This window comes from Ahaetulla prasina, chromosome 2 (assembly GCF_028640845.1).
Source record: "Ahaetulla prasina isolate Xishuangbanna chromosome 2, ASM2864084v1, whole genome shotgun sequence".
NCBI lineage: Eukaryota > Metazoa > Chordata > Lepidosauria > Squamata > Colubridae > Ahaetulla > Ahaetulla prasina.
In genome coordinates, this window is record NC_080540.1 from 268,352,499 (window position 1) to 268,424,587 (window position 72,089).

Sequence of the window (72,089 nt, forward strand, 5' to 3'; positions counted from 1 at the left end):
GAATGATCAGTTCTATTCATAGGTGGCTCAACAATTTTCTTAAGTCATTCTAATGCTTGGAATGTAAGAGCTATATTGGAGAAGATGACTCATTCCTTCTTGCTTTTCCACCCCATAGCAAAGGCTGAATTTGGGGTCTATGTGAAGAAAAAAAAACAATAGGAGCATTTTTAGAAACAAAAGAAACTTTTGTAGAAAGATGAGAAAGAGCTTTGGTGCAGACTTCTCTGAATAGATCTTAGATGGACAGTATAATTCTTGCTTGTAGAAGCATTGCTTCATATCTCCACCTACCTTCAGTAAATGAACTAAAAGATTGCCATAATCTCCTAAATCTCCAATGCTGATGTCACTGATGGAAGATAAAGCCAAGTAACAGATGTCTCTGAATTTGTTTACTTCTTGAAGAATGCAATATGGGACATCAAAACTGAGCCTGTTGGTATATCTAAAAGATATCATTGATATTTCTATATGTACTTGACAGAAATTACAGTTGACCATTGATATGTCTAATTTTTATTTCAGTTAACAAAATATATTTTACATGCAACTCTGAAATGAACTATTAAACATCAAGAGTAAATTGGAACTTTGGCTGAATTCTATTTATAAAGCTCACATTAATTATTACAAAGATAAAGTATAACTTGTTAATGTTACACCTTATTCAGCTTATTAAACACAAGACAGTGAACAAATAGCAGAATTCTATTCAACATAACATGGGCCTAATCTAAATATTATATTTTAAATTACACTTTCAAGATTTGCACCATCAGCCGCAAAATGGAACAGCACCATGAAGCAGTAAGGTATCAAAGATGATATCCCTGGGCAAATATTTCAACAGAATAAAGGGATGCCGAAATAGAAATCATCTGCTTGCTGAGAAAAATTTTATATAAATTTTATATATTTATATACTATCAAAAACTAATTAACTTATTTAATTCACTACGGTACCATTCTCCATAATACTTAATAGCGAAAATAAAATTGCAATCTTATGCAAGGCAACCAAAAAGATTTGAGATATCTAAATAGAAACTATCTTTCATATTATGCATTAACTGGGAATTCTCTTTTTACCACTTTCCAAATATATCTAGGTCTGCCGTTTTCAGGCCAATACCATTTGTTAATTGATCATCATGCTGCTTGATTCTGTTTCTTCTCTTAGTTATATCCACTTATAATGAGAGGCAATCAATATTTCTTTCCAATTTTTCACTTGCCTGCTCTGTACTGCTGCATCTTGCAGAATTCTATGCAGCTCCCCAGAATCCCTGAACCAAATGCAGGTAATCCTTGAATTATAATCACAGTTGAGCCAGAATTTTGGTTGTAAGTCACTGCAGTTGTAAGTTCAGCCACTGTGTGACAGGACTTTATTTACAACCATTTTTATGACAGTTGTAAAGCAAGTCACTGCAATCATTAAATGAATCCTGTGGTCATAAGTCCAAATTCAGCTTATCCAATGGACATTTTTTGCTAGAAAATGGCAAAAAAAAATATCACAAAATGTGATAATGTGACTGTGGGATGCTATAACCCAGGGGTCTCCAACCTTGGCAACTTTAAGACTTGTGAACTTCAACTCCCAGAATTCCTCAGCCAGCAAAGGTGGCTGAGGAATTCTGGGAGTTGAAGTCCACAAGTCTTAAAGTTGCCAAGGTTGAAGACCCCAGCTAGAACCAGTTGTAAATGCAAGCCAGTTGCCAAGTGCCTGAAATATGATCATGTGACTGGAGGGGTGATGTCATAGTCATAATGTCAAGGATGGGTCACAAATGACTTTTCCTGAGACCATGGTAAGTTTGAATGGTCATTAAGTAACTTGTCAGGGATTACTGGTATTACTTGTTCTTAAATAAAGTATATTTATTTATAGGGATACCTTTAAGATTTACTATAAAGAATATTGCAACTATATCTTTGTGAATCTATACCTTACAGAGTGCATGGAAAACTACAATTACCAAAGATCAAAAGGAACATGACAAAAAGGAAATTAGCCAAATTGAAATGTTAATGTAATGCTTTATGGAAAATTTTTAGGTAGATAGTGAGAGACCACCATGTCAAATTTATTTTGGCCTTTATTTGTCTTCTGCTTGTTATTAGAGAGCATCTCCAAGCACAATGATCAAAGGTCAAATACCATTTCCACTTCTCCAAAAAGTCATACAATCCTAATTGAACAGCTACATCTGAACATCCCCTTAGCCAGTACAGATCTATATAATGAAGTTTCAAACTTGTGTCCAATGAAACAGAAGAAACATGCCTACTGTTTATTGTTGACCTCTTTACATACAAGTTCTCATTTTAATATCAAAGTACTAGGATCCAATAAGATACAGATCATATTGTTGCCATAAGCTAAACTAAGGCCATAATCATATGCACATAATGGCAGTAAGGCATACTGAACAAAGGAGCAAAGTCACCAACTGAAGAATCGTATTTTAACATTATTCTCATTTCTGTGCTTTGAAGCAAATGCCAAATTAGCCCTGATGCTAAGTGTAGCTTTACATATAAATTACTGTATAGATTTTTCAAAATGCAAACAGAATTGGGTGGATGAGTTGATGATTTTTAGGTTCATAAGATTAAACAGAGAAGAGGAATTTACCTTTCCTTGTCCTGTTGCCATTACCAGGGAAATCCTTTCTCTGAAGATATTTGAATGGGAGGAAATGTATTAGCATCATATAATTTCTAGTTTTTTCCCTAAGTTGACTGAACTCTGCATGACTTACTTCCCAAGTCCTAATAGCCATAGCATCCTATAATATCCTAAACATAGTGACACCTAAGTGATGAAACGTGTTCTATGATGTCATGTTACAAGTTCTATTCTTTCTATTTGCATTGTGATGTAATATGTAATAAGTATTCTAGGGGCAGAGTTTGTACCCTGACATAATACATACTCTGTCACTTGCCCTCCTCTGGTTTACCTATCAACCCAGATGCCTACGCTAACAGTATATAAATCAAATGTCTTGAGAATGCTAAATAGTTAGGAAACATTAGAGCGGAGTACATTGCAGTCACTACAACAGCTCTCTCCAACCTTTCAGGATTATGTTGCAGGAAGTCTTGGAAAATATTGTTCAAGGGAACTTCTTAAGATGGCTGCTATGGGCAATATAAGCAAACACCAAAGTACCATGAAGCTATCATCCCTTCTATACCATCCAGTAAATTGCACCTTATGCAAAATTACCTTGGACAGGAGCCACATGGGCACACTTCCAAATAATGCTGTGCCCAGCATTTTGATTTTCTAAAAAAAGAACTTACACAACCATATTTCTGATTCTTCTGTTGCTGAAAATATTTCCACACTAATTCAATCAATTACTGTAAAGGGGAAGAGAAAGTATTAAATTCTTGAATTCCCTCATTATCGCCACTATTTGGAGATCATATTCTGGCAGGATTGAATTATTACTAAGGAAGAGAAATGAGACTTCAGAGATTATAAGGACACTGGTAAAGATAGACTTCATAAAATGGGAAGTTTAAATACATAGTAAAATAGTGCTCATTGTTTTACATTCATTTTCTAGTTACTACATCTGAATTAATTCAGCTAAAGAACATTTGCCCTTTTTATGGCTAGGTTTTGCACAATTTGAAAGAATGTGACAATTCTACTTTCCACAGAGATCTGCGTGCAAGTTTCTCCTTATCTGATATCTATAATCATCAGTCACCAAAAAAGTATAGAATTTCCTTCATTCATATAATATGCATGAGATATAGTAAATTTTATAGATCAGAGATCCCTTAAATTATTTTAATGGGGGCAATGCTCTTGTGTATGTTTCTGTATTATCTCTCTCACTAAATTTTTCTCCCCAAAATAGCTGTACAAAGCCTTTGAAACTGTGCTCTGCAAAGTATGCTAGCATGTATGATACATCTCTCCTCAAAGCGTTAAGGCAATTGCATCTTTTGGAAGGCCTGTGTAGCTGCTTTCAAGTCTGTCCCAGTTTCTGTCCCTTCACCGGCAGTTCCACAGAAGTTGTCTGCACAGGTACACGCAAACTGTCAAGCACAATCTTCAATGCAGCTGTGGCAAACCTTCTAGAGCAGGGGTCTCCAACTTTGGCAACTTTAAGACTTGTGGAATTCAACTCCCAGAGTTCCTCAGCCAGCAAAGATGGCTGAGGAATTCTGGGAGTTGAAGTCCACAAATCTTAAAGTTGCTAAGGTTGGAGACCCCTGTTGTAGAGGACAAATCTCCTTTAATTTGTCGTGTCCCACTCCTCCGCTGACGGCTGGGTCAGGGAAGTCCGTATCAGGCGTGCCTCTGCAGCTCTGCCAAAGTCCTAGCAAAGTTCTCAAGGCAGGCAGGAGACCAGAAAGTGATTTCAGCAAGATAAGGTAGACTTTGCCTGACTCAGAGAATGCCAGAAAGCAAATCCTTTATATAGGCCATGGGGTGTGGCTCCATGACTCAGCACTTATCCCAGCCTGCCCCTCCCTTCCTTCTGTTGACGCCGCTTATCAATTCTCCTGAAGCGAGGGTCACTCCAGTCTGCAGCTGTTGGTAATTGACCTTCCTCAGGCTCATATGCTGTGGGGGAGGGGGAGAGGTCTAGTTGCTCCATTTGCCTGGGCATAGAGCCAGGGCTGGGGCCGGGAGGCATGCTAGGATATTCCTCAGCGTTTGGAAGCAGATAAGAAGGCCCCGGCTGCGGGGAAAGCGGACGAGGCACAACATAATTATTTGAATAGCAGTGCTTCGCTTGCACATTCAAATGCTGCAAAGGGTCTGTTTTGAACGTTTCCCATAGCTCTACTGTCCAGCATAAAGTCCGTGTAAAGTCAGCGCACATTCAGTGATTTGAAACTTAATGCAGATCTAATCAATACTTGCCTTGATAATATTTTTGAAGAGTGGAATAAGGTCTTTAGCAGATGTAGTTTAGACATGGGACGCTTAAGGTTAACAAACCCATGCTGTGATTTTATTGTGCTTAATAACCTTACAGTGCACGTATAGCATAGTCTACAAGTAAAGCAAACAGCCTATAGAAATCATTTAAAGGGCAATTCAACCTCCTAGAAGATGTTTTAGATATTTCTTCATATTATCCCACATGAAGAACAATCTCCACATAAAAGAATCTATGGAAACATAAGGATCACCTCTGTATCACAAGATTACATTAAAATGCTTATTTTTGTTAATCTGTCAAGAAATTCTTTTGGGGTGCATCTTTCAGTATGGAGAAAATAATCAAACTTTACTGCAATATAATTATTATATAAATATAATTATTATATTATTATAATAATAAATGAAATGATACAGCATTCTTGCATCCTTGGCTGCTTTTTTAAGTATGTATATCACTAAGTAGACTTGACTATTAGCAATAGTAATAGCACTTAGACTTCATTGTGCTTTTACAGCCCTCTCTAAGCGGTTTACAGAATCAGCATATTGCCCCCAACAATCTGGGTCCTCATTTTACTGACCTTGGAAGTATGGAAGGCTGAGTTAACCTTGAGCTGGTGAGATTTGAACTGTCGAACTGCAGCTAGCAATCAGCTGAAGTAGCCTGTAGTGCTGCACTCTAACCACTGCGCCACCTCAGGTCTATATTGTGAAGATATGGAATGGCACTCTAATACATTTAAGTATTTATTGCAGCTATACAGCGAATTCTATACTAATATCGTGGTACTGGTTCAGACATCAAGCTAGAAACTAAGAGACTGAATTTATTCCCACAGGCATGAAACCAAATGGTGACAGTGGAAATTGCAAACCAGTTTCAAAAACCTTGCAAGAAAACTTCAAGGACTTGTCCAGTCAGTTGCCAGGACTCAACAAAGACTGAAAGGCCCATCCATGTCCCCACCAAAAGGCAAACAATACAAAGCTGTATTATATATATATAAAAAAAACCCACTGTCCAGAACTGAAATAAACTTCTCTTTCTCTCATGGTAGGGTATATCGATCTAGTAAAAGAGCAATTTTATAACTGACAGCTTTTGTATAAAAAGTAGGCCTTTAAGGGTTATCTGCAGAGTGCATGTGGTTATTAACCTAGACAGGTTATGGTGAAAGAGTTTGGAAAGATTAACATCTATAATATTACTGTATAAAATCAGGAAACAAAAACAGATACAAACGGATACCACCACAAAGAGGCTAAGCCTATTGTGTTTCCCTAAAAATAAGACCCTGTCTTATATTTTTTGAAATCCAAAATAAGCGCTTGGCCTTATTTTTGGGGAGGTCTTATTATTTTGGGGCACATGGAGGAAACCAGAGGAAATGGTGGGGACTGGCTGTGCATGCGTTTAAATATTTTTGGGGAGGGCTTATTTGGGGGGGGCTTATTTGAGGGCATGCGCTCAAAAGCCTGATTGGGCTTATTACTAGGAAATGTCTTACTCTTGGGGAAACAGTATTATTTCAGTGTCTGAATAAGAAACTGGGTTCTTCGTTATTTCTTATTGCTCAGACAGAACTGCTCAGGTTCTTGGTTCTTGGCCTTGCCACAGTGTGACAGAATATTAAGAGCCTGGAACCGAGGCCTGGACTGAGCTACACAACTGGCAGAAGCAAACGGTGGTATGTTGAGTTAGAGACTTGACATATACAAACAAAAACAAGGATCATGTAGCCTGGAAAAAGTTGTGATGGGAAAAAAGTTATCACATAGGAAAACATAAAAAAAGATTATCTTGTATGCCATCTATTATACTTATTACCTCAGGACTCTTCCACTTTGTTCTGTTGAACATGCAGACCTAGTCCAAATATTGGGAAGGGAATGATATATTAAATTAATCTCTAAAATATCACTGTGTAAAAACAGAAAACCTGAAAGAACAAGGGAATATTTGTCTTAAATTACTTTTGCTACGGTTTTTTTTTGTTTATAATTTTTGCTACCATTTACCAGTCATTTACAATTTTATTGTTCATGATAGCCCAAAATTCTGAAAACACTTCATTTCCCCAAAGATAAGTTCAGTGATGTCCATTTACATCCCCAGAAAAGCAGCTCGTGACTCAATTTTACTTTCCAGCAGCTCCTTCAAACTCTTGTTCCTATGTTGAAAGTACAAATAGTCAGATAGAGACTGAGTGAATCTATTACTTTCGAAGTGATATCCCTCGTTGTTATTCACAAAGTCTCTCTCTACCTGGCTTCGCTCCCTTTTGTTTTCTTGTTTGTCCTCAATGGTGTCTTTGAACTTTTTCTCTTTTCCATCACAGTATGACTCTCTGAAATCCTTAACCTCATTTTCTGTTTTGCTTGGAGGATCCTGCAGTCTGTTAGGGTTCTTGCCCTTGTCATGCATGCGAGGAGAATACTGCTCTGCCCTGTGGCAATTGTCTTCTTCATCATGCCTTGAATTTTCTTTCGCAGTCTCCCTGTCAGAATGAAAGGAAAGTCCTTGCCTGTGGTTCTTTTGGGAAAGGTCAAAAGGTTCTTCCTGTTCTAGGCTTCTTGAGGCATCTGTTTGTGATAGTCTCAGTTGTTCCCTTGTAAAACCTAGGATTTTTTGAAGAAGACAAATGCATTAACATTTACCATTCCGTGTCAATTTTGTAATTACAGTGACTCCAAACTTCAGCTTTGTACAGAATAATTCAACTGGTGTCTCATGATTATTTTGCAATTTATAGTAGGGAAGATAAAAAGGGGGTTCTTTGCAATTTCACTTGGCATTCTTGGCAATTTTGAATAGTTTTTATTGCAGAAATATTGGATTAGTTTGGTCTATTGTAGAAATTCTAGATAATACTTGATTTTATTATATTATTCATGGAGTCAACATTATTGGAAAATTCATTTGGCCCTCCAAATGTTAGTGAATTACAGGTAGTCTTTGACTTACAACCATTCATTTAGTGATTATTCAAAGTTACAATGGCACTGAAAAAGTGACTTATGATCATTTTTCACTTTTGCAACTTTCCCATGATGGTCACATGATCAAAAATTTGGACACTTGGCAACTGGCTCGTATTTATGACAATTGCAGTGTCCTGGGTCATGTGCTCACCTTTTGTGACCTTCTGACAAGCAAAGTCAATGGGGAAGCCAGATTCACTTTACAACCGTGTTATTAACTTATCAACTGCAGTGATTCACTTGGCAACTATGGCAAAAAAGTTCATAAAATTAGACAAAACTCACTTAACTGCCTCATTTAGCACCAGAAATTTTGGGTTCAATTGTAGTCGTCAGTCCAGGACTACCTGTCCAATTTCCAATATTCGTTATCAATAAGAGACCTAGTAAACATATTAACTATGACTGCCAGGAATGATGATTCAACATTTTTAATGGAGCAGGATTATTATTTTTTCTCATTAGAACTAATGTCTTTGCAGCTCTGATAATCAAGGATGTGAGGCATTTGTTGTATCCGCTGATTTCAGGTGTGAAATGCTCCTGGTTCAGACCAGATCACCCAATCCGGTAGCGATGGCGGCTGGTGGTTCAGCGAACTGGTAGCAAAAATCCCTGGCCCCGCCCCCTGCCCCTGCTGAGTTGCACCATCATCAGAGGGTTGTTTTTTTTTTACTTTTAAAAGCAGTTTTCCTTCAGCCGAAAACATGCCTTTAAAAGTAAAAAAAAAAAAAGCCTTTGAGGATCCCAAGGCTCATCTGAGATCGTCAGAACCCTTTAAACTCTTTTTTTAACAACCTCTTTGGCCGAAGAGGTTGTAAAAAAAAAGATTTTAAAAGGCTCCTCTGGCGATCCTACCTGAGTTCCTCATCACCAGAACCTTAAAAAAACATGTTTTCTACAAGCTTTTCAGCCAAAGAGCTTGTAGAAAACTTTCTTTTAAGAGGTTCTGGGCTGCGATAAGGCACCTAATTACTGATGTAAAGCATGGCTTTCCCAGCGCGAAAGGAGCAGTTTCAGCAGACAGGCAGATTCAGTTGCTAGCTAATCCATCTTCTCAGTCAGCAACTTAATCTGCCTGCTTTGCTGGCTGAGGAACTCTGGGAATTGAAGTACACAAACCTTAAAGTTACTAAGGTTGGAGACCCCTGATCTAAAAAATATAAATAAAATAAAATAAAATATTTGTGCAGTTTTCTGAGATTTGGTGTGTTTCTATAGTGTTTTACTCTAACTACACAAACACACAAAATCTCATAAAGCTATATGTGGCATTTTGTGTGTGTGTGTGAGAGAGAGAGTCAGTTGTGTTATGTTTGTGTAAAGTGTGAAAGTTGGGTTTTGGTACCTCTTATTGTTTTGTATACTTTGTTTATTATTTTTATTTATTGTTATTGGCCACGCCCACCCAGTCATCTGACCACCAAGCCACGCCCACCAATTAAGCCACGTCCACAGAACCGGTAGGGAAAATTTTTAGATTTCACCCCTGAATGATTTCCAACAATGCTGAAAATCACCTGGACATCTGAAAATTCAGAGCAAGTCATGTTTAGGTCATTAACTGATTTCAATTCAAATATAATACTATACTAGATCTTAGCCAAAAGGCCAAGACATTATATTCATCTTTCATCTGCTCAACAGGTTACAATTGCTGGATTCAACCCGCTGCACTAAGCCTTACTGAATTGTTTTGTTTTAGCACAATGTGTGAATCAAACCATTTCATTATAATTTTTAAACTATGGTTTATGACTTGGTTCAGTATGTAAAATCAGTTGATTTAACAAATGTAGTTAAGCTAACAATGGCTAAATATAATGAGCTAACCCAGTCAATAGTATTTGCCTTCCCACTTTGGACTTTGCTACCCCATAGAGCAGGGGTGCCAAACTCATGGCCCACGGACCAGATGCATCATGTGCTGGCCACGCCCATTCCCATTTTAGTGAAGGGGGGAAGTCGCAATATGTCACATTATGACAATGTGACAACGTGCATTTAACACCCCGCTATAGAGCCTCTTCTTATTTGGCAAAATCTGGTTCAACTAAAGACATGATTCTGATTCTGTTACACAAATGAAATTCAGCAACTTCTAGATGCAAAATAATGTCATTATATTATTGGATGTAATGCAGATAAGCCCAGTTAACAGTTTTTACCTTGAGAACGAAATCCTCTTTCCATGACTCCATGTTTGACTTTCATGTGTCTAGTGAGGTTCCCCTTCAAGGTGAATTTGCTGGGACAGTAGAGGCATTTGAATGGTTTGCTGTCAGAATGCAAGTGCATGTGGCCCATTAAATTATGCATTCGATTAAATTCTTTTCCACACAGCTGTCAAAAGACCAATGAAAATCAAAGTGAGGCATCTATTTTCAAAGAGATTTTGTTTTATTTTTTCAGACATAGCCTGTTTACATTAAGTCAACTTCTCCACAGTTCTGCAGTTTCCCTTTCTGAATCATAAATCTACAGCATTTCTTCTATTGCCTCCTTTTAATCTCAATCAAAAAATGAACAACTCTCTAAATTGTCAGATTAGGGCTTTTCTAGTTCTGGAAATAAAATGAATTATTCAAAAATTATGTCCTTGAATTGGTGCCTATGAAGCTTCTAGTTCTGAGAGGCTTGACATAAATTACCCCAAAGTATATTTTTTTGCAATGTGTCAGTAAGGAAAGATTTGACATGGCCAAAAAACAGGAAGTCTGAGATATGAATCTAAGTGTTGACTAGGATATAGATTAATGGTGAATTGCTACCAGTTCACCCCGGCTTGGACGAACTAGTAGCGGCGGCAGCAGGAGGCTCTGTCCACCTGCCCGGACACTTCTGCACATGAGCAAACCGGTAGCAAGCTAAATTGAAACCCACTACTGGTATAGATCCAAAATTGGGGTGGGGGAAAATCACTTAATTTCATTTTATAATTATCATCACAAATAGGTCTTCAAGGAAAAGGAATGTCTTTATGGCTAAATTGTATATGCTTCTCTTTCATTCATTCAAATTTAATATTGTACTCACTAAAATGTATAGAATAGGGGGCTTTGAAATTACTGAATATTCTTTCAGCTGGAAACAAAATTATAGCCTATTATAAATATACCAGGCAAGTATTTATATCAGAGGGTGGCTGAGTAAATATGGGGACAAACTTGCAGAGTAGTTTCTGAATTGTCTTAGGCCTATTTGACAAATTGTACAAGCTTATTCAGAAGTCAGATTGCTCTCATTCTAAAACAACGTTCTTGGCAGTTATTCTTTCAAGGTTGAATGGACTGTCACTTCCAACCTGCCCAGTTGCTATTCCTTGGTGCGAGGGGAATCAGTGGTAGGTTGGTCTTCCGAACCGGTAGTAAAAGCAGTGGGAGGCTCTGCCCACCTGCCTGGACATCATAATGAATGATCTGCGCATGCACAGAAGCGTGTGCATGCACACAAGTCCATTGTAAACCTGTAGTAAAAGTAAGTAGAACCCACCACTGATGGGAATGCAATATATCTGAATGTGTCAGGTTGGGGGCTAATCATTCTATGAGATCGTGTGTGTTTACAATTGGGATTCCTATTGTTTAAGGGAAAATGCATGGAATGCTACAGGAAAACTAAACAGATGAAGAGGAAGTTCTGTATTTCCTCTTCAAGCATGTTTCTGTTTCTTATTTAATCTTCGATTTGCTCATGTTTCTTTCCAGCTAATATTTAATGGACTCTTCGTTCTCTCTAGCAAATGTTTGGATTTACTGGGAAGGAAGAAAGGGAAGGGAGAAAAACTATTATCATACCAAAGCAATCTAGCTCAGTGAGGAAAGTTGGCCACTGAAACGCATTTTGGCTTTTTCTGTTGGAATATTCTGAGAGTAGTTCACACAAAGGCTGAATACTTCATATGAATAGATTGCTTGTTAACTTTTGAGACATTTTAAACAGAAAACCACACTATATTTACTAGCATGACAGAGCAATTCTGTCATTTTAAAGGCTTGTTTTATTCCATCCCAAATATATGTTAACTGTTCTAATAGACAAATTTGTGGAAGATAAATTGATCAGTAGAAGTTTGTCAGTATAACAGTAGTATATAATTCTTTTTAAAACAATTCAAAGCCAACTATCATATTGGTACACATTTTGCAAAATGAAACAATGTACAACTAGGTAATTTTTGGCATCCTAAATATGATAGCAGTGTTCCAATATCCCAGGGGCTGTCACAAAGAAGACGGAGTCAAGCTATTCTCCAAAGTACCTGAGGGTACCAAAACTAGGTATGCACGCCCCTTACCTCTTCAACACCAATCACTTCAGATCTCAAATGCAAATTGATAAATGCAAGAAGCATAGTCAACAAATTACCTGAACTTATCCTCTTATTAAACAGTGGCACATTTGATATCATTTTTGTTTGTGAAACATGGCTGAACTCATCCCTTCCTGACTCCATTATCTCAAACAAAGAATATCAAGTCTATCGATCAGATCGTGAAAACCGAAGAGGTGGTGGAGTGGCTATCTTTTACAAAAAGTCACTGAATCTAAAAAATATCCAAGTAGCACATAAACTCTCTCTTCCTGAAACTATTGTATGCGACCTATCACTTGACACTACTCTTCGATTCTTACTATGCTACAGAGCCCCTGACTATGACATTACCCATGCAAATATGCTAACCTCAATGCTAACATGGGCTACCTCTTGCCCATATCCTCTCATCTTCCTGGGTGACCTAAATCTACCTCTCATTAACTGGACAACTAATGAATGTTCAACTGACCCAATCCATACTACACTATACAACGCTGTTACAAACCTAGGTCTTGAACAACTTGTAACTAACAATACAAGACTCAACAACTGCCTTGATCTCATCTTCTGCAACAATTCAAACTCAATTTACGGACTACAAATTAAAGAACCTTTTTCCAACAGTGACCACTGCATGATTGATTTTCGTCTCAACATACATCCATACTTAAATCATCATAACAACAGTACTCCCAACTACAACTTCAAAAGAGCCAATTACGACCTTATAAACAACGATCTTTCATTTCTGGACTGGCAAAATCTGTTTGCAACCTGCATAACCGCTGAAGACCACTATAGAGTCTTCCTACTTGAAATCAATAGAGTCATTAAACTATATGTACCACAAATGACTACCATGATCAGGAAAAACAAACTACCCATATCAATAAAAAAGCTTCAATCAAAAAAATCCCTCTGGAAAAGAAACAAAAAAGGCTATGTTACAAATTTCAAAAACCGCTACAGAAACATATGCAACCAAATAAAAACTGAATGAACAAATTACCACACCAAGCAAGAAGAGAATCTTCTGCGCACAAATTCCAATCGTGCCTTTTATAATTTTGTTAACAATAAACTTAAAGACTCTAGATCCATCCCACCACTAAAAGATTCTAACAACAAAGAATGCAATGACGAAACAGTTAAAGCAAACCTCTTCAACATTTTCTTTGGTTCAGTTTTTGTTAACTCCGATAACACATATCCGACTTTCCACAAACGTACCAGCAATGATTATGATGATTTAACTCATATAGATTTCACAGAAGACAACGTTGGAAAAGCTCTTCACAACTTAAAACCATCGCTAACTATTGGATCCGATGGACTGTGCGCATACTTCTTAAAAAAACTTTCCATTAATATAGCAGAACCCCTAAGTATTATCTTTGAAAAAGCTTTCACTACCAGTTCTCTTCCCAAACTTTGGTCACTAGCCACAGTCATCCCTATCTTCAAAAAAGGAGACCCCAGCTTAGTCGAAAACTACAGACCGATCTCCCTTTGCTGTGTCACCTGCAAAGTCATGGAATCTATCGTCAACCAATCCATTACCTCATACTTAGAAACAAACAACAAACTACTCTCCAACAAACAATTTGGTTTCAGAAAAAAAATTATCATGTAACTTACAACTTTTGCACTGCAAAAACATATGGACTTCAAATCTTGATCAAGGCAAATCAATAGATGCAATCTACATAGACTTCTGCAAAGCTTTCGACTCAGTAGTACACGACAAACTTCTCCTAAAACTAATATCCTATGGCATCTCAGGACCCCTCCACAAATGGATATCTGCTTTTCTGTCTAACAGACAACAAGTGGTCAAAATTGGCAATGCTCTATCAAATCCTGTTCCTGTCAAGAGTGGCGTTCCTCAAGGCAGCGTTCTTGGACCAACACTCTTTATACTATACATTAATGATCTTTGTGACCATATCTCAAGTAATTGTGTTCTCTTTGCTGATGATGTCAAACTATTTAACATCACAGACAATACTTCTATCATTCAAAACGACCTTGATCATCTAACGCTTGGTCTAAAATTGGCAGCTCAAATTTCAACCAGCAAATGCTCAGTCTTACATATAGGAAAAAGAACCCAAAACTAAGTACATACTAGATGGACATTACCTTACAAATGACCCCATCCCGTTAAAGACCTTGGAGTTTTCATGTCAAATGATCTAAGTGCCAAAGCCCACTGCAACTACATAGCAAAAAAAGCTCTAAGAGTTGTAAACCTAATCTTGCGTAGTTTCTTTTCCAAAAACACCACACTACTAACCAGAGCATATAAAACATTTGCTAGACCAATTCTAGAATACAGCTCACCTGTTTGGAACCCTCACCATATCTCTGACATCAATACAATTGAACGTGTCCAGAAATATTTTACAAGAAGAGTTCTCCATTCCTCTGAAAACAATAGAATACCCTATCCCACCAGACTTGAAATCCTAGGCTTAGAAAACTTGGAACTCCGTCGCCTTCGACAAGACCTAAGCTTAACTCACAGAATCATCTATTGTAATGTCCTTCCTGTTAAAGACTACTTCAGCTTTAATTGCAATAATACTAGAGCAACTAATAGATTTAAACTTAATGTCAACCGCTTTAATCTAGATTGCAGAAAATATGACTTCTGTAACAGAATCATCAGTGCTTGGAATACTTTACCTGACTCTGTGGTCTCTTCCCATAATCCTAAAAGCTTTATCCAAAAACTTTCTACTATTGACCTCACCCCATTCCTAAGAGGACCATAAGGGGCGTGCATAAGCACACAAACGTGCCTACCGTTCCTGTCCTAGTTTTTCTTTTCTTCTTTCTATATATATGCTTATACCTCCTTATATTTACCCATATATGTTTATATACTATATAATCTTTTGTATGATTCCTACATATATTGTTGTGACAAAATAAATAAAAATAAATAAATAAATAGGGTAGGACAAGAAGCAATGGATGGAAACTAATCAAGGAGGGAAGCAATCTAGAACTAAGGAGAAATTTCCTGACAGTTAGAACAATTAATCAGTGGAACAATTTGCCTCCAGAGGTTGTGAATGCTCCAACACTGGAAGTTTTTAAGAAGAGATTGGATAACCATTTGTCTGAAGTGGTGTAGGATTTCCTGCCTAAGCAGGGTGTTGAACTAGAAGACCTCCAAGGTATCTTCCAACTCTGTTATTCTATTTTATTTTATTCTGTTCTGTTCTGTTCTATTCTATTCTATTCCTTATAGACAACCCATTCTAATCGGTCCTATTGCTATGAAATGTTGTTTAAAACGGAGGAAAGGGAAAAAATGCTGTGCCAAGCAACATCAGTCATGGTAGAACTTGATATATCTTTGTGAACATTGGCACCATCTTCTGTTGCTTTCCTGATTATTTACCATTCTCTTAAAGGTCATTTGAGGCCCTTCTTAAAATCTAAACCATGAAGTCTTCACTTTGCTTCACCACTGAAACTAGCCCAGGCACATTTTGGACAAATTAATAGGTTATGATGGAATGCCATGGTTATTGTAAAAGTGGTCCCAAGTTGTTCAGTATATTTTGAGGGACTGCTGAATATAATTCAGCATTCTATTTTAGAAAATATTACTCTAGCAGTTAAAAAATAAAACTCATTCTAGCATCAGCCTGAACCGGTTGGAACGATAATCCTTTTGCAAAGAGCAAACAAAGAATCTCAAATGTTTGACCACAGTTGAATCAACAGCAAAGGACATGTGTGTGTGGGGTGTGTGCGCATGCGTGCATGTGTGTATTGACATGAATGTGGGACAGTTGTTTCAGTTGTTTCATGCATTAACTACATGGGTGCACTTGGAAATAAAATTTGTGTAATTATTTGTAAGCTAAACATTGCAATCTCTGGCTGGATTAGTATAAGATACTGCAGATAGCACTGCTCGTTGGAGAGAGGGAAAAAATCCCAGTAATGAGGAAATATTAGCGACAGTCTTTCTTCTGCCCTCAGGCCACATCTGGTCTTTGTGATCAGCTCTGTAGGAAAGCATTCTGTTTTGTTTTGCTCTGAGAAACAAGTCCAAGAAAGCCTAAGCCTGCAGAGAGGTAGAAAGGCCACTGCTGTGCTCTCTTACCCTTGTTTTCTTTCTTCTTTTTTAAAAGACAGTTTAATAAGAAGGGTGTTCCTTTCCTGAAAGTTAGAGAGAGAGGGAGAGGGAGAAAGACTGCAAAGTGTCCAAAAGGGCCGTGAGAAAACAGGAAGCTCCGAAAAGTACAAGAGAAAGCAAGATGAAATCTATTTGCAGGCCATTCCCTAGGGGACATGCAAGCCATTGTTAAGCAAGCAGCTCATACAGCGATATCCTTCCTTCTGTTCAGGAGGAGCATGGTGCCAAAAAGCGGCTATCTGGTCACTGCCTGAACTTGCTGAAGGCCAGCCAAACAGCACCAATTCTCCAGGGTTCTCCTGAACTTGCAAGCAGGCCAATCCCCTTCTCCAAGTGCCCAGTTTCAGTCTCTGCCTGCTGAAACCCTTCAGGAACAAAATTATCAGGGTTTAAAATCAGTCCATTGGATTTCCTTCCCACTATTGACTATCTTAGTTTCTCTCTATCTGACCATTCAGTGCAACAAAGATCAGATGGCTGATTCTATGCTTTTTTTCCCTCCTGGAAAAAGGTAAAGGTCCAGTTGTGTTTGACTCTAGAGGGCAGTGCTCATCTCCATTTTTTAGGCGAGGGAGCCAGCATTGTCCAAAGACACTTCCATGGTCATGTGACTAGCATGACTATATGTCAAGATGCATGGAACGCTGTTACCTTCTCACCAAAGTGGTACCTATTTATCTACTTGCATATGCAAATGCTTTCAAACTACTAAGTGAGCAGGAGCTGGTGCATAATGGGAGCTCACCCTGTCGCTCGATGCTCAGGTCTCAAACCTGGACTGTCAACCTTCCAGCCAACAAACCCAGAATCTTAACTATTGAGCCATCGCGCATCGCCCTCTTCCCTCCTGCACAGATATCTTTATCCAATGCATGATCCACAAGGATATTAAGTACCTTACATAAGAAATTATAAAAAGAATATTGTTTTTAAAGTGATAGAATTATACTTTTAACAACGTTAGTCCAAATCCAGGATTGAGGACGTTCTAGATAAGAATCGATATTGATATAATAGGCATCTTCTCATACCAGTAGACCATGGTGAGTTTGCCAATAATGGATAATTTTGAGGGCAGCAGCAGTGTTGGCTATTTAGATCCCTCTCCAATTAAAAGTCCTTTCAAGTATTCCTGTCATAGTATTGCTTTAAAGTAAACTACTATGGAACAGCTGCAGTGGTTATGCCCAGCTGTCTGGGATTGCTTGAAGTGCACAGCCAGGTAGATTTCAGGTAGGTATTATGAATGGACTGTGCAAGGTTTTTGGAGCCTCAGAAATTGCCCCCCAAACACTGGGTGTCCATTTTATCTCTGCATAAGCCACCATCCTTCGTAATTATTTGACAAAGTTACTTGGTGCAATATAGCTATATTGAAAAGGCTCTTTGTTTTTTGGTTTTTCTATAGGTAAGACATTACCTGTGGCTTCATGTGTAGTAGAGAACAGAAATGTCCTCAAAAAAGTAGGTAACAAAACATGACGTTGGACAAGGAAAATAGAAAAGTGCAAGAAAGAAACTCATGGCTGACCTTGTTTAGTATAAGAAGGAAGGATAAATGCTATCAGGCTTTGAAAATTCTGCTGTTATAGCATCTATCAATACAGCAAACTACAGTTGCAGTATAACTTGTGCTTTCTGTTTCCTGACTGTCTAGGCAAACATCAGAGCTTCATATGGCTTTCTAAAGTTCCTCCAAGATGTGAGTGATTATCATAGAATCAAAGCCTTGAAAAAAGGGCATTTAGGACTTTAGATAGGACTTTAGTTCTCATTTTAATACAGGAATCCAGTTTAAAATGTCTCTAAAGACAGCTGTTTAACCTTTGCTTGAACATCTCCAGCAAAGGAAAGCCCACCATTCCCTGCTTTTCACTATTAGTATTTTTTCTGTCACATTCAGACTGAATTTGCCCTCCTGTGATTAAAACCATTATCCCATTTCAGGGTGATAGCAAACACGCTATGGATTACTTCTGACACCATATGGTGTTTGGGGGGGAAAATTGCTCTTTTATTATCCAATCTCAGTTGCTCCCTGCATGATTTTGCTTCCTGTCCTTAACCATCTTCATGGCCTTTCTTTGCACTTCTTCCAGTGTGCCTGAATGTTTCTTATCTTTGATGCATATCACTGGATAATCAAAGAACCTGATCACTGCAGAATATAGTAGGACTATTATTTTCCCAATTTATGGTACAATTTTTAATACCCTGGAAGATAGAATTGATTAGGTACAAGAAGACCAATCCTATATGTTTAATTCACTTAATTTACATATAAACTTTAGATTTGGTCCTGCCTATTTTTTTGAGGTGGGCAAGCAAGCTTCACTCCTCCCCAATCTTATAGCCATTCTCTTATGAAAGTGATAACATATGATAAGTCTAATTCATTCTATTGCCTGATTCCCTATGTAAAACTTAAAAGAGTGGTTTGTTTTGACAGGACTATAAGTCTTTAGAGCACCAGTAAGGATGAGGGACAAATGATGCATTCATGATGATACTCATATCAATGACACACATATATAATTGCAGTATCTGCACAGTTAAATTATCACATATCTTTCATTTCTGTGTCAGCCCACTTTGCTAAACAAAACAGCCCACTGTTTTGAATTAGTCAAACCTGTAAAAGCTACCGTGCTAGAAAAATCCACTAAAGTTTGCTTTGTTCTGCTTTGCTCTTTTTTACTTCACTTCTGGAGCCTCCCAAGGCAAGTCCTGTTTAAAAAGGCTCACCCAGAAAGCATTTCCAGGACCTCCAGGAACAAACTAGAGGCCTCCCGTCAACAGACGAGACTGAGGAGAAGACAGAAATGAAGCAACAAGAACCAAAAACTTTCTAATATTTAACCAAAAACTTTCTAATATTGACCTCACCCCATTCCTAAGAGGACCATAAGGGGCGTGTATAAGAGCACAAATGTGCCTACCGTTCCTGTCCTATTGTTTTTCTTTTTCTTCTTCTTATATATATATGCTTATACCTCCTAATATTTACTTATATATATGTTTATATACTATATAATCTTTTCTGTATGATACTTATTTTGTCATTGTTGTGACAAAATAAATAAATAAATAAAAATAAAGATGATTGTTGGCATTGAAATAGTGTTATCTCTGGAGCCAAAGGTGGCTTCATAGGACAAAGTATGGCCTGTTCACAAAAGCCTAATGAGAATTCCATTCCTGCAATATATTTCCCCTTTTCCTGAGGGAGAGAAATGATGAAAGTGAGTCACCAATGCCCTAGTTCATATTTACTTCTTCTTGCAGCCACATGCTCATCCTGGGCACATGGCCACAAGGGGGGAAAATGGTAAAGCAATCCTAACCTGAACTCAGTTGAGGTAAAAGGAATTTTTGCCTCATTCAATAAATAGGGGATTGGGGGGCACTGGAGGACTTAGAAACAGCTGCCATCCAAGAGGGTGCTGATGATAAAAGATGAAGACAGGGGTAGTACCCACTGACTGTATTCTTCTGCAGTTTGCCAGAAGCTTCAGCTATTTCCTTGAAAAGTTAATGGCATTTTCAATAGAGCCATTTTGTCACAGTTATGTGAGTTATGCTGGAATTCAATTAATATTATCCTACTTAAAATGTGACATTGTGTCCTCTGGTGTTGCTAATATATTTTCTGTCTTTAGGTATGGGCATAATTGATATTTTGTATTGATAAAAAAGGCAACACGCACAGACTGATTCATGTGTTTAGCCAGTATATCAAATTGTTAAATATCCTTGACCTCCCTTTGGAATGAAATGTGCAATACAAATGTCAGATATATTTATCATCAGCAGACTAGCAATTACACTAAGTGCTATGAAATGCAATCTCAAGATGAAGAATAAAACCAAATTCGAAGACAAAGTCTACATTCCAGTTTTAATGCTTCTTCATTTCAGTCCGTCTTCTCCTATTTGATATCTGATAAATATATTGTAACTGTAGCTCCCAGAATACCTAGCAAGCATGGCCTTAACGCTTAGAATTCTGGGAACAGCAAACTAACACTGCACAAGAGTGGATAAAGCTGATTTAGTGCAGCAACTGAAAGAGTCAAAGAATGACACAATGAAACTATGGCACTATTTCATCAGTCTGAGTAGCCCATGTCCAGAAAAGAGAGGAAATGAACAATTATCAACTACATAACAGATTAATGTTATCTAATAATCATGCTAAGTAGTATATAATCTTTCTCTTTGCCTATGTATTCCAGAAATGAATATCTTTTGGAAATCCAAATTAACAGTTTAACCATTTTATAGGCACATGTCTATCTAAGTTTCATTTCTTGTATTGTAGATTTGAATGTCAGGCCACAGTCCAGAATGGGAGTCGGGCTTTACCTGGCAAATTATGATTGGCAGCTGTTTGCAACTTCATCAAATGCCCCAAAGAAACCACTGCTTGTTCTATTGCGCCTTAGCTGTTGATTGGCTCTGAATGACAACAACTGCAACAAGAAGTAGATTATCCTGGTCTGGTATAAGTACTTCTTTTGTTATTAATAAAATAGTAGTTCTGCTTCTGCTCCCAACCTCTTGAGAAATTACTCTGATTTGTTTCTTCTAAAAACTATCTTAAAGATCACTCATACCAGGTGATATTGAAGAACGTCCATAAATAGGTTAGCTTAAGATTCATTGATATCTCTTTTGAAGAATGAACTCCCATGTTGGACCAGGAATTCTGGAAGTTGAAGCCTTATAGTTGCTAAAGTTGAGAAGCATTGCACTGATTTTCTCCTGCTTCTGTTGCTTTATAGATCTCTATCCTGTCACATAATATTAACAGCAAACCGGCAATGATCTGCTGCCTACCGTAGTTCTATTTTCACAGCGCTGTGTGGGGGGGAAAGTTTTTTTGTGTCATCTACAGATGAATCTAATTCTGTTTTAGTAAATCCATTTTGGGAATCGCAGTGTATCGCAGTGTATCACTAAATATCTGTGGAGATTCTCAGTCATTCAGGTCATGATTGTCCCAAAGGTGTTTTTTCAAGCGGCAACTGGACTTTTTGGTTTTTCTTTGAAGACATTTCACTTCTCATCCAAGAAGCTTCTTCAGAGCTGAGAGCTGAAGACATTTCTTGGATGAGAAGCAAAACATCTTCAAAGAAAAACCAGAAAGTCCAGTTGCTGCTTGAAAAAGTACCTTTGGGATTTCAAATGCAGCTTTGCTGACTTGATCCATAATCAGGACTTTCTTGGACAAAGCATTTTTCAGGGCTTGCTAGAATAATAGCACTATAATATACCAAACACATATTTGTTTTCATTTTTGTGAAAAAGAGGGAGGGGCTGTTTGTTGATTGGAGTGCTGGAAGTGGTTGGGAAGGGAAGATACTCAGGCATGGACAAAAAGTGAACAATGACTGTCTAGCTCTTTTAGGGTCCTGGTATTGGTTAGCTTTCTCTGAACAATGATTGGTTGAAAGTACAGTCGTTCCTGTAAACTCCGAATTCACACTAAAGTGGAGGACTTATTGGTTAGATTTAAAGCATGTTGGGAGTTATTGGAAACAAATGCTGTTGTGGTATGGCTCAGCAAAGTGTCTTCACTCTAATTTTCTTAAACATGAATTTATTTCCTTCCTTTTTAAAAGTAAAGAAGTGTCAAACTTACCAGCAAACATAGGAAAACAGATATGGGCCATCATGAAAATGAATCATACTGATTTGTATGATGATATATGAAAAGAGCTATTTTGAGGTCTTATTAAATAATCCATGTGCTCTGAATTCAATAATATTGATAGTTACGTATCTCTATTAGTGCAAATGTCAGCTAGCCACAGACATAATAATATTTATGACAAGTTGTCTTTGTTGTTTATCATGCAACTTATAATGAACGTTCTCCACCAGTGACTAAAAAAAAATATTTTGATACCTTTTCGTTCATTTGACTATGTATCTAGGGTAAGAAATACTCACCTTACATTTGAAAGGTTTGACATCTGAATGGACAATCATATGGGCTTTAAGAGTTTGTTTCTGCACAAAACTTTTAAAGCAGAGGTGGCATTGGTAGGCTCTGATATTGGTGTGAATTAAGACATGTCTTTTCATATTGGCAAGTAGCGTAAACTCTCGGCCACAGATTCCACACTTGTGCTCTTTCACACCCTTGAAAAACATAAGAATGAAGTAAGTGATGATTCCTAACCCGCTTTTTTCTATTTTAAATTTGATCTTGGTTTTTACAGAGGTTGCTTTCTATTTCAGTTCTGTGATCATGATTGTTCTTTAATCTGCAATAATAATACCTTGTGGGGGATGATGACTAAGAAATATGTCTACTCCAGCCAATGATGTGCTAATTCCAATTTTTTAATAACTCACTCCATTACGTATATCAAGACGTTGCTTCTTTTGCATGACTTCTTATTAACACGTTTCTAGTTCTGGTGGTAGTATTCGGTGTCCTGTGTACGCTGAAGCATTATTTTGGAAATGTATCCAAAGTGCTGCCCAGTTTTAATTTGAAATCAAGACTTTAATGATTTTTATATATCCATGGAACAGCTTTTCTAAACTTGGTACCTTTAAGAAATGTTAAACCACATAACCTATACACATAAAGCAACTATGCCTGGTTGGCTAGGAATGTTTGGAGTTGTAATTCAACTATGGAGGGCAGACTAGGTAAGACTGCTATGTATTATGCTGGCTGCATTTTTTTTTAGTTTCTGAAAAATAAACATATTAAATAAATAAGTGGAGTGTTCTCAGAAGAATAATTTGGAGCTTCAGCTTAAGCTGGGGTTGCACAAGAATAAATAAAAATGAAATTCAGAAAACTGTGAGGAAAGAGAATTATTTATTCCCAAAAGCAAAGAGGTTTGCCTATGGGAGCAGCTGCAATAAAATGTAGTACAGAAGAGTTGTTTTATGGGGGAACTTGTTCTGGATGTGTACCTGCTGATTCTGGGTGTGTACATGATGATTCTAAAGTGACGCTTCACATATGTAGGTGTGTGTAGGTACATGTCATGTATGATGTTTATTCTTGTGAACATGCAGTTCCTCTGGGAGACCATTTTAATTAACTCTGTGTTTACAGACTTTCTCCTTTGATATGTGGATTAGCTCTGGATAACTTATATAGGGGTTTAAGGAAGTCTGAGTAAAAGATTTTCCCCCATTTGCTATTTTTATTTGATTAACTTAGTTTCAGCTTGTCTGTCAATTATCCAGCAGAGACGCTGATTCTCAGTAACATGAATTCTGCTAATGTTTAAGGGAAAATGGAGACAGTATAAGGAATAAAATATAAAACTTCCGACAGTATTGACAAATGTCACATCTCTTTGTGCTAAAATAGCTTAGATTCTGCTCATTTTTTTGCTATTATTATTATGAGTGCAAAATAGTACAATTTAAAGAAATAAACTTTTTACTTTGGCTCAAAAACTCATAACTAGAGTTACAAAATAATACTGACTAATGAAAATTATTGTATTATTGTCCCTAAGCTTTCGTACTTTTTTCACATGAATCCAATCAATTCTACTTTAAAATTATTCTATAAACCAAAAAGAGGAGCAATTTAATTATCACTCACAATTACCTGTTTCTATAATGAATATTTATTTTAATTTAATTATTACAGAACACATTTGGAATATTATCATATCCTATGCCTGATACTTTCAAATAATTATTGTTATTTTAATTTACAGGATCACCAATAGGAAATACTATATAAATGGACTCTCTTCTGGTGGTCAGGGCTATAAGTTTTAAAATAATATTTTCTTTTATATATCTCTCTCTCTCCCTCTCTCCCCCACCTCTCCCAGATGTGACCTTGGGCAGTGTACAACTATCCAATAAATCCATAATATAAAAACAATTATTATAAAAATATAGACAATCATTATTTTAAAAATATTTTAAAATTACAGTATACAAACCAGAGAGAAAGAAAGATGTATAGACACTACATACCACCCACAATAGGGGAGCTGCTTTAAAATGTTGCCAGTTCTCAGATCCTTCCAAGCCTAGTGACAAACTAGGTCTTGAAGGACTTCCTGAACATTAATAGGGATGGAGCTAACCTAGTTTCAGGAGGGAGAATGTTCTATAAGGTGGGTACCAAGGCAGAGAAGGTCCACATCTTGGCACCTATCAAAAGTAGGTCCTTTAGTATTTTAGGTATTTATGTATTTATATCCCACCTTTATTATTTTTACAAATAACTCAAGGGAGCAAATATGCGCAACATACCCTCTTTCTATTTTTCTCACAAATCCCCGTGAGGTAATATGGGCTAAGAGAGAATGACTGGGCTCAAGATCACACAACTGGTTTTCATGGCCAAGGCAGAACTTGAAGTCATGGTCTTGCAGATGGAACTTGCAAAGCGTGTCCTCTCTGGTGGATATAATGGGACATGTTCAGATCTTTTGGATTCTGTGAAACTTCCTACCAGATATGTGGGCAAAGTTGTAGCCTCAAGTGTCTTCCACAAGTGATATTTATGCCAAACCTGGATTGGCTATGTTTGTGATCCAGATCATCTCCTCTGTTGGATAGCCGAGATTCACTTTGGCTCAACCACAGTGAAAAAAGAATCTATCTTTGCAAACCTTGGAGTTTGGGGTCTGATGGCTTCCCTTTAAGGGAACTCTTATTTTATCTGCCTCCTTCACTCTCTTCCTTCCCCATAGCGGACATGTTGCTGTGATGCTGTGCTGTGGGTTTTTTAAAAATTGAGTTTAGATGGCTTTTCTTTCATGAAACAATTAAAAGTACAGTCAGGTGTATTTTTAAAAAAAATGTCAAATAAGTGGACTGGCATATAACAACAGAGGTGATACTGGCCAGATGTCAATTTGGGGACATCTATTGGACAGCAGTGACAGCAAGTATGGTGTTCTTGAAATTTTAAGATTGGTTGCGGTGAGGATCATTGCTACGGAGACTGAAAGTGTTTCTGAGTTTAGGGAGAAGTAAACATGGTAGCAATCTGGAAGTGACTTCTCTGTTACTTTCAATTTAGAAGTGCTTAAAAATATTTGCATTTTAGCAGATCATCAAAAAAGCATCTCCCCCCGCCCCCAGCACAACTATTACCTTGCATTAGCTTACCTTATGAGTCAAGGAATGCTGCTTCAGGTGATGTGGCTGCACAAATTCCATGCCACATTCAGTGCAAATATATGGGCGAATATCCTTGTGCTTCATCATGTGATTCTGCAGCTGACTTGGGTACTGGAATATCTTGTCACACTCGGTGCAAGTGTATTGAACAGGACCTCGGTGGGTGGTTAGGTGCCTCTTCAGCTGAGACAAAGTTGGGAAGTCAAGGCCACACTCAATGCAGATATTTTCTCTGCCGCTCTCATGCTTGGATTCATGAGCTTTCAACTCACTGGGATAGGCAAAACCCCTTCCACAAATCCTGCAGCTGTAAGGTTTAATCTCACTGTGCTGCATCATGTGTCTCTTCAGGTGACTAGTTTGGGTGAAGGCCTTGTGACACACTTGGCACTTATGAGGTCGAGTGCCTTGATGAGTCAGCATATGGGTATGCAGATGACTCAGCTGCTTGAAAAGCTTGCCACACCGGGAGCAAGCATGGGGCTTGATGCCACTGTGCCCCAAGATGTGAGTGACCAAGTTGTATTTGGATGTGTAAGACTTGTCACACATGGGGCACTGCCAACGTTTCTGGTCTCCTCCGACATCAATGTAATAGCTGTCATCAATCTGAATGTTGACATCTACTCTTTCCACCTTTTGCTTCTTTTCAGCTTGCTCATTTAACTCAACCTTTTTGAAGGGAGGCTCCGGGGGCCTTTTCAATGGGAAAGGATTTCTAAAATGCAAATCTGGGGGCATCATAAAAGGAAACATTAGAGAAGGATGAATTTTGGGATAGTAGGAATAGGGAGCCTGAAGAAAAGTGGTGGGACCAGGCCATAGAACATTGGGCTTTATTGGTTCTTCTTTGATAGGCTGTGTCCCAAAGTGCTCCAGAGTCCTGTAAAAGTGATAACCAAGGTTGCAGAGGTCGATCATGTGAGCATTGTACTGTGGCTGCGTGGATTCATGCTGAAATATTGAAGGGAGGCTGGGAGAACCTCCCTCAAGATTTTCTTCAGGGTTTCCCAATGGAGATGTGGGATCCCCTGGAGGGACAGTAGAAGGCACTTTCATTGGCATACTTTTACGTTTACGAGATCCCCCTTCCAAAGAACTTTTGAAGTTTTCTAAATCTGTGGGAGGGCTGTATCCAAATTGGGCAAGCTGTGTCCTGAATCCCTCACTGAGGGGTGAAACTATATTGGTATTTACAATAGGATCCAAGCAATGAGCAAAGGAAAAGGTTTGTACATTGTCCATCTTGCAATATGTGTCCTCTTTCTTCATTGCATTGAAGTTCTCCTGGATGTTCTAGCTTCCTTCAAATAATAAATAACATTTTTAAAAACCAATCCTGTTCCTGCGGGCTGTTATTCGATACAACGTGTAACTGAGTGGAAACTCTTAAATGACAGTTTAACACAAAATATGGTGTTCTATCCTGTTTTGTTTGCATTCTCTTTTTAGCCCGAGGTTTATTTTTCTAGGCCAGAAACCTGGGTTCTGTCATTTGTCAGTTTTTGGTTTTTTTTTAAACGAAAAATCAGGTCAACTTTATGCAATTGTTTATTATAGCTATATACCATGTAACCCCACATGAAAGAATTCAGTCAACTCTTCATTAAAAATGAGAACAAGCCATGATTGATAAGGGCTACTTCTGCTGTTCCATTATGGCAACATTTAGACATGCTTTTCAATGTCAAAAGAGTTCATACATGCTCAGCTTCTTGTTCATTAAGATCATAGAATTGGAAATAACTGTTTAGGCCCCCATCCTGCTCCTAAATGCACGCTGTATGTTCCTTTTGGGTCAAGAATCACCCTTAGGATCTGACTACTATCCTAAGGACACAGTGGAAAAGATATGGCAGTCCTAAACAAATGCCATTTGATTGAATTAAATATCAATTACAATTAAGTTAATTAAATATAGTTCTACAGAGTAGAGAGTTGGTCTCTGACAGAAAACTACTTGAAGAAACTAGAAGCATTTGAAATGTGGATTTACAGACGATTGTTACGTATAAGCTGGGTTAACAAAATCACAAATGAGGAGGTGATAAGCCGCCTGGGAAAGCAAAGGGAAATCATCAAAGCCATTAAAAAGCGAAAGTTAGAATATTTTGGACCTGTGATGTGACACCCAGAAAAATACGGCATCTTTCACTTAATCCTCCAGGGAAAGATTGAAGGCAAATGAGGTCCAGGCAGAAGAAGAACATCATGGCTTCAAAACCTAAGGGACTGGTTTGGACAAAACTCAGCAGCACTTTTTCATGCGGCTGTTGACAAAAGTAGGATTGCCAACATGATTGCCAATGTCCGATGATGGATATGGCACAAGAAGAAGAAGAAGAAATATAGTTCATATGGTTATTAACAAGCACTTGATACTTACCCCATCAGTTAAAACTCAGTATTCAATGGAAAAATGTGTCACAGCTCTGGGGATGGGTCACACTCAAAATGTCCTTGTGTGGTCAGTTACAATTTGCCTTAATTACTAAGCTGCTTAACTGGTTTGCTAGCTGGTGGATTACTTAGTAATGTTAGTTTCAGAGAAAGTAAGGCATGTCCTGGAACTTGTTAAGTTTCATGCATAGCCAGTTGATTGTTTTGCATGCAGAACATTTCAAGATCTACAATCTCCAGATAAAACTTGGGGAAACCTCTCTTGGAACCCCCTTAAGATCTGCCATCACATTATGTGGGTCACTTTTGGCCTTTGAGTGGTAGAAGAGTAGAAGGTCACAATCCCAAAAAAATAGGAATGACCAAAATAAAAAATTGGATCAAGCAAGGCAGAAACAATACTATCAAATAAATGGCATTCATACCATGTGTTTATTCCCCATGTATGTCATTATTTCTAGTTTTGTTTATCACTGTAACATTTACAATTTTGGGAAGGACCATATGTACCAAAAGTTTGATTCAGTGAAAGGTAATGTCCTACGTGCCTAAGTAAGTATTGATTTTGCAGGCTCTTACCAACTGCAGAAACTAGCAAGCAGACAATGAAAGATTGGTGCTGTTTGCTTCTACTGGTGTGCTGAATTTAGGACCTTTGGATATTCCTTTCAGCCCTATACTCTATACTCTATACCCTATACCCAACAAATTAATTCAGGCCTTTTTATCCATTAGTTATTTAGTCTCTTTTATAATGTTTGTTCAATAAATGTGCAACAAATACATAACCTTTAGGTTTAAGGATCAATAGTGCAGCATCTGTACTCACATTAAATCATCACTTTTGGGCCAAATGGGCTTGGAATGCATCTGCAAGAGCTCTAGACATCTGTGCATAAGAGACAGAGAAAAGAATGGTCATTCTTTAAATAGGTCATGGTAGAGATAGAAATATATAAATGCAAGGTTCCATGCTGGTTTCTAGTGCAGGGGTCTCCAACCTTGGTCCCTTTAAGACTTGTGGACTTCAACTCCCACAGTTCCTCAGCAAAGACTCTAGGAGTTGAAGTCCATAAGTCTTAAAGAGACCAAGGTTGGAGACCCCTGTTCTAGTGCATAACTGGAGGGAAAAGATTTGAGGTCACTGTTGTTTAGAGATGACAAATGGATGAGGTACGTAGCTACTTAACTAAAACAGCTGGTTAACTAACTAGTTAGAGACAAGGAGGGGAGAGGGGAGGGAGAGAGATTAAAATGTTAAACAATCTTACAAAGGTAGTGTACAATATGGATGCCCTTTGTTGAATTGGAAGTTATAATATGTAAACCTGCTCTACTATGCAGAGGTAGGTTTCAGCAAGTTCTGACCAGTTCTGGAGAACCGGCAGCGGAAATTTTGAGTAGTTCAAAGAACCGGTAGTAAAAATTCTGACTGGCCCCACCCCCATCTATTCTCTGCCTCCCAAGTCCCAGCTGATCAGGAGGAAATGGGGATTTTGGAGTAACCTTCCCCTGGATTGGAGAGGAAATGGAGATTTTACAGTATCATTCCCCTGCCACGCCCACCAAGCCATGCCCACCATGGTAGTAATTTTTTTTGAAACCCACCACTGCTATTATGTATATAACTTCTTATGCCAAAGAACAAACCTGATGTGACTACTGCAACCAAAGATTCTCACCATTGTACCATGATTCTGAAATAGCATTTGCTTCCACTTAGTATGCTTCCATACTAAATTGGTGTTTTTATAGAAGAGAGCATATTATTTTTCTTACTCTTTATTATGTTATTATCTACCCCAATATACAGCTGGAGGACAAAGTCTGAGAAATTTTATGGGCTCTCTGCATACTTGTCATTAATTCTATTCTTTACACAGTATTAGGAAATAGAGACAAAAAACAGTTTGGTGTAGTGGTTAAGGCATCAAGACAGATACCAGAAGACTGGAATTTTAGTTCTGTCTTAGGCACAAAGCCAGCCAGGTGTCCTTGGGCAACCCTAGGAAAAAGGCAATGGCAAAACATCCAAAAATCTTGACAAGAAAATGGCAGGACTTGTCCCAGCAGTCACCAGGATTTGGTGAGTTTGATATGTATTTTTATTAGCATATTTTCTCTGCCATGTTAACTTTGGGGCAAACCCTTAAGTTCTGTCCTTTGGGCTGAGGGCGCCCCCCCTCCAAATCAATGTTTTCTACAGTTGCTTTCTGAGATGGAAAGAGAGAGAAAGAGATGGCAATCTCCACTCAAAATGAAGTCCCTAATAGTATATACAGTAGTTAGCCCTTCAAGGCTGCAGGTTAGTGTGTTTATCTATGCATGTTGCATATTGTTAGAGAGAAGTGCAAAATGAGGAATGGCTTTTGTGAATTTTGAGCTGTTTTTAACTTTGTGTGGTTTGTCATCCTTTTAAAAGAACAATAGCATTATCCACATTAAATTTTAATTTATTTTAAACTATGAGCAAGGCAACAGAAGTAGGAATAGCAGTTGACTTCAGCATGAATCACATTTACCTTGGATGACAGGAAGAAAATGTTGTTACATCTACACTGATTCCCAGTTATCTTAACTGCTGCCAATTTAATGTTTTATTATGCTTTTTCAAAAGAAAAGGTAATTATTTATCATCTTTAGAGGATTGGAACTCCATTCTCTCCTTCTGTACACAACGTTCTTATTTCTAAGTGTAGGAAGTAAGTGTTAAATACTAAAAACGCTGCCAAGTGCAATAGCAAGAGAAGACCAGCTTCCTGTACCTTGAATAGTGAGCAGTGCAATACAACAAGCTTTTTTAATGCTTCTTGATAAGATCATATCTCCAAAATCTTTATCTGCACTAGAACGATTTAAAGTACAAGAGTCCATGCTGTGATCTTTCGTTTCAAGTTTTCTGAAATATACAGAAGAGGAATCTTTTTTCTATATTACTTACTACTTTGAGAAATCAAACGTTATGTGACATAGCAATCCTGCTGTCCGTTTCACATGAAATTCAGTGTCATTTAATTCTAAAGCCATCACTCAATGCACTTTAGCCTAAACCAAGCATAAAGGAGATATCAATTGTAGTAAATTATTTCCACAAAAGCAAAGCCAATACTGAATCACTGTGACTTTGACAAATGAAGGCAAATATAGGTGTCCCATGAAAACGTTGCAGGATCAGGTCTGGATTGGTCACAGGGACAAGAGGTTTAGTTTTCTGAGCTTTTGGGCTTGTGTTAGAGCCATCCTCAGAGAATTTCTCTACCAGAATGCGCCACACACATTCCAGTACAGAGAAGTTCTCCGAGGATGGGCTCCAGCATGAGTCCAAAAGCTCATTCTGGGAGAATTCTGAGAGTTGAAGTCCACAAGTCTTAACGCTGCCAAGTTTGAAAACCTCTGGACTAAACCTCTGATTGTGGTGATGGACCCAGATTGAGTCCTGCAAGTGTGACATTTTTTGAGGCTGTCTTAAGGGTGATAGATGTGAGGATCTTGAGCAGACTCCTGTTTTTGCTGCCTTGAGCTTCCAGACAAACAGCAGAATGCAAATGCATTGCACAAATAACATTCAGTGTATGCTATCACAATCTGTACATTTGTTTAATATAAGATAAAAGACAAATAAAAAAAGCCAGTTTGGTGTAGCGTACCAGGCTAGAAACCAGGAGACAATGAGTTCTAATCATGACTTAAGCACAAAGCCAGCTGGGTGATCTTGGGCCGTTCACATATTGTTAGCATTAGCAGGCAGGCAATAGCCAAACTGTTTCTGAAAATCTTGCCAAGAAAACCACAGGGCCTTATCCAGGCAATTGCTAGGAGTCAAGACTGATTTATCCTCAAATAAACAAATAAACTGGTTTATTAGGGGGTTTAATAGGGGGTAAAACAGATCTGAATCTGGATATTCATGCTCTCATTTCTGTTGCTGAATTTAACATTCTCTATTCATTTGTATTTGACATTGCATAAAATAACACATATCCTCTATCTTCTTTCTGCGGCTGTTATTTGAAACAGATTAAATCATGTACTAAATACAAAATAAATAGCTGCTGGGCAGGGAATGGAGCCTTTCTGTATCTCCCTCAAATTTCAGGAAATAAGGAAAATGCATTCTTTATTATTAATAAATATCATAATGTAAATTATTAAAATAATATTTTGCTACAGTTTACTTAATTCAAAATAGTCAGATCTGATAAATACACAAAATTAAAGCAGAACCTTACTTTTTTCTCCCCACCTCATCTATTTTCATCAAAGTAATGGCACTGTTCCTAAAACATGCTTCCTTAAAAAACTGAATTTGTATTGTAAATTGTATAAAGTATGATGAACAAGGGAAACTAACGTGACCAAAGTGGCAGGGATGAAGAATAGCTTGATATTGGTAGCATTGTTTCATAAGAGAAATTGTTAATCCCTTTCCCAGCAGAATGGAATGGAACCAGAGGGGGGTGCTAGTGTGGGGTGGCGGTGAAAATAGCTAATGTTGTGTCACTATGTGCAATCAATCATGTAAAGGAATATAGCTTTGATCATGTGGTCACAGCTGCCATCTTGACTTTTTGTACCCCCACCTTCCATTCTGAGATATGGAACGTCTCCAATTTTATTTTTTTGTTTGGAAATCCTTTTCAGTTTTGAAACTATCTCTGCCAATCTCCAGAATCTCAGTCATTTTGTGCAAGACACGGACAAATGATGTAACACAACTGTATGGACAAAATAGTTCCAGAATTGGAACTGGACTCTGGCTAGCTACCTTCACTCATTTTCAAAGAGATTTCCACTCTCCACAGCCCTTGGAGCATTTGTCAGGAGTTCTAGATTTACAGAAATTAATAGTAATATTAGCACTGCTAATACCGTGTTTCCCTGAAAATAAGACCCTGTCTTATATTTTTTTGAACCCTGAAATAAGCGCTTGGCCTTATTGCCATGTGGTCAAAAGCCCGACTGCTCTTGTTATCAGGGGATGTCTTATTTTGGGGAAAACAGGGTAAGAACCTGTCAGGTGCAAAGAGCCAGAACAACTTAGTGAATAGGCCAAAGTAGTTTATTGTTATTCTTCTATTTACAAGAATCTCACCAGGCTAACTGCATTCTCTTGGGAACAGGCAGATAAAGGCTTCACTTCCTCCCATGGAGCAGCTCCAAGCTAGACTGCCTCTTTACACTGCCCCTCTTGTCTGGCTAGAAATTCCACCACAGAACCCATAATCCTGAATGGACATATCCTGCATCCATTTAAACAAATTAAAAATTCTATTCTTGTTTGACCTCAACTCAGCCTGAGAACATATGAATCTAAGAATTCTATTTTCTTTTCAATAATCCAGATGATTGTAGCTCAGAGTGTTAGAATTCCTGATGTCTTCCCCTCCTAATATTAATCAAGTCTGAAGCTGCTTTGCTTCACAACATAGGCCAAGTTAGCCAGGTGTTGCCCTGAGCTTTTCTAAAAAATTTTTTTTTTAAAATAGAAAATTCTTCTAGCAAGGGCTAGGTGGTAAAGATGACAGCAAAGATATTATTTGCCCTTATTAATTATTTAAGAATAATTGCAAATATGCACATTCATTAGGTATGTGTTATCATATTGAAGTGTGTTCCGCATTAGCAGCCATAAAAATATTGGCACCAGTCACTAGGATGCCCCAAATGTTCATGGCTTAACTTACTGCTGTAATCCTGATGGCTTTGTAAGTCAGTTGACCAAGCATCCTTTATTATGATAAACCTGATTACACTGGAGTTTCTGATTATGGCAAAGTCTCAGGTAAATTTGCACTCAATGTATGAACATCCGTGGAGGACATGGGCCTCTAATCACTGCCTCTCACTTTATACTTTATACTTTAATGCATGCATGGATCTTATAGCAAGACAGGAAAAATGGACAAAGTAATAACTCAACAATGTGTCTAAATCTCTGAGAAGTATTTACATGAAGCGTTATAAGCCTATTTGAGCCCCCATAGCAACTTAGTCTGTACTGTCTTAAACTACAGGTGGTCCTTATTCAGTGACCATAAATGGGACAGGCAACTTGATTGTTAAACGAAGCAGTTGCTAAGTGAATCAGCTGCTATCCTTATGATTTAACTTCAACTTTCCTTTGTTTTAAAAGCTGCCAATAATCATTATCTTGAATGAATTGAAAGTAGCAACAGAGTCCACCTCTCAGCCATGTCTTAGATGTGCACATAGGAAGGCTGACATCTCAGTTCTCTATGGGAAATTACCATCAGGTATTGATTCGGCTATAGCATAAAAGTATTTTCCCAGCATAAATCATTTCCTCTTTTTTTTATACTTTATAAAGTGGAAGGGAAGATCTGACAACCCTTTTAAAGTCTGATGTAGAACATTGTCAAATTTATATGAGATGTAGAACTACAATTCTATAGTCACATGAGTTTGGGCTCTGCAGAGCTTCAAATTTAGAGGGAAAATGGGATTTTAGAACAGGGGTCCCTAACCCTGGGTCTGTGGACCGGCATGCCAGAAACTGGGCCATGGAAACAAGCGAAGCCCCATGCTTCCTCTGGTCCTCGGAAACACCCAGTGGTGGGATTCAAGTAATTTAACAACTGGTTCTCTGCACTAATGATTTCTTCCAACAACCAGTTTGCCAAACTGCTCAGAAAGTTGACAGCTGGTTCTCCCGAAGTGATGCAAACTGGCTGAATCCCACCACTGGAAACACCTCTCTCCATGGAAGTGGTCCCTGGTGCCAAAAGGTTGGGGTCCACTGTTTTAGAACACACTGAGCAAACTAGGACTCCCAGACCATCTGTCTGCCACTCTTTAAATTAGTTGCATCTTTTTCTGGAATTGCCTGGTAACCCTCAACAAATAGTCTGTTTCCTATTCATAGGAAAATGTGAGCTTGGTTTAAGGAGATGCAGAAGCTTTCTGTCTTCAATTCTGAAGTTTTGCACAGCCCTGTTGTTCATGGTTGGGTCTATATGCCGAAGAGCAAAACTATCACCCACAGAGTTCACGATATACAAGCCTGTATTTTACTGCTTCTAGAAAGGACAGCTACTGACACAAAGTGAATATACCAACCACAATCTATCATATTTCAGACATCTCTGGGCCAAGTTGAGCTAGGATGAGCTGTGGCTTTTTTCAACATTTTCACACAAGATGCAAAACAATGTATTTTGGTCATCTATGAAGAATGAATTATAGGCAGGCACAAAAATGATTCATCGCTAACCACAATTCAAAGCAAAGGAATGTTTCTGCTGTTCCCTTGAAGCAGAATTTGTTTTTTGTGATGATTCCATATAGCCAAGTTCAAGAGATGGAAAATTACTGCTCTCACTCTCAACCAACTTCATCCTATCCTAATATAGCCATTGTTATGAAGACAATTCAGAGTAAGGACAATAGATACTGTCCTCATTTGACACTGCAATATTATATATTAAGAACATGATCCTCACTGAGTTCCTTGCAAGTATTATCCCAGCTAAGGGGATAAAAAGAGTTACTTTTTAGAAAAACAGGGAAATTCCAAATTTAAAAAAGTATAAAACCATGACAGGAAAACAGACAATCATAAACAGATAGTAAACAGAAACTTGGAAATATAAACCACAGAATATTCATTATTCTCCCACCCACCTGGTGTCCCTTTTGTATGGAAGATTTTTGCCTGAGTTTTACAGTATACGTTCCATTTCTATAAGGAGCTCTTGTATTGTGTGATGTAATGTCCAGATTTATGTAGCAACTTGGGAGACTCTGAGGAAGACTAAAGTCACATCCACATAACCCTTCTGCTGTGGCATAAGAACAGCTCACTTAACATTTGTGGAAAACATGACTGTACTTCACACTGCAGCGGCCATCTTGTACCAGCTAGGCACTCAGGGTGCGCCAAAGTCTAGCTGAGGCACTTCAATATGAAAACAGTATTTTTCCTCTTGCTGTGGCATAGTGCCACCTATGTCAACAGTGAAATGCACATGGATGCAGAGGTTAGCCCTGTGGCCATGTCACTCCACACATCAGGTCTGTTATAAGACTACTCCTTCTCACATAGACCTTATATATCACTTCTGTCCATCACTCACTGATTATAGTTGTGACTTGATTGCCTGGTCTCTGATCTCCAGGTATCATCATTGCCAATGTTTAAGAAAGCTCCTCCTCTTAAATATTATTCACAATCAGGATTTGTCTGAATTTTTGCAGTCCAGATTTGGCAACCCTAAAGAAGACTCCAATGATATTATGACATAGTCTCGTCATACTCCGATACAGATCTATTGCTTACCAACATGACTAATTCGGGGGAAGTGAAACCTACAGGAGAAGGTAATTTCTTACATGGGTCTTCAGAGAATTTCCTAAAACATCTGTCAATTTAACCCCAAATGTGGTTCTCACTTTTATGAAAATTCATCTAGTTCTTGGTTTATCTTCCTCTTCCTTTAAGCACTATCTTCTTCTTTCTGTTTAATGGATTCATTTCAGGGTTGACTCAAGGCCAAATTATTTAAAATAGACTCTCTACTACAGTTCTGCATAGATCCAATGTAACACTAGCTGATCGTGATTTTAAATAGGAGGGTTGTTAGAGGTTTTATCATTAAGAGTGTGAGTTTTCAGAGAACTGTCACCATCATCTTTTTGTAATCATTTTAAGAATGCTTTATTGTGTCATTTTTCAAACTATTCATTACTTTGTTACTTCGTTAACAAAGAATACGTGAGCTAGAAATTGTATTGATAAATAACCATAATCCTGAGAATTGCCACTGCTCTGGCTTATACATTGTGCTAAACTGTATTTTGCTTAAGCCTAATTTACTGAATAAGTTTTAATCAGCTGGGTTCATCCAACGTTTAAAGACCAACTCTCCAAGCAACATTAACTACAGTGTGCAAATCCAAAAAAGTACTACCTTTGAAAATTACTATGAATTAACTGCAAGGCAACGTTGTTACAAAGAGCCTTTCCAATTCACTGAACAATTAAATATTGCATATTATACTGATAATTCTCTCTCTCTGCTATTTGACATGGCTTGGTATTTTGGACTTTATTTTAATTAATATTTATATACTGTATTTTTATTGCTCATTTAATATTTTCCAATGTTTGCTCATTATTTAACTTCTAATTTTGCATTTTTGAGCTCTTAAAGGTACAAAGGCACATCTTTAAGCAAAGAAGCACAACAAACTGTCTGCCTGAAGAAGTTTTTTTTTCCTTATAACATAATAATTGAATGTTTTATTTTATTTCTATTCTGATTGTCATTAAATTGTCAATTCCCATTCTAAAACAACCTTTAGAATGAATCACGTGAAGCACTAGCTACAAGAATATTTTTTTACTTTATATTGAAATATGACAAATATAAAATACGATCTAAAAATTAACATTACTCTTAATAGATTAAGCACTGACCCATATATGAAGTTTTCCAAAGTTTACTGTTATTTTGAATTATGCTTCAGGTCATAATATTTCTGAGAATGTTTACTTCTCCTATATCGCTTACCTCAACCAGAGGAAATTTCATTAGAAAGACAGCCAATAAGTCCATCAATTAGATAGGCATACATACCTTTGAAAATTCCAACAAATATGTTAAAGCATTGTAGATAATAGAAAGTTGCATATGATGTCATATGTGGAAAAACCCTCCCACTTTGCCATGGACTTGATTTTAGTCCCAAACTTCGGGGACATTTATTTATTTATTTTGAAATATTTCTATATTTGCTCATGGAAGAGTAAAACTCTTCTATGATGTATGAAATAAAAGAAACAACGAATTAATTAAACTAACATTAAAACAAACACCCAGCAAAGCACTTGTTAAAAATGCATAGAAGTCACAGTTCAGATCAAATCTCACTCAGAACAATCAGATGCATTCTTGTTGTGAATAAAATGTTTTTAAAGTCTTTCTTGAAAATTGTCAGTTACAAATGCTTGACAAACTTCAGACAACAAAATAAGAAAAGGATTCTGGAAAAGGATTCATTTTAGTAGCACAGGTTTAGTTAAGACCAGAAAGTCTGGTCTGTAAAAATCTAGACAATCACTAAGTAGTAAATGTGGAGTTAAAGTTTTCTTATATCTCTTTGCTTAGTGGCAATTCAGACTTTTGCAGCCCAATTATGATATCCCCAAATATCATAGTACATAGTGCACAGTACAATTCTATGTATATTTCTTCAGCATTGTTGCTATTGGTTCAACAATGCTTAGCCTGTACAGGATTGGAGCTTGAGGAAGATGGCTCTTCACTTAAAATATTGAGGCCGGTAACAACATGTCCTTATTGAGAAATAGCCCCAATTTTGTAGAATGGAACACATTTCTAAAATGTCTAAATATTTAATTCCCAGACAGCTTAGATGTGAGAAAACTGGGTCTTCGGTATGCAATTAATACTTCACATTTAAACCACCATTGCTCTGCCTGCAGAATGAAGGAAAGGAAAGGAAAGGAAAGGAAAGGAAAGGAAAGGAAAGGAAAGGAAAGGAAAGGAAAGGAAAGGAAAGGAAAGGAAAGGAAAGGAAAGGAAAGGAAAGGAAAGGAAGTTACTGCACCTTAGTGTGAAAGTAAGGCTTACTTCTAAGTGTCTTGGTGTATAACTAAAACTTAAAATACAGCTAAAATTGCAGTCAACAAGATACTGGGAGAATACAATACATGACTGAACAGAACAAACCTTGTAACTGGAATTTACTTGACAGAAATGTTGCCTAGATTTTGGTGTTTGTTTATAAAACACCTCTCAGAATCTTTTGCTGCTTATGATGCAAAGTGACTGGTCCATTGGTATTGTACACTTTCAGGAAAGAGAGCCCTTGAGATATTAACACTTTATACACAAGACACTGTTCATATAATTATAGTCTCCAGCTTCTGCTTAAAAATAGAAGATTTTAAAGAGATAATTCAGGCCCGTGCAGCCCAGGTTAAATAAATTAGCTACTAAGGGCCATAAGCAAGTGAATTTCTCGGATGAATTATTTTGAGATTTCATGAGGATCTGAAGCATGTCATTCACATCAGGAAATGCACTAAAACAAAAAGGGTTGCAGCTTTTAAGATGCACTAAAAATGTTTCCTGTAGCTGTAAAAATTGTCACCTCTTTCTTAAATTTCAGACTGTTTGATCTGGCATCTAGAAAATGGAGTATTGCATAGTTAATTGTAGAATGCACACATGCAGAATGCAAACACACATACTAAGTTCTTGCCAAACTGAATAGCTTGGGACCCACAAAGAAGCAGGTATTTGATCTTTCAACTTTCATTTATTAATAGTTTACATGCTGCCTTAAGAAATTTTGGAAGGTTAACTTACCAGGTGCTGACCCAACAGTGGTAGTGACCCAATGCTTGTAATTGCTCTCTAATTGGCAAAGTTGTCACTTCTTGTGTGGCAGCTGCAGTGCATTTAGAAAACGTGGAGGGACAGTGTTCCAAATGACTTAAGAAAGAGAACAGGAACAATCACTTCATTCTGGTTTTTTTCTTCTTTTCTCAGATGAGTTCTGTACCTTCAGAAAGAAGGAAGGAAGGGAGGGGAGAGGAAGTCAACAACCCTTAGCTTTCCTGCAAGAAAATAAGGAAACGGCAGATAGCCATCTCATTTTCTCAAAATGTTTGGAAAAATAAACCAAAGGAAAAGAAATTCCTCAAGTATTATATCTTTATGATGGATTTCATAGGGTGAAATTTATAATTCAATGGGTGGAATGTCATCAAAACAAACACAATGTTCCAAATACAGAGCCTTGTTTTGGAAGTCAGATGCCCGTATCTGCAAAATGCTGCCTGCTTAAGAATATAAACAACAAGAAAGAGAGAGATGGGTCAGCCCCTCCACCTTTCCTACACACAGTTGAAATAACATTCTCAGTATCCCTTAAAGTGTACATACAGTAAATGTATGTAAAGAGATAAATGTACGTACAGAACGAAAGAGGGATTTTGTGATAATTATAAGCCAGAGTTATGTATGTTTTTTAAAAGTTTTTTTATTTTATAAACAAACATTTAGAACATCAGTCATTCCTTCCATGTGACATCTCAGTGTTTTCTTCATGGCTCCATCTTTTTGTTGTTTCTTCTTTCTTCACTTCAATTTAATCTATTACCATTTTTCCACAAATACACTATTCTAATTATACCATTTTCTTACACAATTATCCATTGCTTGTCTATACTTTTCTTCTAACCAATGGTAGAATTTATCCCATATCTTAAAATATTCTGAATCCTCTCTTTCTTTAATCATCAAAGTTAATCTATTCATTTCTGCACAATCTAAAATTTTTCTAATAATTTCTCCTCCTAGGGGTATTTTCTCTGTTTTCCAATTTTGCGCAAAAACAATTTTTGCTGCTGTTATTACATGTATAATCAAATAGATATTTTCTTTAGTGATTTTCTCTGGTAGAATCCCCAATAAGAACAGCTCCGATTTTGAGTCAATGTGTTGTTGGATCATTTCTTCTAACCAACCCTTTATTTTCTCCCAATAATTTTTGGCTTCTGGGCATGTCCACCACGTATGATAATAAGATCCTGGTAACTGGTGATATTTCCAGCATTTAGCTGATTTATCTTTAAACATTTTTACCAGTTTCTCAGGTGGCATATGCCATCTATAAAACATTTTGTATTGATTTTCTTTATATGCAGTGGGCATTGCTAATTTGTAGTTCCTCTCCCATAACTGTTGCCATTTGTCTAGATCTAGTGAATATCCAAAACTTTTAGCCCAAGCTATCATTGTTTCCTTTACTTCAGAGGTTCCCAATCTTTTTCGCCCGCGGCTCCCCCGGAAATCCGACCTGCAACTGCGCATGCGCACCAGATGCCCCAGAAATGGCGCATCAGCGCCAGACCCAGCGGGCGCAGATATTCCGCGGCGCCCCCATGACGATAGCGCGGCTCCCTGGGGAGCCGCGGCTCACACTTTGGGAATCACTGCTTTACTTGTTCATCTTCTAACTCAAGACCCAACAAAAAATTGTAAATTTTTAAAATTAATTTATCCTCCATTCCTGTGAGAATTCTATCCAGCTGTGTCTTTTCTGGGTAAAAACCGTATAGTTTAGCATCTTTTTCATATCTTGTTTGTATTTGCATATCAGAGTTATAGATGCTATCATTCAGTAATTTCCTATTAACTTTTCTGGTCTTGGACCTTCCAGAAGTTCCAATTAGATTGAAAAACTGAAACGCAATTCAGACAACACTGAAAAGTATCTATTGGAAAGTAGCTTGGGTCTAGAAATTCAGATTATTCCCTATCAAGATCAACTTCTCTTAAAAGAGAAATTGACAGTGCTAGAGATCACCTACAAAGCCTTATAGTATATGACTCAGCCCTAGAAAGTCTCTTGAAGATCAAACTGCAAGTCTTTCTGTAACACATACTGCAGATGATGCATCTGTCAAAGGACAGATGCTTGCTGAAGATCAGGAGATGTGATAGCAGGGAGCCAAAAGAAGACATTCTGTAGGAGGCTTCCTGGCTTTGAAACAAGTGGCCACCCATCTGGCCTGCTAGGAGCTTGTAAACACTCGGCTATTGCAGAACGCCTTTGGGCCTTAGGTGCTATAGAACTCCCAGTTGCAGGAAGAGTATACAACTTGTAATTTTTACCATAACTTTATTGTGCATTTCTGTTTTGTATGTTATTATATTGTTGATTTAGAGCTGCAATGACCAAAATACTTTTAAAATTCATTACTAAATGAATGGATAGTTGACTTTCTTTTATGTACACTGAGAGTGTTGTGTCTTGCCCGCCCTCAGAGCAGCCAGGGCCTTCTTACCTGCTCCCGAACACTGAGGCATGTATGCCTCCCGGCCCAAGTCCTGGCTCCATGCCCACACAAACTGCAGAAGAAGGAGAATCTCCCGGCCCCAGCCCTGACTCCATGCCCAGGCAAACGGAGCAGCTAGACCCCTCCCCCTCCTCCACAGCATGTGAGCCTGAGGAGGGTTTATTCCCAACAGCTGATTGGAGTAATCCTCGCATCAGAAGATTGGATAGGCGGAGGCAACAGAGGGAAGGGAGGGGCAGGCCTTAATGAGTGCTGAGTCATGGAGCCACACCCCATGGCCTATATAAAGGATCTACTTTCTGGCAGTCTCTGAGTCAGGCAAAAGTCGAACTTATCTTGCTGAAGTCACTTACTGGTCTCCTGCCTTCTCTGAGGACTTTGCTAGGACTTTGGGCAGAGCTGCAGAGGCAAGCCTGATTCGGATTTCCCTGACCCGGCCGTCAGCGGAGGAGTGGGACACGACAGAGAGCATATGCACCAAGACAAATTCCTTGTGTGTCCAATCACACTTGGCCAATAAAATTCTATTCTATTCTATTCTATATTCTATTCTATTCTATTCTATTCTATTCTATTCTATTCTATTCTATTCTATTCTATTCTATTCTATTGTCTATACATAACTCTTGAACTGCAACTATTTCTGGATCTCCAGATGATGGTGATAGCATGAAGTACATTTTCAAAACTATATTTAGAGTTTTAGCTGTTTCCATTCATAGACTATTGCAATTCACTCCACATAGGTCTTGCTTAGATAACACAAAGTCAGCAATCAAAAGAAAGCACAGTGATGAGATCCAATCATGCTATGATGAAAAATCTGCTGTTGATGCTCATTGTTGCCTTAGCACAAATCACAGGATTGTAGTCTTTAGAATTTAGATTGTGTAAGGATTGACTAGCTGGTAGACTGCTTCTCCAATTACTTGTCTGGGCACTTAAATACTCAGTGGAAATCTATCCAGTGGTGGGATTCAAGTAATTTAACAACTGGTTCTTTGCGCTAATGATTTCTAACAACAACCAGTTTGCCAAACTGCTCAGAAAGTTGACAGTTGGTTCTCCCGAAGTGGTGGGAACTGGCTGAATCCCACCACTGGAAACACCTCTCTCCACGGAAGCGGTCCCTGGTGCCAGAATGTTGGGGGCCACTGTTTTAGAACACACTGAGAGAATTAGGACTCCCAGACCATCTGTCTGTCTGTCTGTCTGTCTGTCTGTCTGTCTATCTGTCTATCTATCTATCTATCTATCTATCTATCTATCTATCTATCTATCTATCTATCTATCTATCTATCTATCTTTTCAAAGGATCGATCCTCTCGCCCCTTCTGTTCAACATCTACATGAAGCCGCTGGGTGAGATCATCAGTGGGTTCGGTGTGAGGTACCAGCTGTATGCGGATGACACCCAGCTGTACTTTTCCACACCGGACCACCCCAACGAAGCTATCGAAGTGCTGTCCCGGTGTCTGGAGGCCGTACGGGTCTGGATGGGGAGAAACAGGCTCAAGCTCAATCCCTCCAAGACAGAGTGGCTGTGGATGCCGGCATCCCGGTACAGTCAGCTAAATCCGCGGCTGACCATCGGTGGCGAGTCATTGGCCCCGATGGAGAGGGTGCGCAACTTAGGTGTCCTCCTGGATGAACGGCTGTCTCTAGAAGATCATTTGACGGCCGTCTCCAGGAGAGCGTTCTACCAGGTTCGCCTGGTGCGCCAGTTGCGCCCCTTTCTGGACCGGGAGGCCCTATGCACGGTCACTCACGCTCTCGTGACGTCTCGCCTGGATTACTGCAACGCTCTCTACATGGGGCTTCCCTTGAAGGGCATCCGGAGGCTACAGTTAGTCCAGAATGCGGCTGCGCGGGTGATAGATGGAGCCCCTCGTGGCTCCCGTATAACACCCATCCTGCGCAGACTGCACTGGCTACCTGTGGCCTTCCGGGTGCGCTTCAAGGTTTTGGTGACCACCTTTAAAGCGCTCCATGGCATAGGGCCGGGTTATCTACGGGACCGCCTACTGCGACCAGATACCTCTCACCGACCCGTGCGCTCTCACAGAGAGGGACTCCTCAGGGGGCCGTCAGCTAGGCAGTGTCGTCTGGCGACGCCCAGGGGAAGAGCCTTCTCTGTGGGGGCTCCCGCCCTCTGGAACGAACTCCCCCCAGGACTCCGTCAACTTCCGGACCTCCGAACCTTCCGTCGCGAGCTCAAGACACATTTATTCATCTGTGCAGGACTGGCTTAGATTTTTAAATTTAGAGGGGTTTTAAATTGATTTTAATATTTATATTTCTATTTTTAACAATTGGTATTATTAATTATTGGCATTAGAATAAGTTTTTTAATGATTATTTTAATTTGTATATTGATGTTTTTTATATGCCTGTAAACCGCCCTGTGTCCTTCGGGAGATAGGGCGGTATATAAGTTTAAATAATAAATAAATAAATAAATAAAGGTCTTTGAGAGCTTTACAGCACTCTCTGAGCAATGTTAGCATATTGCCCCCAGCAATCTGAGTCCTCCTTTAGCCTCCTTTACCTTTCATTTGGGAAATGAGTTAAATTTTACCTCTTTAGCTGGGGATTTAAATATGTATTAGTTTAATTTTAATACTGATGTATTTGTATTGTGGTCATGTGTGTGTGTGTGTGTGTGTGTGTGTGTGTGTGTGTGTGTGTGTGTGTTTGTGTTTGTGTTTGTAAGTGTTGGATGGAAAGGTGGAATATAAATGAAATAAATACAAATGATATGAATCTAAAAATATATTTCATATAGCCAAGACTGTGGGTTATGCAAGAATGACTACTAGAAGTAGTTTCATCTTCCTGATAGTCCAGTAAGATGCCACCACTTTAAAGTTAGTTCACTTTCTCCTACACATTGAATAACCAACTTCAAAGCAGTTATAAGCTCTCAAGCAGAACAATCACATAGGTGAATATCAGCAGAGCTCTTTAGTCTGTAGCATTTCCTCAAAATATACAAAAGGAGAAAACAAGTTTAAAGGATATTTTTTTTAGCACAGTTTGGTTAATTTGCATTGTTGAATGGAAGAACATTTTCCTGACTCACATGTGGGATGGATGGAGCAGAAAGAATAGAGCCTGAATTAGGGATACTTAACGCAGGGTTTTTTAAGTGTACCTTTTCTCCATAATGATTAAGATGGTTGAGAATATATATTTATTTTATATCAGGTAACTTTAACTCTTTAGAGATGGTAAATCTTTAGAAATAGTAAAGGAAAGGAAACAGAGCCTTCAGGAAGTAGCTATCACCTTTTTACTTGATAAGCTAGCTTTCCAGAGGTAGCAGGATTCTTGTAAAAAAGGAATATTTAATATCGTGATTTTGTCATGTTTCTTTACAAGACTATTGAATAGGTGATGGTTTTCATCTTTAAAGCCATACATGGCATGGGACCAGGATTGGAATATAAATACTAGAACATGAAAAAAATGTGGATTATAAAACAGAAATGACAGTTAAAGTGGAAATACAAATGATAAGCCAAGAGAATGACCTGGATAGTGACTCCTTACTGGTTTTATGAAGGAAGTTTGTACCTTGAATAAGCTTCTGAGATGGAAAAAAATGTTGAGATCAAATCCTACGACAATATCTGAATGAAATAAACATTACAATTCCTGGAAGCAAAGGAAGTAATACAATGTTGGTTTATTTAACCGATGCTAAAATAAGACATGTTTCTATAGAATTTTGAGAACTCTTTATGAACTTTTGCAGACACCAGGAATGAAAATGTTAATGATGTATGGATTGACATATGGATAAGGGATGGTTTATGGGAAGAAGAAATATTTTCCTGTAACCTTATAAAGGATGAAGAATTACCAAGTTTGTTGAAGATTGGAAGTCACTTTAAATATTTGTATGCTTATTTTTTTGCTTTTTCTTCTTTTCTCTTTCCTCTCCCCCTCTTTTCCTAGAATTTCTGTTCTCTCTTTTCTTTTTATTTTCTGAATTTTGTTTGTAGTTTCTTTTATTACTGTCTTTTTAAAATCTTCAATAAACATTGTTAAATTTGCCTCCTGTCACAGCACTTTCACACCCCAACTGTTCTTTAACCATTCAGACAAAAATAATTGCAATAACTGTAACTGAGCCACTCAATTTTGATTGCCAGTTGTTAAGTGAATGACTGCAACTGTTAAGTGAATCATGCAGTCAGTAAGTAAATCTGGCTTCCCCCATTAATTTTGCTAATCAGAAGCCAGTTGGGAAGGTTACAAATGATGATCACATGAGATTTGATTTCATCTGGGCTGTTAGTTGGAACAGTGCAATTGTCATAAATATAAGGTGTCCTCAACTTATGACCACTGTTGACCCCAACATTTCTGTCATTAAGTGAGATGTTTGTTAAGTGAGTTTGCCTCATGTTATAACCTTTCTTGCCACAGTTGTTAAGTGAATCAAGTTATTTTGATTCACTTTGATTCATTAAGTTGTTGTTTTTTTTTGTTTACATTTATACCCCGCCCTTCTCCGAAGACTCAGGGCGGCTTACAGTGTATAAGGCAATAGTCTCATTCTATTTGTATATTTTTACAAAGTCAACTTATTGCCCCCCCAACAATCTGGGTCCTCATTTTACCTACCTTATAAAGGATGGAAGGCTGAGTCAACCTTGGGCCGGGCTCGAACCTGCAGTAATTGCAGGCTACTGTGTTCTTAATAACAGGCTTTACCAGCGTGAGCTAAACCGGCCGTTAACCGTTAAGTTAATAACATGGTTGTTAAGTGAATCTGGTTTCCCCATTGACTTTGCTTGTCAGATGGTTGCAAAAAATAATCACATGACCCTGGAACACTGCAGCCATCAGAAATATGAACCAGTAGAGAAAAACCATCATCGCCTGGGTGTTTGTTTAGTGGTCGTGGAGACTTGCAGCAGTTCCTTCGTAAATGAGCTTGCCCGCCTAGCGGTTGCCTTTCTGGGCCAGGTCACCTGTGGTCTCAAGTCATCAGAATTCTGCTGGGCACAGCACTAAGACTTCAAGGATTTACAACTTGCCCAAGAAAGAAGATCAAGAAACATGGCAGCAATCCCATCCAGTGGCTTCCTTGTGCAACCCACAACTACTACCGAAGACAGTTTGGTTCCACCTCGAATAACAGCTCCTGTGGAAGTGATGAGTACTCTGGAGACATCATCCTGCACCATCCAAGTCTTCCCAAGTCTGATCCTGAATACAGGTGGGCTAGTTTTTCCTTTGGAAAACACACCCATCCAGTGATGACAACTGTGTCAGAATCTCCAGAGAACTCAGGAACCTTCCAGGTAACCAATGGCATGGTCACCTGTGACCTGACCCAGGAAGTCATGAAGAAGGGCTATGCCAGTGAACCCAGCAAGTCCAGCGCAGGTCCCACAGCATGAGGAAGGCTGGCATTCAACAACTGATCCTTCTGATTTGACCGCTAGGGGCTACAGCCCATTTTCCACTCCCCTTCCCTGTAGACTAGTTTAGGCTGCTTCTGATTACGTAATTTAGACGTAGGGGTTTTTATATAAATGAAAATGACAACTATTAAAAAAAATCCACACGCACCATTCTTTTCTACTCACTTGGGGATCAACACAACTGCATCGTTTTTTCCCACCACCATGATAATACATTTTTTCTTTCATTTTGTATTTGTTTCAATGGAAACTAATAAAATCTGAGTAGCCTTTTAAAAAAGAAAATGAAAAAAGAAATACGAACCAGTTGCCAAGCATCTGAATTTTGGTGAAGTGACTACAGGATGCTGCCACAGTCATAAATTGTACAAAATGGTCAGAAAATGGCCAAAAATGGTCCAAAAAACACCCAAAAAATGGCTGAAAATGGCCCAAAAATGGGTGGGGGCGGGGCCAGTCAGTGGTGGGATTAGCCAATTCGCCAAACTGGGCAAAATTTTAACAACCGGTTCACCTGAACTGGTCTAAACCGGCTGAATCCCACCTCTGGTCATAAATCACTTCAAACAATCACTAAATGAACTGTTGTAAGTCGAGGACTACCTGTATATGCCAGTTGCCAACTGCCCAAATTTTGATCATGTGACCCTTCAGATGCTGCAATAGTTGTAAGTGGGAAAATTGGTCATAAGTCGCTAAATGAATGATTGTAAGTCAAGGACTACCTATTTGAAGACCTCCATGGAAATAGCCCTTCAAGTACTTAGTAATTTCAAACGCTGAAGAGAGGGAAAGAGATCCAGGCTGGTTTAGTGATTAATGGAAGCAGACTGGAAACCAGGAGACCGTGAGTTCTAGTCACGCTTTAAACATGAAGCCAGTGAAGTGGCTTTGTGCCATTCTCTCTCTCTCTCTCAGCCCCAGAAAGAAGCCAAGGCCTAACTCGGTCTAACAATCTTTCCAAGAAAATTATATGGGTTGTCCAGGTAGTTGCCAGAATTCAAGAGTGATTTGAAGGTACACATGCATGAAGACACACGTACACTAAAGAATTAAAAGGACATTTTTATTCACCCTATGCTCATTTTTTTCACTTTAAGTATTGGAGACATGTAGGAAAATGAATACTTATATAAACAAACCATTTTTTAAAATGCTGCACATCTTTAATGACAGATGAATTAATTGCCAGAGAGTTGTTTCTCCATTCATAGAGCAACAATGTTCAGGCTGTGATATATTTCCTTGACGGCAGTTGCGTTCACTAAAGGAGTGTTCAGTTGTGGGGTTAATAAATTATGGTGATATATTTTGTACCTAACAACTGGGCTTTAGGTGGGCAGAACTAAAAAAATCACCATCATGCTGAATCTGAAAAATAAAATCAAGGCAGCTAAATGTGAATTATTAGGCTAGAACTGTGATGGCGAACCTTTGACATGGCTGTGTCCAAGCCTGCGTGCTGGAAGTGGCACGCAAAACCATCCCGTGAGGTATGTGTGGGCCCGCTGGCCTTCGTGAGCACGGGAGAGCCAATACCTGAAAGAGCGGTGGTCCATCACACATGCACGAGCCTGCACTCAAACACCCAGATACTGGCATGGAAGCGCACCTGACAAACAGCTGGCCATCGTCAACCCGGAAGGTCGGGTGCCGGCTTGCACGTGTGCCGGAATGCCGTTCTTCCGGGTTCCGCTGCCCCCACGTGCGTGACAGCCAGCTGACCGGTGCACATGTGATCACAGGAACGCGGAATAACAGGCAGCGAGGCTGTGCATTCTTCGTGGGATGGTTTCATGTGCCACTTCCGGCAGGCATGCCATAGGTTCGCCAACACCGGGCTAGAAGATTCAGATGTATTGGATAAGACTACCTCTGTCTACTCAGAAGTAACTCCTGTTATGTTCAGAGGGATTTGTCTCAGGGAAATGTCCATAAGGTGGCAAACTTAGCCAGAGAGTTAACCTTAAAAAGTACTGGCTGCATTTTACATTTCCTCATTTGCAATTCAGTTAAATAATTCACTGGCAAGAAAATACATCTGATTTAAAAGTGGTTCTCTTCTGCTTTGTATTCCACACTAGCAGCACTAAGAAGTGATACACCCAAACCAAAAAGTGTCTTTAGCATTTCTTATGAAAAGAATAATTCTCATGCAAGAAGACAGTGCTAATAAGGTCAGAGCTTAGTAGTTCAAGGACAGAGTGCCATCTATTGACTTTAAATTTAGCAAGCACTTAGTAGAATCACAATAGGATGCATATTTCAAGTCAGTTTAAGATAAAAGTGACTGTAAGGTTATTTTGATTGCCCTAAAGTAGCAGACAAATGTAGGAATGTAGTAGCTTCCTTTTCAATATTCAATATTGAGGGGCATAAAGTCTATGATACTGAGGGTAACATATGGCCACAATAAGAAATAATAATAATGACTGATACTTTTATTCCAAATGAATTTGCCCATTGAAAATGTGTCCCAGTAGATGGCCATCTGGTGGTGGTAGTGCATTTCACAAGTTAAGCATACGAAGGACTTCCTATTTATCTGTTCTGAAATCCCCTGCCAATCAGATGAATGATTGGGTTCTGGTGTTATGAGAATGTTTTTTCCATATCTGCTTTTTCAAGTTCAAACATTATTTTATATGCCTTTATTGGCACCTCTAATCCCCCCAAAAATGCTCATTTGATTTTATAAGGAAAATCCCTAAATGTTATAGCCTTTCATTGTAACAGAAAGAACTTTATCAATTTCAGTTACTCATTTAGGCATCTGTCCTTTTTGAGGAACACAACATATACATACATACCTGTGTTGCTCAGAGAATAAGACTGAGTCTTATTTTCTTTTAGACTTGAAAATAAGCACTTGGGCTTATTTTTGAGGCTGTCTTACTTTTTTTGAGGTACAGCAGGCCAGACTCGGTGAGCAGGATGCGACGTGAACGCACCATCGCCTCCATTCCAAACCTTCAGCATTAGGAATGGAGGCTTTTTGGCAAACAGGAGGAAAATGGGAAGGGGAATTTTCTGCCTGTCATCCATTCTTCAAGCTCAGCACAGACTGAGGGAAGGATGGCAGGCAGGAAAATCCCCCTCCCCATTTACCTTCCGTTCACCAAAAAGCCTCCTGTGAGCCTCCCAAAAAGAAGGAAAAAGCAAAGCAGCTGGCTGTGGAGCTGCCGGCTTTGGGGAAGAGGCCCAGCAAGCAGAAGTGCTACGCCCAGAAAGAGAAGGGCAAAAGCGGTATTTGCGCTGTCCCAAGGGGCCAGCGGGCTGTAGCTGCAGCTAGACAGTTGCCGACCCACGCTCGTGCCACCACTCATGCTGGCCATTCCCATCCCCCCAAGCTTATTTTTGGGGTAGGGGTAATACTAGGCCCACCCCCAAAAGATTAGGGTTGGGTTTATTATTAGGGTGGGTCGTGTTTTCAGAGAAACATGGTATATAATGTGTGATCATTGATATAAAGACATCGTGAAATTGGCAATATGGCCATTTATTTTAATGTATTTTAATAGCAGTTATACATTGAGTAGATATTATCCATTAGAAACTCAAAATCTGTAAATAAATATATGCAGGCAACAGGAATGAATAGATATGTGACTCCTTGGCTGGTAAATGTTTATCAAGATGTCTTCCTGAATAACCCTAGATAAGTTCATTGTGCTAACTGGTTATCTAAATGTGACACCTAGTGTTCAACTTTAGAGATAATGATTTTAAAAAAGAGAAATTTATGGAACATCTAATCACTTCTAGAGCAAATCTGCACTCCACATGTAACAAGTTATATTACTATCGTGTATGACAAGTAGTCCTCGACTTATGATCACAATTGAGCCAAAAATTTCTGCTGCTAAACAGAACAGTTGTTAAGTGAATTTTGTCCCATTTTACAACTTTTCTTGCCACAGTTGTTAAGTGAATCAATGCAGTTGTTAAATTATTAACATGCCTGTTAAGTGAATCTGGCTTCCCCATTGACTTTACTTATCAGAAGGTCACAAAAGGGGATCATGTGACCCAAGGACACTGAAACCGTCATAAATATAAGTCAATCACCAAATGCCTGAATTTCGATCATGGAGATGCTGCAATGGTTGTAAGTGGAAAAAATATTATGTCACTTTTGTCAGTATCATCATAACTTCAAAGTATCACTAAATGAATGGTTATAAGTCCAGGACTACCTGTACTACCATACGACTATTTGTTATCTATTGGAATTACTAATGGAATAATTCCTATTTTGAAGAGAAAAAGGGGCCCTGCAGAAATAACTGATGCACAGCAGAAAAAGCAAGGGAAATATGAGCTTTAATAAAAAGGCTTGTTTTTTGTCTAGGCAGGATGTTTTATCATCTGTACGACTGGCATTTGGCAAGACAGGGATCTGAGAGATCTCTGATCCAAAGTGATCATGTTCTGAAAACAGATGAAAAGTAGAAGAGAGAAGTAGAGTGTAATTAGACAATTATGCAATTATTTCAGATATATAGAATTTGGTTTAATTGGGAGATTATTTCAGATGCAACTTTGAATATGTAAATTTTAAACCAGAATCTGAAGGAAGAATGAATTAAATGTTAGTTAGATCAGGGGTCTCCAACCTTGGCAACTTTAAGACTTGTGGACTTCAACTACCAGAATTCCTCAGCCAGCAAACCTGGCTGAGGAACTCTGGAAATTGAAGTCCACAAGTCTTAAAGTTGCCAAAGTTGGAGACCACCGAGTTAGATGAACAGAGTGATACTTTGCCCGACAGCAGACTTATGGACTAATAGCTTTATTTTGGAATGCTTATGACAAAATGTTTAAGGCATCACATTTGTCTGTTGCTTTTTTGCAGAGTGATGTATGATGGTAATCCAGTGATAGAAAAATAAAATGGAGTTCAATGAATTCCTGACAATAAGATAAGATAAAGCAGATCCTTATTTTCTTCCTTCCCAATGATTGAACAATGTGAAATTGGATTGGTAGGTCCCAACTCTGGTACCGGGGAATTATTTCATTTATTTGAAGGACTCCCTCTCTCTGCTTACATATATACTACCTGACCCATCAGATCTGGCAGGAGATAAATGTCTCCCTTGTCCTCCTGAAGTCTTCGGCAAACTCCATATTTTGCAATTTTTTTACCTTTTTAAGGGAAAGACTGAGACCCTACATTTGCTATGTTGTCGATCCCATCTCTTAAGGAATGTCATCTGATGGAGCCCAGGAAGAGACCTTTCTCTGCCATGGCACCCGCCCTTTGGAACATCAAAAATACCCTATTGCTATTAGACCCTCAAGAAGAACAGTCTATAAAAGACTACCTACAAATACTGCAATACATATATGTAATAAAACTCTATATTATTATGCTTTTCCACCAGGTAGTGAAATTATACCCTTAAGTATGCAATGTTGTTTTATATCATAAATCAGTCCACAATCTGAAAGGAGTAATCATATTTCCTTTCTATGATGCTTTGCCATGCAACATTTAATCCTTAATATAAACCCTGCCAAAGTTTAATAAAACCTAACTCTAGATCTGAAGTCTCCCTTGTCGTCCTGAAGTTCTTTGGCAAACTCCATATTTTCCTTTTTAAAAAAAATCTTTTTAAGGAAAAGACCGAGAGCCTACATTTGCTATGGAATTCAAAGATTGTTCATATGATGCATTAATTAATTAATCAGCCATATTATGGCCGAGTATATTGAGAAAATTTAGTCAGTTAATTTAAAGTTAGTGAACTGTGGGAACCCCCCAAAAAATCATGGTTAATGAAGGGAAAGTGTATCATAACAACTGAATCAACATTTCCCAGTGAGGACATTATATTCCCAAAGCAGGGTCCGTATAGATGACTTTCTAGTGATAATAGATAACACAAGCCATTTTAGCTTTATTTTTGTCTAAATATTAATCCTCAGAAGGCTAAAAAAATTAAAATAAATCATTTTATTTTCATTTTCAGTCTGTGGACATTACAGGAAAACCATGAGTAAATGAATCCAATATTTACACCAATGCTTGGGAAAGCTTCTGACTTCCTTTACACCTAAATCTAGAAATGAATCCCTGCCAAATAATCTCAGATGTACAAAATGTATGGAAGCTGCCCAATATAAGATGGGTAGTTATATAAATGTTTTTTTTAAATAATATTTTTTATTTTTTAACAAAAACAACAACAACAAGACATAACAAACATTAACATAAAACATATACTCCTTCTTTACATCAGCATTTCGGTATTCCTCTTTTATTTACATTTTTCCCTTCTCGTTTCCTTTAATTATATTTATCTTTTTTGTCCCATTCTCCCTTATTTCTGTATATATTCCATCATACCTATCATTATAACAATTCATTTTCTTTCATGCACAAACCCTTTTAGTATGTGTATATATGACCCTTTCCCCTTTTTCGTCATTTATCATTTCTAATTTCTATCCAATTATACAATTTATTCCATACTATATAATATTCCGTATCTTCCTTTTCTTTTATCTCCTTTGTTAATTTATCCATCTCAGCACAGTCCAGGATTTTCCTTATCACTTCCTCCTCCGATGGTATATTCTCATTTTTCCAGTTCTGTGCGTAAGATATTCTTGCAGCTGTTATTATGTGTAAGATTAGATACCTTATTTTTTTATTATATTTCCTATTGAGTATTCCCAGCAAAAAGGTCTCTGGTTTCCAGTCCATGTGTTGGCCAGTTATTTTTTCCAGCCATTTTCTGATTTTGGCCCAAAATGTTTTTGCAGATTGACATGTCCACCGTAAATGGTAACACGTTCTATATACTTTTTTTGCACTTCCAGCATATTGGGGAGCTATTCGGGTACATCTTAGCAAGCCTTGCCGGTGGCAGATGCCATCTGTAAAACATCTTCAACTGGTTTTCCTTAAATGCCACAGACATAGTCAGTTTTATATTTGTTTCCCACATATAAATGTTTTAAATAAGTAAATAAAGTGAAGATTTAATTCTGGAGATTTCTGGTGTGTGTGTGTGTGTGTGTATATATGTGTGTGTGGATATATATACACTCACATATATATATATGTGATTATCCTGGAAGGACAGTACGTTAAATCAGAAACCCAGTTACCAAATGAGCACAAAAGGCCTTTCATGCAAGCTCTTTCCCCATGGTTATTAAGGTTACCATAATTTTCAAATGTGCCATAATGGCAAGTCATCCTAAGAGATTTTACATCTGCATTATATGCCACAGGATAGAAGAAAATGTATCCTATGGATACCAGAAGAAGATTGTAGCTCAATAGTAGATCACACATTTCCAGTGCAGATGGTCCCAGGTTCAAGTCCAGGGGTGAAATCTAAAAATTTTCCCTACCAGTTCTGTGGATGTGGCTTAATTGGTGGGCGTGGCTTGGTGGTCAGGTGACTGGGTGGGCGTGACCAATAACAATAAATAATAAAAATAATAAACAAAATACACAAAACAATAAGAGGTACCAAAAACCAACTTTCACACTTTACACACACACAACACAACTGATTCACACACAATGTGAAAGCAGCTGCACTTCACCCAAAATGGCCCCTGCAGCAAGCAAGAACTTCACACAGCCACAAAAGGCCCAAAAACCAACTTTCACACTTTACACACACACAACACAACACAACTGATTCTCACACACACACACAAAATGCCACATACAACTTTTGAGATTTTGTGTTTGTGTAGTTAGAGTAAAACACTATAGAAACACACCAAATCTCAGAAAGCTGCACAAATATTTTATTTTATTTTATTATTTTATTTATATTTTTAGACAAAAGCAACTAAATTTAAAACTTCCTTAACTTTAAAACTTCCTTAACTTTAAATTGCTGTCTAAAAAAAAATAAAGTTCCTTAAAAAAAACCCAATTAACTATTTTTTTAAAGCTCCCCCCCCTTACTTACCCAATTCAAAGGAAAAGGCAGGCAGATTGAGTTGCTCACCGATGAGATGGATTGCAGCCAGGCAGATTCAGTTGCTAGCTGATGCAATTGTGTTTGTTTGTTTTTTTGAATTTGTATCTCGCCCTTCTCCGAAGACTCAGGGCAGCTTACAATGTGTTAAGCAATAGTCTTCATCCATTTGTATATTATATACAAAGTCAACTTAATTGCCCCCAACAATCTGGGTCCTCATTTTACCTACCTTATAAAGGATGGAAGGCTGAGTCAACCTTGGGCCTGGTGGGACTTGAACTTGCAGTAATTGCAAGCAACTGTGTTAATAACAGACAGACTTAGTCTGTTGAGCCACCAGAGTGCAGCAGCCGAAGCAAGGCTGGAATAGTGAGCAAGATCGAAAGAAGCAGGAAGCTGCCAAACAGGCAAGTGGGGGCCGGGCGATTGGGTGGGCATGGGCAGAGGGCAGAGGGTCAGGGATTTTTGCTACCAGTTCTCCAAACTACCTGCCCCCATCGCTACCGGATCACCTTATTCGGTCTGAACCAGGAGCATTTCACCCCTGTTCAAGTCCTAGCATCTCCAGATAAGACTGAAAAGACTCATAAATGACTGGTGCTACTCAGTGATGGGTTCATGTATCTCCCTAAGCCATGGTTTGTTGAATCAATGACTAAATCACACACTTCACATGCTGTACTAAAGGACACTCCATGATTGCCAAATCACAACGGCTAAGCCCAGAGAACATATAACGCTAAAATGAAACAAACCACGGAAATTTAGTATCAGTAATATTGCACTAAAATGAACAATTTCCCTACATTTCCATTGGCTTAATCTGGAATCATTCTTTTCTGTCAACCACACTGTAAAATTATGCTATGCACTGTAAAATTATTGATATGAGATGACAAATGTTTAATATTAGACAGCAATTTATAATGTTAGACTAAGTTATAAAAGCTAAAGTTTAGAGCTCTTTTCACCCATGAACAACATGGTTAAATTGCAAGTAGCCCTCTACTTACAACCATTTGTTTAATGACTGAAGTTACCACAGCATTGAAAAAAAGTGACTTATAGTTTGTTTTATGATGTTGCAGCATCTCCATAGTCACTTAATCAAAATTCAGATGATTGGCAGCTGGCATGCTTTTATGATTTTGCAATGTTCTGGGATCATGTGATCACCTTTTGAGACCTTCTGACCAGCAAAGGGGGAAGCCAGATTCATTTAAGAACCGTGTTATTAATAATTAAGGCAAGAAAGGTTGTAAAATGTAAGAGGTCCCTAAGGAGGCGTACATAAGCACACCCAGCATGCCTACCATCCCTGTCCTACTGTCCCCATTTATATGTAATCATTTTATATGTTTATGGCTATGTTTTGCCTATTTTTATCCATTTATTTGTGCCATTTTTTTCATGTGTCCATGTCTATGTCTATACTGGTACTTGTTTCCTTGTACTTGTTGACAAATACATAAATAAATAAAATGAGGCAAAATTCTCTTATCAACTATCTTGCTTAGCAACAGAAATTTTGGGTTCAATTGTGGTCATGCTGTAAGTCGAGAGCTATCTGTACTATTTTCAGCCTACTTATTTTAGAGCAGTAGTGTCAAACTCAAGGTCCAGGGGCCAGATCCGTCCTGCAGGGTGCTTAGATCTGGCCAGCAGGCCACCCTGGAAACAGCGAAGGCCCAGCCCATGGTGCCTCTGCCAGTGAAAATAGAGCTCGCGAGGTCTGAGCATGATCCTCCTGAGCTCCGTTTTCACTAGCAGAATGTTGCAGAAAGTTGTCCCAGACAAAAACAGAGCTTGAAAGGCCGTTTTCACTGGCCAAGTGCTTGGGCCATCACAGGCGCCCCCCAACACGAGTGATGTCATGCTGGCCATACCCACCCTGGCCATGCCCCCCCAGCCCCCCAGATCAAACATAACCCTGATGCGACCCTTAATGAAATATTTTACAAGAAGAGTTCTCCGCTCCTCTGAATACAACAAAATACCTTATGACACCAGACTTGAAATCCTGGGTTTAGAAAACTTAGAATTCCGCCGCCTCCGACAGGACCTGTGTTTAACTCATAGAATCATCTATTGCAATGTCCTTCCTGTTGAAGACTACTTCAGCTTCTATCACAACAATACAAGAGCAAACAATAGATTTAAACTTAATATTAACTGCTCAAAACTTGATTGCAGGAAATATGACTTCAGTAACAGAGTTGTTAATGGTTGGAATACACTACCTGACTCTGTGGTCTCTTCTCAAAGTCCCCAAAGCTATTGACCTCACCCCTTTCCTAAGAGGTCTATAAGGGGTGTGCATAAGAGCACAAACATGCCTACCGTTCCTGTCCTACTGTTTCCTTCATTATATACAATTTATATAGTTATTACATGCTTATACTCATATATATACTTATATGTTGTATAGATACTTCATGCTTATGCTTATGTATACTGTTATGACAAATAAATAAATAAATTAAAATAAAATATAATAAAATAAAATAAAAGTTTGAGACCCCGATTTAGAGTCTTTTATGAGAATAAATGAGAACTCTTTGCACAGCTTTGAAATCTGAGGAGAAGAAATAATGGTAACAATAATGATAATAAAATATTTATAAAATAGTTGGGACAAATAAGGACTCTATAAACCTTGGCTGACATGAAAAGAATTACTAAATTTGAAAATGTGAAAAGGCACATTTGAAATTCATTTTGCATGTTCAGTATAGGCTTTTCCTATATTCTGAGCAATATTCTTATGTATGTTACCCTATTCCCCGACAAGGTTACTCTCTTGTCTTTAAATATGGCAAAATATTAATGGTCCATGATGGTTAATGTTTTTTTTTATTAAACAAACCAAGGAAAGATTTTTCTCTCCAGTTCTTTAGGAGGCTAGAATGACATCTTATAATTCAGAAGTGTTTCAGAACTACTGAGTGGTAAATGGTTCACTGAGAAATTAAGCTGTGCTATAAGGCTGACTCATTCAGGTTTGCATAGTAACAGTTGCTCATCACAGCTAGTGAGTGCAAAATATGCATGTTTATCATTACCAAAAGAGAAAACAAAACCTAATGATTTGAAGCACCAGGTACACTGCCTGCCAGAATCAATCAACAACACCTTAATAAAGTAATGAAACCAGTAGGCAGCTTGTACTGCCTTATGCATAGTAATGGAATAGTTGTTTCTCTTGTCACCTCTATGTGCCTTGGTTAAGTGTTCTGTTTGTATGAATCATCTAGCTGATCTGAACATTTTGTTCCCTAAAATCATCTCCCCCAGTGCCACATTGTTAAGGCTGAGCCATAAAATAACATGGAAAAAGCACAGTGAAGTGAACCTAAGCCAAGTAAGATTTGAGATGTAACTTGTAAAGGAGAGAAGCCTGATTTTTTTGTTTTGTTTACATTTATACCCCGCCCTTCTCCGAAGACTCAGGGCGGCTTACAGTGTATAAGGCAATAGTCTCATTCTATCTGTATATTTTTACAAAGTCAACTTATTGCCCCCCCAACAATCTGGGTCCTCATTTTACCTACCTTATAAAGGATGGAAGGCTGAGTCAACCTTGGGCCGGGCTTGAACCTGCAGTAATTGCAGGCTTTGTGTTCTTAATAACAGGCTTTACCAGCCTGAGCTATCCGACCCCATTTTGACTGATGGGTAGAAGAAAATGAAAAGTATGATGCCTGAATAAGACCTGGAAGACTTTATCAGATACTTTGTAGTCCAAAAAGAAACTTTTTGCATTCCTACCACATTCCACTTTTTAAATTTTATTCAAAGTTAGGGAAGAATGCTTTTTGGAATTAATTCACAGGTTGCTACAATAGTATGCCGCTAGATGAGTTTCCTGACTATTAAATGAAAGAGTACAAAGAAGGTAATAAACTATTTTACAGAGAGGGGGTGGAGAGAGAGAGGGAGAGAGAGAGGAAGAGGAGATAGAAAGAGGGACGGGGAGGGAGAGAGGGAGAGAGAGGGAGAGAGAGGAGGAGGAGGGAGGGAAAGGGAGAGGGAGAGAGAGGGGAAGGGAGGGAGAGGGAGAGAGGAGGAGGGAGAGGGAGAGAAGAGAGGGAGAGAGACGAGGAGGAGAGAGAGGGGGAGAGGGAGAGAAAAGAGAGAGGGGGAGAGAGAGAGAGGAGGAGGAGGAGAGAGAGAGATGGAAGGAGGGAGGGAGGGAGAGAATAGGTTGCAAAAGTTAATGACTTTGAAAAATTAAATTAGATAGCAGATAGGTCGAATCCCCAATTTTGATTTTTGAAAGAGAAGCTTTATTGGATAATTTCATTTAGTACCTATTAGACTACAGTGGCCAACATCAACATCTAGCATTTTCTTAGCATCAGCCTTTCACTAGGGAAGCACATTTAAAATAAAAGAAGATTGGAAACTCACCTGTTTCTAAAGTGCTTTGCACCAAGGGGAGGGACAGCAAAGATCAACGGACCTTTTCCTTCTGCTTATTTACTGTAGGATCTCTCATTGCTCCTGTGCTCCCTGCTCTTTGTTGAGTTTCTCCAGTTCCTCTAGTGTCAAAATGGGAAATCCTTCTACCTCAGAAAAGGAATCCCAGCATTTCCTCCCCAGATTTCTGCTTCCATGTTCTTTTAAAGGAAACCCAGTAATTAATGCTCATTTTAACCCCGATGCAGTCTAGCCAATCTCTTAAATTGGGATAGTTGGCAAGATTTTGAAATTCTAACCAGTTTGGCAATTGAAGATTTGAAATAATGCTAGTCTGTAAAATGGTCATCCTAGTTGATAGAAGCACTTATCACACGTTATTCTGAATGGCGTATAACAGGGGTCCCCAACCTTCCAGACCTCAGGGACCATTAAATTTATATTTTAAAATCCCGTGGACCACTAATATGATCTGCCTAATGACCGGCTGGGTGGGCGTGGTTAGGTGGTCATGTGACTGGGTGGGCGTGGCCAACTCGATGTCACTCATGTCAAGGGGTGCTTCACCAGCCTTTACTTTCCCCTTCCCTCCCAGCCACTCCTCGCCTGCCCACCTGGGCTCCTTATTGCCCCAACAGGAAGCAGTTGTTGGAGCTAAGCAGCCACCACAAGAAAGAGTTGGCCAAACATCTGGGTCAGTTCAATTGGATCTGACCAAGAAGGAGGTTCAGCAGCAGAACCTCACTGAGGACTACGAGCATAGGCTTTCCAAGCAGAGGGAAGACCTGCAGGAGTGCAAGGCCAGGTACAGGCGCCTGCAAGCTCAGGGGGCTGAGATGGTCAGCCAGTTCCAGCCCATGATGCAGTCCCACTGGAACAAGGCGCTCCGGTTCTTTGCCACCAGTGGTGCTTCCCTCCAGCCTTCACCAAAGCCTTGCACCAGGAGGCTGAAGCAGACCCCAAGTCAGAATTTCTGCCCCCTTCCAACCCACCCAAAAAGACGCTAAAGGGGGAGATTCTCTGTAGCAACACAAATGTTCATTGCACGTATCTGTCCCAGGGGCTGTAGTTTGAGGGCCCGTGGTTTAGTGCAAAAAAAAATGCAAATAATTTTTCTGCGGACCACCAAAATTTTCTTGCGGACCACCAGTTGGTGACCGCTGGCATATAAAGTATTTTAAAAAACAAAATAAAAAATAAAAAATCATAAGAAAAAGCATTTACAAATCAATAAAAACTATTTAAGAACATTAAAAAGACATAATTTGTGGGAGAGCACATTCAATTTTCCTAAAAGTTAACCTACTGTAAAATAAGGGACAACATTTTAACAAAATGAGCCCATCAGAAGCTTGTTTACAAAGGGAAATGAAAGAAGATTCCAAATCGTTTCTAACCATAAATACGCACGAAGGAACTTAATAGCATCTGCACCAGAGCCTTGGCAAAGAGCAAGCGCAACAAGGCTATATAGACACACAGTGCTATTTAGATGGCTTCAATGTCACCTGAAAAAATAAGAGAGTTCATGTCTATGGAGATTCTCAGTCATCCAGGTCATGGTTGTCCCAAAGGTGCTATTTTCAAGAGGCAGCTGGACTTCCTTTGCTTTTTCCTTGAAAACGTTTTGCTTCTCATCCAAGGAGCTTCTTCAGTTCTGGCTGAATGGTGGGGAATGGAAGGGTTTATACCATCACCTACCTCCTGTTTACAACGCAGTCCTTTCAGTAGTTCCAAAATGTTCTGGATCCATTTTCACAATTCACATGACCCTAAACTTCCAAGTGGCCTCAACAACTTTCAGAAAAAATGCTAACAACCACATAACTGCAAATCCTTCCATTCCCCACCATTCAGTCAGAACTTTGGGGCAATAATGGAGGATGTCTACAAAATTTCAAGATAGTATTGCAAAGATGTGGACTACAGTCTTTGAGTTGTAGCCCTGACAGATAAGATTTACACAAGTGTACAGAGAAAGCTCTGATAATGCCTGAAGGCTATAACACTGTGATGGCTAACCTTTTTGCCACCACGTGCAAGAAGTGGGGGAGCGTGAGGGGGTCGCGTGTGCCCACACCCATAATTCAATGTGCCCCACCCCCGCACTCCCCGCGCTTTTGGCACGCAATGGCACAGTGGGCCCAGTAGGCCCATTTTTTACCTTCCCCAAGCTCCGGAGGCTTTCTAGGAGCTTGGGGAGGCTGAAAACAGTCTTCCCCACCCCCCACTCCCAGAGACCCTCTGGAGCCAGAAACATCCCATTTCCTGACTTCCAGTGGGCCTGGAAGGCCCGAAAAACAGCTGGCCAGTGCACGCGCGTGCGCTGGAGCTGAGCTAGGGCAACACTTGCGTGCCCACAGATATGGCTCCGCGTGCCATCTGTGGCATGCATGCCATAGGTTTGCCATCACGGCTATAAGATTTGTCAAGACAATTATCTTTTTTAGAATTTGTTAACTATCTTAACAGACTTCTATCAAATTTAACTAGAGTCTCATACATTTTGAATACCTTACTACAAATGGGGAGGGAATAGTGGTTGATAAAACAGCACGAAGAAGCTTTTACAGCAGCAAAGAATATAGCATGCTCAAACACAGCACTCAGAGAATATAACCTACAGTTACCAAGGAAGAGAGGTTTTCCATCATAATTACGATACTTTTCACTGAGCAAACTCTGCTAGTGAGAGACTATAGAGGAAATTATAATGGGCAACAGAAATATAAAGGACCTCTCTTATATTGCAGAGATTGCTCCTGATAACACATTGACTAGCTAAAGAGAGCCACATCACTGAAAGAAGTTGTGACTGATGTGGTTGGAGTTTCAACTCCTACCTTCAAAACAACACTATAAAGCACTGCACACCAGAACAACTAGACACAAGAACAGTTTTTCCCCAAACACCATCACTCTACTAAACAAATAATTCCCTCAACACTGTCAAACTATTTACTAAGTCTGCACTACTATTAATCTTCTCATTGTTCCTCATCACCCATCTCCTTCCACTTATGACTGTATGATTGTAACTTTGTTGCTTACTATTTATATTGATATTAACTGTTTCCTAATTGCTTATTTGTAGCCTATGACTATCATTAAGTGTTGTACTTTATGATTCTTAATGATTGTAACTTTTCTTTTATGTACACTGAGAGCATATGCATCAAGACAAATTCCTTGTGTGTCCAATCACACTTGGACAATAAAAAATTCTATTCTATTCTATCTGTAACTCCTGTTTTACCACTACATTTGTAAACCGCCCAGAGTCACTTAGGTGAGATGGGCAATGTACTGTAGAAATTCAATGAATAAATAAAGCAGATACACAGTAAGTAGTCACTCCACACTTACTGCTACTTTTGTGGTGACAAAAGTTATTGATTTGCATAACAAACACATAGAGTCTACATTTGTGAATATAATACGGGTTTGCATCTTAATGGAGAAAGGTGCAGAGATTGCATTATTATTATTATTGTTATTTATTTAGCATGCCTCTTATCTAGAACTCTTGTTCAATTACCAGGAGCAGCTCTTCCCAGCCTTGACAATTTTATTCTGGGAGTTAAAGTCCACATATCTTTTGTTGAGATTAAGAAATATTGCACTGGAATTACTTCCTTTATAAACTTCAGTAAAGCAGACAATAGGAAAAAAACCCAGCCTAACTCTTCTTTTTAAAAAAAACCAAACTCTAACTCCAATTAGTATCTTTTGTCCCAAAAGAGGCAACTGGACTTTCTGGTTTTTCTTTGAAGACGTTTTGCTTCTCATCCAAGAAGCCTCTTTAGCTCTCCATGACAACCATGACCTAGATGACTGAGAATCTCCATAAACTTCTAGTATCTTTTGTTTAAGCATAGAATAGACACAACAAAATTTATTACAATCGTCTTAAAAGATTAAAGGAAAACTCTCATATAATAGCAACCAACATACACATTTAGAGTAGAATAGAATAGAATAGAATAGAATTCAGCAGAGATGAGAATAATTCCCACACATCTCCTACTTATACATTTACTTCTAAAAGGGACAATTACTTAAAAGGCAGATTTGAAAGAAAAATACACCTACACAAAATGAAATGTGCTTTATCACCTATATTCCCCTGAAATGAGAATAAAAACATGAAAAAGTCTGGACTGAATCACTATTGTTAATTAGCCCATTCCTTCGGATACCCCTTATGTCTGCAAGGCTCCACACATTGTGCAAGAACCATCTTTAAAACATTCTTTTATGTTTTTCTGCCATGGCTTACAGCATTTTGGGGGGTTTCTTTCGTGTCAATTATTTGGCGGCATAATTGTGTTTATTGGTATTATAGGACTCATGGTACCTTAGGAACAAGTGACGATCTTCTTGAGTTGGTAGCGTGATTGGAATCTGGGAATTAGAGGGTAGGCATAGCTACTCACAAAATATCTATATTTTAGAAGATTAAATTTCCTCAAGCTTTGGACTTTCCTAGTGAAGTTTGTAGCTTAAAGGCATTCCTACAAACAAAGATATTAGAAATTAGCATTTTGTTTTGCAGCATAACAGTTTTCTAGGTATTCATTTTTTAAAATAATTTTTAAATCAAAGTTAGGTGAGTCACAAGACTATAATCCAAGGTCTATAATCCATAATTTACTAATCAGAATGTTTGGATTCATATTTTATGCTAAGAGAAGTCTAGCAGATACAAAGATATTTGCAGGCATCAGAGTGCTTACCCCTGTCTTGGGAATCTGGCCCAAATATTGTAGAGCTTAACACTTTAGGTTTGTTTTCTTAAATCATAAATAATCTTGGAGGATGGCTGCGTTCATATTCCCCATTTATTTACCCAAGACTTAACTATAGTTTATTTAAGGGGACAATTTCCCCAAGGTCAGGAACTGCAGTTTTTTTCTTGTTTCACCAATATTTTTACAGGCAGCCTCAATGGAAGAGTGATGATATCATAGAAAAGGGCAAGATTAATATTTTTTGTTTTCAATTTAAAAAAAAAGTTTTAAGGATGGGAATAGAACTAAGAAGATTTTAGATGAAAAGTGATTTTATTTTTCCCCTTAAAATTAGTCCGTCCTCTCCAAATGGCTTGATACTGTAAAACTGTGGAATATGTACAGTGATGGGCTCTTAAAAATTGATAATGCCTTCCAGACTAGTTTGCCCTATCCACTTCTAAATTTAGATAAGGGAAGGAAAAGAAAAGAAAATTGCATCACTGAAAATTGGCCATTTCGCTGCTGAGTGTCAGTGATATGATTTTGGGGTATGTGTGGACTGTGGGCTGCCATCCCTGGTTATTCAGACTATTTTTTTTTCTTCCTGGGTTTATATAACAAAATATTTTGTAGCCCAGCCCGTTATGGAAACATAATGGGTAAGAATGACTGAAAAGTCCATTTGGCAAGACTAAATCACAGAGTGTAGACTAATACTTATACTGAGACTATAATGTAGAGCTGAGAGAATGGGGAATTAACTCTTATCTCTGGCTTCAGTCCTGACAATCTGTCTCCTCCAATTCAAATTGCAATTTTGTACTTACTCTGCTTGGCATTTTGGGCTTTAAAGTGCTGTTCTAGATTGGTGAAACAGAAAGTGGAAAAAAGAAGCTGAAAAAAAATAGATCCAATATTCCAGTTACAATGAAAGTAATAGAGTCCTCTTGCCCACCTTAATTTACTCCCCAAACCATTTCTTACTGCATGAGTACAACTATCAATTAAACTACAGACTTACTACAGCTTGCTGAATCAACCACAATCAGATGGATTTATATAACATGCTAAACAGAGATGGGATTCAAATCCCGGCGCTACCAGATTGTTATCAGTAGTGCACGGGCACACGTGCTCGCTTTGTGAGCATAAAGCGCTTCTGCGCATGCACAGAGTGTTTTTGATGACGTCTGGACAGGTGGGCAGAGCTTACCACCACCACTGCTACCGGTTCACCCAAACTGGAGGAAACCAGTAGAAACCCACCCCTGGTGCTACACTATAAAATAATGGTTTATAAATCAATAGAGCTGATTGGCACAATAAGTTTGCTGAATCAAGTGGCATATATTTTTCTGGTAATATATAAATACAAATACTTAAAATGTCTAATCCTGGCTAAGAAAAGTGAACCTAGCATCCCCAAAAGGTATAATACAGCTATTTCATTTCATTTCTGCTTGACTGATATTCTTTGGAAAGATGAAGGTGGGGACGAAAGATATAGATAACAAATTAAAATGAGATTTTCTGTCCTCTTTGTGAATAAGACAGAGCAATGGTACTAACACCTCAGTTCTCCCATTTAGCAATTGAGAGTCTTCTTCCAAACCAAGGAAGGAACTTGAAAAATGTTTATTTCAGTAACAAATGTATAAGAGCACTGGCCACCAGTCTTTTTAATTTAAGGTACAAAATTGCTATGACATTGCAATCTTTTCTGATGGCTTTTTTTTTGTTGAGACCAGTAAAGTTAGAGATAAATATTTTGCAGAAATTATCTCCCTAATTGGAAATGCCTCTGTTATGTTGATATAACAATCTACTGTTAATCTCCAGGCTTAACATATGGAGTTTGGAAGCAATTATAAATATTTACTTGGATATTCCATTCTACATCAGCTGGACAGAATGTCACCATAGTAAGTTTAGACGTTTCTTACAGAAAGTAAGTAATTTGTCCAACTTCTGGTGTTCTTATTTCAATCCCCACCCCCTTCGGACCCATCGCTCACTGGGACAGTGAGAATGTTTATTTGAACTACTTTATTAGAGATGCATAAAGGAAATTTCTGTAATCCTACACCAAAGGTGGGCAACTTTCCCAAAGCTGAAGACCACCAACTTTTTCTCCTCCACCACCAAATGGAAATTGTAGGTATTACCACCGGTAATATGCTAAGCCACATGGAAGGGCAGGGTTGATTTTTCATCCTCCTTTTCCGTATGTTTTGGCAGTTTTATCGCTTGAATAGTCATGGGAAGTCTCCAGGGGAAGAACTGCTCCATTTCCCACTTTTAAAATCCTCTGAATATTGCCCAACCATGCCACTGAAATTTAATAGCAAAATGGCCAAATTACTGGGGTGTGCTTTTCAGGGAGTGGACATACAATCATTTTGCCTCTCGGACGCCTTCCACTTTCATTTCTCATCCTTACTTTTTAAAAAAGTCAAAGTCACACCAATCAGATCAAGCATTTTGCCACTGGATTTTTGGTGATGCCACTTTGGGATTTTGGAAGAATACTGAGAGCTACCTGAGGCTTGAGATCTTTCAGTTGCACATTCTATCCTAGAGTGTTTTGTTGACTAATGTAAATAGATTGTACATTAGTTCCAATTTTTCCCTTGTTACTAAAGGAAAACTAGTATGTTTCCTACAAGCACTAAATCATCATTCCTGCACTCCACTCTCATTAAATCTACTCTTATCCTGAAATCTACACAATATGTTCTAAAATTTGCAGAAGACTTTAGAAGAGAAAAAGCTGTTTGGGATAACTTTTCACTTCTATTATTCCATAGATCATAATGTACATTGTGTTCGATGGTGTATTTGCTTTATGATGTATATCACAAGCCAAACTCAACTTTTATTTTATTAAAAAAGGATTTTACACATTTAAATAAAATATTGACGTATTAGTCACATAAGTCCATAAAGACGATGCTTGTGTTTTCTTCTCATGCTAAGTTCATCGATAGTTTGAAACCAAAGGGAGAACGGAATAATAATCTTACCATAAATACGGAGTGAGCAGAAGAGAAGAGAAAGAATCAGAGAAAAATCACAAAGTACAAAGACCTGCAAATAAAAGTAGAACGACTGTGGCAAGAGAAACCAGTAGTAATTAGTATCTTGGGTACAATCCAGAAAACATAAAATCATCATCAGTCAATTGCAAAAGGCAGCTCCACTTGGAACAGCTCATATACTATCCTGCAACAAAATGTTTAACGATGTCAAGCAACAAAATCTGCCCATCCCAGATCCATGGAAAAGCCTCAATAGGTGGATAAAAATGTTAAATTTTAATGAGTCTAAACATGTGGCTGACTGTGTGGCCAACCACAATAATAATAATAAGACTTGTGCATACCCTCCTTCTATTCTCCAAAACAGGAATTCTCTGAAAGAGATTTCTGGAAACAACCCCTCCCAAGGCTGTACTTTTATATCACTTGTGATATTATCAAAGTATGCAGTTGACTCCATAACTATTGGCACCCCAGTTATCATTACCTGTTTATATTGTTGGTCATATCAGTATTCATACCCTTAATTCAGACAATGTAATAGCCCACCAATAATATGTCTAATATTTAGATTGTGTTTTGTTGTTAAAATTATTTCTAATAATTATCATTTCTAATTATTCTAAAATGCAGGTTAATTTCCCCAGCCTATATTGCTTTATAATACAGAGATCAACAATTACTTAGAGTACTGAATCTCAGAAATGAATATTGTTGAATAATTTGGCTAGTAAGGCTTCCCTGTTAATGTAACATAAAAACTAATTATCTATACATGAATCTATACATATTAGTCTAGGCAAACTAGGCATATGTATTAAATTAGGATATGGCAATCTCTTCTAGTTAGGAATGCCTTCAATCTTCTATTTGTTTGGGCAAAATATTGTTTAAAATTATGAATTATCTCACTCATTTTAGATTGTTCAGTTCAGTAGATGTTCAGTTTTCCTGCAAAAATATGTAGATCCTTTTTTTGGAGGGGGAAATAATGAGCCTACTGTCAAATATCACTACTATAGAAATGGTGAAACTTCACTAGAGTAAGAGAGGGAGAAGCTGTAGGAATTAGGTAATCATGGACACCTCGATTAAGAATGAGGGCTGTTGTAAGGACTGTGCATATGATGAAAAGACACCTACTTAGGAACAAAGACAGGAAAGCAGAGGAGGAGCTAAAGATGTCCAGGTTCTCCGTATAAGACTTGATGCAATTCCACCTTCTTTTTACAAAGACAGTATACTTTGAAGACCCTGAGATTCTAGCTAGGTTCACCAAGTTAAATACAAAAAGCAAGGAGCATTATATCTTTTTCATACTGAATAATTTGCATGTCAGTGTGTATAGATTGTATGTCATCTATATATGTATTTTTGAACTTTGCTAGAATGAGTTGCCAGCCGCAGCACTTTTGCCAGTGATACTTTTAGTTATCCCTAGACCTTCAGTTTTGTGTGCCAAATACTTTTTAACTATTAAATAAAATATTAACATGGACTTGCAACAATATTTATGAAAGTTGCTATAAATCTAATTTCATTCCTGGGTATTTTTGTTTTAAATAATCAATGCAGCTTATAGCAGAGCTTCCAGACTAGTGATTTGGAGTGGCTCCAATGTAGGGATAATGTACTAATGGAACTGCATCAAGTTTCAAAGTTCCATTAGGTTTCATAGACTGGTATTGGATGTCCCAGCTTCTATCTGAATCTCATTTCAATGAGCTAGGACACTATTAAAGCCCCAGGCATGCTTTGATTGCTGCCTGTCAAATCTACATGCTGTCCAGAATTCTTGCACCTGTTAAAAATAGTCAAAATCCAATACGCTATACTGCGACAGTATATAACATTTCAGACAAGCAAAGCATATAGAAGCTCACAAAGTGTGATCCAATATTTATATGGGGGGGTTGCATTTGTTTTGCATTCATATTATAATCTTTCTGATTTCACAGCATCCTTATATTTAAGGTGTCATAAGATTGTGAAAGAGCGACTGACTTCATTCTACTAACCTAACCCATTGCTGCTGGGATAGAGGGCACATAGCCCATACCTGCAACAGGAAGAAGGAGGAGGAAAATAATAGCCTTACTGTCTATGTAAAACAGTATGTTTCCAAGATCGTAAAATATTGAGCAACCCTTCATATTTTGGGTGGGTTCTGTTATGCCTTTTTTTTTTACATGACCTAGTCTGATACAATCTAGGATAGTTTCCCTTTAGATACTATTACTCAGATTTAAAAAGTTTTATCTGCTCTCTTAACACCACTTGACACCCAGCTATTAGAGTAACGTAACAGCAGGTTAGGCAACTAAATGAAATAGCTCTAAAAGTGAGAAGCAGTGGTTAATTATGTGTTGGAGTTAAAAATCAGGATGTTCTTTATCTGATTCTTGTCTCTGCTTTTGACAAGCTGTTTAAACTGCACCTATTACATATTGAGATACTCACCAGGAATTTAAGTCAAATAATCTATAGAACAATACGTAGTGACATCAGTCACATCATTTGCCTGTTAAAAATTAAGCAGATACGTTGTACGCACTATTTCCTGGTCCGTATATTGTTAACAAGTATCAGTATTTGAAGGAAAAGCTGATTTTGATGGTTGCAAATGACATTTTTAAAGTGTTATTTTTCCTTTTGGCAAACTATTTCCCAGACCAACATTATTTGAGGGTTGTCTAAATGAAAACTACTTAGGTGTTCCCATATAGCAATACAAATCAATCATCCAATAGAAAATAGTTCACAGAACAGAAGGATAGGGATTGGGGTAATTTAGGGTGAAAAGGAGATGATTAATTGTTGAAATATGAATCAGTACAATAAATATCTTTCAGTGGAAACAGTAATCTTGCTGATGCAACTTGATGGCTTTTGGTTCTGATGTGCTGCCAGATTTGCAGCAGTTCCTACATAAAATTCCCAAGTGATTTCAAGAGACAATAGCACTGAGTTCCCTGGATCCCATCCAAAAATGAAACTTAAACTATTTTATGTGGAAGAAGACAAATTCCACAGATCAGTAATTAAAGACAGGCAAAATGCTGATCATGTGAGTGTTGACACGTTTAAGAGATTTGTAAATATGTCTATTTTATTTTAATTTGCCCAAAGGTTTAGCAGAATTCAAGATTATAAATGCTTCTATATCAAGACTTAGTCTAAAGTTTAGATGAATGGCTGCTTTTCTAGCATTTAATTTTTATGTAATATATTACTTACAGTGGAAATAACCAAACTTGACATAAGTCAGATCTATTTAAGCCCTAGAAAATTTATTATTTTCATGTTCATCCAATCACATTTGGAATAAAACAACCTTCTATTAGCTCCTTGTTTTTGAATATAAAGTAATGCAGTATATAGATTGTTTAGAATGGATTCCCTGTGAGACTTGCATGTCTCTTAGTTTTACACTACTTATGATACAGGGTTGTAACACAGAACAAATAACAGTATTTTTTAAATTATTTTTTTAAGATGGGCTTCATAAATGTTAAGTTGATGCATGTAAGTACACTAAACAATATAGTATATGCATTCTTTCCATTATAATACGTGGAATATGCAAAACAAGTAGAAGATTTATAAATTACTTATGCCTAGTATTGTCTTATAATGCTTGGTATCATTTTTTAAAATAATTTTATTGAAATTGTTAGCAAACATATTGAAAACAAATACAAACAAACAGCTCTTATATTTGGCAGCAGAAGAGTTCCTCAAATTATGGGGGTGTATAATCTCCCACGACTTGAAATGGTGACTTAACATTAGAACCATTATTTAAAAAGCTCAACAATGAATGTTCTTCCTTACTAATATAGCAACTCTTCACCCTCTTAAAATTACAACTAAAAAACCTGGCTTATTTGATGTCCTGAGGAAATCTTGTTTGAGCTATGATTCTCAAAACAACGTAATTGCTTAATTCCTGTATTTTCATTTAGTAGGTATATAATCTTGTTTTAGGCATCAACATTTTATTTTCTTAAGCAACAGAGTTCCAGAGATGCTTGTTCTAAAAATATGGCACATTGTAGTGTTACACACAATGGTTTAAAAATATTAAAACAGAGCATAATAGTAGATTTTACCAATCTGGTATCTTCCCTATCAATTGGATTTAAATCTCCATAAATCTGGAGATTATGGATCCTAAAGTTCAGTGTATATGAGTCTTGACTACAAGATAGAAAAAGCTGTTTTACAATGAATTAGAATTCTAGTTAATATTTGTTTTGTGGAATGATGGAAGTTACTTTCCCTTTATTTTATTAGAACTTTGCTATGGTATATAATTATTGTGAATTGTTTTAGAGAAGTTCTTTCTATTTCTTAAAATAGAACAATTAGCATATAAATGTTTGAAGATGTTGTCTTCTATCTAAATGCATTAACTAAATGTATTCTAAACATGTTTACTACTTTTAAAAAGCTGCACAAAAAGACAGTGCAAGTTATTTTTTCCTAGCAAATATCTGTTTGAATTCCTAGTTTTTAAAATGTCTTTAGAAATGTCTTATCTTTGATGTAGGTGTAGTGGTAAATGCTTTGGTTGTCTTTGGATTTTTTCCCGCATAAAGTCCCTCCTGAAATCTGTAGTAATTAATAATCCTATCATCTACATTGAAATAAATACTAAAATCTTTTCAAGAGATTGTAAATGCATAGGTTGGATCTGGCAATGTTGTCTACTGAGCAATGGAAACTGAAAAGTATCT

At 38.0% G+C, this 72,089-nt stretch overlaps 2 protein-coding genes and 1 pseudogene across 9 annotated transcripts; 2 read left to right on the forward strand and 1 right to left on the reverse strand.

Annotated features, from left to right (window-relative positions):
* Nucleotides 1-1,622: 1,622 nt before the first annotated feature.
* Nucleotides 1,623-39,433, reverse strand: ZNF366 (zinc finger protein 366). Of its 5 annotated transcripts, XM_058169888.1 has the most exons (7): nt 39,270-39,433; nt 30,681-30,814; nt 28,745-28,804; nt 25,504-26,819; nt 22,342-22,533; nt 10,078-10,252; nt 1,623-7,546 (listed from the first exon to the last, which is right to left on the reverse strand). In XM_058169888.1, exons 4-7 carry the CDS (start codon nt 26,785-26,787, stop codon nt 7,032-7,034), a joined length of 2,166 nt encoding a protein of 721 aa, XP_058025871.1. In that variant the 5' UTR covers nt 26,788-26,819; nt 28,745-28,804; nt 30,681-30,814; nt 39,270-39,433; the 3' UTR covers nt 1,623-7,031. The 5 variants fall into 5 exon arrangements, with proteins under 5 accessions (XP_058025871.1, XP_058025870.1, XP_058025873.1 ...); XM_058169887.1 differs by lacking the exon at nt 30,681-30,814; XM_058169890.1 differs by lacking the exons at nt 30,681-30,814; nt 39,270-39,433 and adding an exon at nt 37,512-37,529.
* LOC131191596 (uncharacterized) lies at nt 35,882-46,180 on the forward strand. Of its 4 annotated transcripts, none has more exons than XM_058169895.1 (3): nt 35,882-35,946; nt 36,130-36,252; nt 39,453-46,180. In XM_058169895.1, the coding sequence occupies exon 3, from the start codon at nt 43,117-43,119 to the stop codon at nt 44,017-44,019; it is 903 nt and encodes a 300-aa protein (XP_058025878.1). In that variant the 5' UTR covers nt 35,882-35,946; nt 36,130-36,252; nt 39,453-43,116; the 3' UTR covers nt 44,020-46,180. The 4 variants fall into 4 exon arrangements, with proteins under 4 accessions (XP_058025878.1, XP_058025876.1, XP_058025877.1 ...); XM_058169893.1 differs by having other exon boundaries at nt 35,914-35,946; nt 36,051-36,252; XM_058169894.1 differs by lacking the exon at nt 35,882-35,946 and adding an exon at nt 39,070-39,196 and having other exon boundaries at nt 35,988-36,252.
* Nucleotides 46,176-47,259, forward strand: LOC131191598 (pancreatic progenitor cell differentiation and proliferation factor A-like; annotated as a pseudogene).
* Nucleotides 47,260-72,089: the final 24,830 nt, after the last annotated feature.

Bases quoted from the DNA above. Each gene is read 5' to 3' on its own strand.
- ZNF366 (XM_058169891.1), bottom strand. From the start codon at position 26,787: ATGAAGAAAGAGGACACATATTGCAAGATGGACAATGTACAAACCTTT. The intron at 22,534-25,503 runs GTAAGCTAATGC...ATGTTTTTCAAG, and splicing joins AGCATTCCTTGACTCATAAG to GGTGTGAAAGAGCACAAGTG. The intron at 10,253-22,341 runs GTGAGTATTTCT...GTCTTTTGACAG, and splicing joins TCAAACCTTTCAAATGTAAG to CTGTGTGGAAAAGAATTTAA.
- LOC131191596 (XM_058169895.1), top strand. From the start codon at position 43,117: ATGAAGCCGCTGGGTGAGATCATCAGTGGGTTCGGTGTGAGGTACCAG.